Source organism: Hydra vulgaris, chromosome 06 (genome assembly GCF_038396675.1).
Source record: "Hydra vulgaris chromosome 06, alternate assembly HydraT2T_AEP".
Lineage (NCBI taxonomy): Eukaryota > Metazoa > Cnidaria > Hydrozoa > Anthoathecata > Hydridae > Hydra > Hydra vulgaris.
This window is the reverse complement of record NC_088925.1, coordinates 35,033,500-35,105,588: the sequence shown is the minus strand read 5'-3', so window position 1 is coordinate 35,105,588 and position 72,089 is coordinate 35,033,500. Positions and strand designations below refer to the sequence as shown.

Sequence of the window (72,089 nt, the reverse complement as noted above, 5' to 3'; positions counted from 1 at the left end):
TTAACTCTTACTTCCAATCTTTCTTGGAAACCATATATCAAATCGGTTGCAAAATTAGCATCTGCTAAGGTTGCATCTCTTTATCGAGCTCGCCACTTTCTTACTCTGGATTCTATTCTCTATCTCTATAAATCTCAAATCCGGCCTTGTATGGAATACTGTTGCCATATCTGGGGCGGATCTTCTAATGATGCCCTTTCTCTTTTAGACAAGGTGCAAAAACGCATTGTAAACATAGTTGAACCTGCTCTTGCAGCCAACCTTCAACCATTATCACATCGTCGTAATGTTGCTTCTCTTTCTCTTTTCTACAAATACTATAATAGGCACTGCTTTAAAGAGCTAGCGTCTCTTGTGCCATCTACTAAAATTCATTCTCGTGTCATTCTCGTCATTCAATTAAGTCTCATCCTTTTTCTGCGACTGTTTTTAAGTGCTCCAAAAACGCTTATTCGTCTAGTTTTTTTCCTCGAACATCAGTTCTTTGGAATTCGCTTCCTTCATCTTGCTTTCCTGATTCATATAATTTGCAATCTTTTAAATTGTCCGTCAATCGTTATCTAGCTCTACAATCTTCATCTTTTCTCTTACAGTAACTTCCAACTTTAATTAGTGGCTGCTTGCAGCCTTGTTGGAAGCGAAGATAAAATCTTTTTAAATATAAGTTTTTTTTTTTTTTTTTTTTTTTTTTTTTAAAAAAAAAAAAAAATATTATATTTAAAAAAATGATTCTTTTTTATTCCTTTATTTCATTAATTTTAACTTTGCCATTATTTTATTTTAGTTTGCCTACTGTTGAAATATGATTTTAATTTAGTAAACTTCCATGAATTTAAGTTTACTTTATTAATCATTCACCAAAAGTTAAGGAAAAATTGAATTCAACTCAATAAAGGTAGGATTAGTTTTATTTTCAGGTAACATTGCAAAATATGATTTAACTGTAGTTAGATAATATCTTATTGCTGTTTTGTGCCATTATTTATTTGCATTTATTTTACATTTATTTACTCTACTATAATACGTCTGTTGTACTATTTCTTAAACCCCACAAAGTATACCTTATCTAATCAAACAAACATATCATCGTTGTTTATGCAGTTGTGTTTCATTAATGGAACGGTTTATTTAATAGAATAGTGACAAACTAAAGCAGTTTCCAACTGCTTTAGCTTATTATTATTGTTGTTTAAAAACGAGTACTGATTTTTTTTTAATTATAAAATTATCTAATCATTCTTGTAATTGTTTCAGTTGGTTATTTTATTTTTACCATTGTTATTTGTATCATTAATATTATTAGCTGGTATTTACTTAAACTTTTCGTAAATGACCTAGGTTTTATTGTCAAAATATATAATTTGGTTTTTATTGTCAAAATATATAATTTGGTTGACAAAGTCAACCAGTTTGGCAGATGCAATTTTTAAAAAAACTTACTTTAGTTTCTTAAATAAAATGGATGAAGTGAATGATGAAAAAAAAGAATAAGAGTTTCTTGATGTTTTACTTAATGTTTTAATATTTTTTAATATTTACTTAACTAAAGGGGTCTATCCCATTAGTTGTACTCCCAATGAAAAGAGAATATATGTTTTCCAGGTTTAAAATGGAAGGTAATCAATTTCTTGATATTTACTATCAAGAAACTATTAACTTGTTAAAGTAACTTAAAATGATACGTTTTTGAAACGCTCAAAATGAGATGCGGTTTTTTTTTAAGAAAAGCGTTTTTTTGAAGTTATTTTCCACGAAGCTATACTTTTGGTGTATTTCAAGAGCGAAAGCTTTTAAAAAAAATTTTTATGATTTATATGTATTACTTTTTACTTTAGTATAGTCCTTAAAGATACAATTTTATTTCATTTTTTTTTCTGAGATTATATTTTTGTCATTTTGAGGTCAATCCCATTAGTTGTACTCCCAATGAAAAGAGAATATATGTTTTCCAGGTTTAAAATGGAAGGTAATCAATTAAAAAATATGACAAAGAAGGGTTTATGGGTTGAGATTATTTTTAGCAAATTGCAGAGAAAGTAAATTATTTGTTTTTGTCATAGTAAACATCTTACTTATCACCTTAGAAGAGCAAGGTCTACAAGGTTTCAGAACGTTTTTACTGGCCTGGAAATTTTCGATAAAAATTTTTCTATCATAATGGCAGATCTAAGCAGTTAAAGCAAAAATAAAAAATCCATTGTTTATTTAAGATAATTGTTCAAAACTTAAAATATTATCATGAGTTTACTGTGATTCTGCTACAGTCCCTCAAGTAATTGTAGAAGAGTACACCCTGAAAATTTCAAGTTTTCATTTTCAATTTTATGTTTTGTACAAGGTCAAAAAAAAGAATTCGGTTTAAAACACATTTAAAAAATATATATTAGTAATATATGTGGCAAAAGTTAATTAGGTACTAGATAAATTGAAACAAAGGTTGCAAAAGCAATTAGGTACTAAATAAAAAATTTAGATATAATAAAAGTCAGAAAATTGCTGTTGCTGTCGGCGTTGCTTTTGGAGCTGAAAAAACTTCACTTTAAAAAAGATCAATTATTCTTATAATATTGAATATATATATTCTAATTATATATATATATATATATATATATATATATATATATATATATATATATATATATATATATATATATATATATATATATATATATATATATATATATATATATATATATATATATACATATATATATATATATATATACAGTATTGGACAAAACATTTGCAACCAACATCGAACAATGCTAAAAAGTGTTCCTAATTTTACGTCTTAAAAACGAAACGAACTATACTACTACAGCAAACAGTTCAGGAGTCTGGAGTCATAGCATGCCATGACATGAGCAATCAGCTGACAGGTGACAGCACACAGGCAGAATTTCGTTGACAAGTGCCATTTTGCAGAGGACAAAACAAGTGCAACTTTTTTGGTTTGTTTCATTTTCTTAAGTCTGGTCCGTGTTAACGTCACGAAAGTTTTTTAATAATAAAAGGAAGTATACAGAAGTTTCCAGAAGCATGCAGAAACTTCCAGAAGTTTCAAGAAGAAGCATCTGGAAGCATCCTGTAGCATCCAGTAATATCTAGAAACATTCAGAAGCACCCAAAAGCTTTTAGAAGCATCGAAAAGAAGCATCTAGAATCTTCCAGAACAGGTTCACACAGGTTCATTTTACAATATAAGAGACATGTAAATCGACATGTAATTCAGTCAGTATATGGAAGTCAATCAGTCAGTATTATCAAGACAGTTTATCGAAGTGAGTTTTATCAAAGTGTTTTATCGAAGAACATCAATACAAGAAGTGAAATACAACAAGTGTTTCATTACATCAATACAGTCACATCCAACCAAGACGTTGTGTTCCACAGAGCATTATTGTATCATCACAAGGTAAATGTAACAAGGTAAGCCTTGAGAAGCGTGATTATTTATTTTTATGACTTCAAGTGCAAATATTGCTCCCGACAGTCTTGGATTGGAACTAAGAAAGATAATTATTGGCGATTACGTAAGTGGAATGTCACAAAAAAGTGTTTGTGATAAATATTGGGTGAAAAAATGGATCGTACCAAGACAATGTTCCAAATATCGTTCTACGGGGAAGTTGGCAGCAGATAACAAAGGTGGAAGACCGCGTTCCACCACTTCTAGAGAGGATTCTATGATCGTCAGATCCGTCGAAAATGATCTCTGGATATCATCAGTCGAGATACAAAAACAATTAGAGCTGCCTGTATCGGACCGAACAATCAGACGACGTGCTGTTGAAGCCGAATTGTTTTCTCGACGCCCTGCAAAGAAACCGCTGATTTCATTAAAAAACCAGAAGAAAAGACTCCTGTTTGCTACATCTCATATTGACTTGAATGTGCAGAAATGGCGAACTGTCCTGTTCAGCGATGAATTGAAGTTCAACATCATTGGGAGCGATGGCATTTGCCGTGTACGTCGACCGGCCGAGAAACGCCTCGATTTACGTTACTGCCATAAGACCGTGAAGCATGGCGGAGGCAATGTAATGGTCTGGGGGTGTTTTTCTGCTAACGGTCTAGGTCCAATACATCAAAACAATGGAATAATGGACCGTTTCATGTATAAAAATATCCTGAAAGATGTTATGTTATGTTACCTCATGCTGAATGGAATATGCCAATAAAATGGGTTTTTAGCAAGACAACGGTCCGAAACACACTGCAAAAGTAGTCAAGCAGTGGTTTCAAGACAACCACCAATCGGTGATGGATTGGCCACCTCAATCTCCGGATCTCAACCCTATCGAGAACCTGTGGGAGATCGTCAACCGCAGAATTAATAGTGAAGGTGTTCGTAATAATGATCAACTGTTTGAACAAATCCAAAAGGCCTGGGCAGCGATTTCACAAAGTTTCATTGATCACCTGATCGAATCTATGCCTCGAAGATGCAAGGCTGTGATCGACAACAAAGGATTCGCCACGAAATATTGATAGCGAAATACAGCTTGGTCAACATTTTGTCGTGTTGCACTTGTTTTGTCCAGAAGGAAATCAATTTTTTTTAATACTTTTGGTTAATTTATTAATTTTCATGTACAAATAATGAGCTTTGTGATGAATAAAACTTGAAGAACTTTGTCTCTAAATAGTTACATAGTTATTTCTCTAAATTGAAAAATTGCAGCACTTTTATATAAACAAACTAAATTAGCATTATTTGGTTGCACTCGTTTTGTCCGATATTGTATATATATATATATATATATATATATATATATATATATATATATATATATATATATATATATATATATATATATATATATATATATATATATGTATATATATATATATATATATATATATATATATATATATACATATATATATGTATATATATATATATATATATATATATATATATATATATATATATATATATATATATATACTTGAAGTCATAAAAATAATAAAAATAAATAATCACGCTTCTCAAGGCTTACCGTGTTACATTTACCTTGTGATGATACAATAACGCTCTGTGGAACACAACGTCTTGATTGGATGTAGACTGTATTGATGTAATAAAACATTTGTTGTATTTCACTTCTTGTATTAATGTTCTTCGATAAAACACTTTGATAAAACTCACTTCGATAAACTGTCTTGATAATACTGACTGATAGACTTCCATATACTGACTGAATTACATGTCAATTTACATGTCTCTTATATTGTAAAATGAACCTGTGTGAACCTGTTCTGGAAGATTCTAGATGCTTCTTTTCGATGCTTCTGGAAGCTTCTGGATGCGTCTGGATGCTTCTGAATGTTTCTAGATATTTCTGGATGCTATTGGATGCTTTCAGATGCTTCTTCTGGAAACTTCTGGAAGCTTCGGCATGCTTCTGGAAACTTCTGTATACTTCCTTTTATTAATAAAAAACTTTCGTGACGTTAACACGGACCAGACTTAAGAAAATGAAACAAACCAAAAAAGTTGCACTTGTTTTGTCCTCTGCAAAATGGCACTTGTCAACGAAATTCTGCCTGTGTGCTGTCACCTTTCAGCTGATTGCTCATGTCATTGCATGCTATGACTCCAGACTCCTGAACTGTTTGCTGTGGTAATATAGTTCGTTTCGTTTTTAATACATGTAAAATTAGGAACACTTTTTAGCATTGTTCGATGTTGGTTGCAAATGTTTTGTCCAATACTGTATATATATATATATATATATATTCTCAGAGTCGTAACTACCGGGGGAGCCTTGGTCTTTCCAAAAAAATTTTAAATTATAATTATTAGGGAAAAACATATACGTAAAATAATTTTAACTAATTTTTTATCCCCTTCCTCCTTTAAAAGAACGCTAGGGCTCCCTAATATCAAAATTTTGGTTCCGGCTCTGATTCTGAATCTAGAATAAATTTCAAACAAGATAACATAAAAAACATAATTTTTTTTTTACTGTTTTTAACTTAAACCTTAAACGGAAATATAAAGTTCTAAACATGTCAGTGTTAACATTTTTTTAATTTTTTTAAACTTTTAAACCGGTAAAAAAGGAACTAAAAAGCTTCAGGTTTATTTGTATGAGTTACATGACGCATAATATTACTATGTTAATTATAATAATATTATGCTTAGTATATAAAGTGTTAAAGTTTTCTTTATACCGTAGAATAATGCACGAGTTCTCAAACCATTGTTTAAACAAACGCTAAAACACATTGCTTGAGTGGTCCGAAGTAAATAATCCTCAAAAAAGTAGGACAGTTTACTCCAACGTAGGACAGTTTGCTCCGTTAAAATTGTCCTAGACGGACGGATAGGACAAACTAGGAAGTTCTACTCCGGTGTCAAGTTGAATAAGTAGATAAATTAGACAAAATGATATTCTGCGCATGCGTTAGTTTACGGATACTTATTTAACGTGTTAAGTCACGTTAAATAAGTAGATCATAAAATAAGTAGACAAACTGAACAATCAAGGCATTTTTCTAACCCAGACGAACAAATTTAAAAAAAACATACGTTAACCGAACTAAAAGCATTTTCTTTGCCATGCGAATTGTTATTACTTTAGGGCATTTTTATAGTGATAATTTACTACTTTTAATAATATTTAACTCACGACGTATATTCTAATCGCAATTTATATCTTTATAGTATAGTATGCCAAGAAATATATTTTTAAGAAAAAGCTTTTTGATTAAAAGAATTTATTAATTCGTGTCTAGCCTTTTTTTGTGTGTTAATTTACTTCCTCAAAGCCGGAAAAAAAACCCTACAGTCGAAGAGGATGCTTTAGTTGTTGTTACAACCCTCTCTCAACTCTATAACTTCGAAACACAAACCATGACGATCAAGATCGCTACGCAGAGAAACAAGTTGAGCGCGGTACTGCCAGGGACGTGGTGGCGATCGAACTTAGAACTTTTTGATTATGAGGCGAGCGCTCTGCCTCTACACCACTACGGTACTATCGTTAAATAACAACCTAGACGGGTATTATTCGACGATTTTAGCGATTTTAATGTATGCATAGCGCAATAATAAAAAAATGTGACCTAAACTTAGTTTACTATCTCTTACTATGAGAATGTTTTAAATACAAACGATATTAAAGAAACGACACACTTCATGCTACACTAAAACTTTATTTTGAAAATAAAATCAATATAATAATATTCTTAAACATCGATGAGAACAATAATATCCTTACACAACATAAACAGCAAAATAAAACAACATGGTTTTTAAGTCCTTTTGAAAAAATTTAACTTGGTTGAAACTAGGGCATTTTCGGAAGAAATTCGATTTTTCCACATGGAATTACAAGCCTACATAGAATAGAAATATAGTATAATATAAATAGTATCATAAAATCACAACGAATAAATAAAATAATTATAAAAATGCTTTTGTGCCAGAAGAGTACTTAATAAATGCATTGATATGTCAATAAATTGATTTACAAAATGAACTCTAATTGAAGGATTTGAATTTTTAAATCAAATAAATGTTAAAAATGTTAAAACAGCCATATATCAACATGCCAGAATAGTCTATACTTTCAAAATATTCTATAAAAAATTGATCAAATATCTCATAATTAAAAATTACATAGCCATATTTTTCAATACTACTTTTGGTGTAGCTGTAATAGTAACTATAATTAACTGCAACTGCAACAAGATGTATGTAAATAAAGAACTGACTTTAATAACAGTACCTATTGACTATATCTTATATCGATAACCCTAGTTGAATAACTGATGACAGTAAGAAAAAAACAACTACAAAGTGAGCAAAACAAATCATCATGCCAATAACAAAATTAAGAACAAACGATAGTTGAGCTACATTTCAGGTAATGCTACCGCATGTCATTATTTTTTTATATAACTAAACTTAGGTTGATACTGTTACACAAAACCATTGCATTTCTTTTTAAGAAAAAATCACAATCATTTTCATGTGCAATTCTATGCACTAATAATGGCGCATCATCTTTACTTAAACTATTAAAGAGTGAATCATAAAACTGAACACACTTCCAATGTAAAACAACATCAGGACATTACTTAGAAACACCCAATATGATTTTCTAACATTATTTGTTTGCATACAACTGTAACTTTCTGAAAAACCACCTGAATTAAAACAACTAAAAATGCAAAAATCCAGATATTTTAAACTTGGAAACCCAAATATTATAGAAAACTGATATAAAAACAAACTTTGTGCTATATCAATCAAGGTATCATCATGCCAGCCAGGTGAATCTCTTAAAATATCTAAGGCCTTGTCTTTAGACTGTATTGACAAACTTTAAAGAAAACTTTAGAAAAATTTGAACTTCGACACCCCCTTTCTACAACAATACTATCATTAACAAATAGCTTTTTTCAAACCTTTACCGCTACCAGTTTAAACTCTGGACCTTTTTCTCATTGATTGGTTTAAGGAAAATAAGCAGACTTTATCAAATAATCTAAAATTTTAAACTTTTTTGAAGAGTACCAAAAATCTATAAAATAAAGTAGTTGCATAAATTGTTAATTTTTCAATATATTTACTTCAATTATCAGTAATTGTAATAATACATTTTTTTCAAGTTTTATTAAGGCAAGAGGTCCAATAAGGTCTAAGGGAAGTTTGTGTACCTATTGCCAGATTTTTTAATGTCCAAATTCAAGGCCCCAGACTTGTCTAAAGAAGACGAAACTGATACGATTACGTCTCTATACTAGTTACTTTGTATTAGTATAAGTATATTGACTTATACTAATAAAATTCCATCAAGTAAAAGGGTTTAAAAATTAGTGGCCCTAGGTACAATAAGCTTTTTTTAAACTGTACCTAGGGTCACTTTCTGAAAATTAGATTCAAATCCACAATAAATTTACAGTTAATTTGGCCTTAGATTGTTTTCAATAAGTATTTCTAGTAATACTTAATTGCAACTTTAAAGTACATAACAAAATTGACTAATAGTTCTGAGCAAAATTGACAAATAAGTCAATGCATAAAATGGAAGTCCCAAAACAACGGTGAGTTTTGAGATGCTGAGACATAGTATAAAATTAACTTCAGAAACATAAAATAATAAAAAATATACAATAATAATAAACTCTTAATCATAAATTATACAAAAACTTTAAATTAAATAGTGGGTTATATATACACATACCACAAAGCAGCGTCGTGCTGTAACTTTTGGGGGCCCTGTGCAGAAACTAAAAAAAAATTTTTTTCTTTTAATTCGTAGTAATTTATGGTATTGGAGAAGTTTTCTAATTTTTTAATAGGGGGCCCAGTGCGATTGCACTTGTTGCACTTGCGATAGTACGGCGCTGCCACAAAGTTGACACTTTTTTATTATAATAATTTATTATTCCATCAGAGGCTGCTAAACACCTTCAACAGAGTAATTATAGACTGGTATTTTAATTATATAATTTAAAAAAATTTTAAAATATGATTATTTTTGTATTTTGAGTTTATACCTAACGGAAACAAGGCTACTTATTTAACGATTGATTTAACCTACCTAACGGAAGCTTTGCGCTGTATCTGCGCAGGTGTTACGCTTGCGCAGAACTGACTGTCTACTTATTTAACGTGACACCAGAGTAAATTGTCCGACCAGACAACTTACTCCGCGGACAGTTTCTCCGTAACAGTTCCTCCAACTTTTTTTTGTTGTCTACCGGAAATTCGGGTCAAATGAATCCTGAAACAGTTGGGATTTTTTTGACCTTAAGTACGGCATTTACTTAACACACCTATCCAACTTAAATTCTACCATTTTGCGCGGCTTAAAAAGTCGAAAAAACCTCCTAAATATCTGTATTTGAATTAGTATTTATTTCTATTTATCTCATCTTTTGAATTCAACACGATGGGTAACAGAGGTAACTGTGCAGTAATAGGGTGTTATGGGTTGTTAAAAAACAAGAATGTAATGTTCATGAAGGTTTGAAAAAAGAACATTGTGGTTGTAATCGTATGTTCAATCTTTACTGTTTTACCAAAACATGTTCAGAATACTAGCAAATTAAAGCGCAGATTTCAGTCAACTAAATATAGAAAACTTTCTCATCTTGACAAATTTTTTTTAACACTTGTGCGACTTTGTCTTGGTATTCTTAATGAAGACCTTGCAGAACAATTTGGAATTTCTCCTACTACTTCTTCTAACACATTTACCACATGGATTAAACTTATAAGCAGTGTGTTAGTTAGTGCTCTTATTGTGTCACTTCCACGTGAAACCATCAGGGAAAATTTGTCTAGAGTGTTTAAGAATGCAGGCAATTACAAGTGTTGTGTGATTATTGATTGTGCTGAAGTTTTTATTGAACGACCCAAGTCTCTTTTAGCACAAGCTTCAACTTGGTCTGATTATAAACAACACAATACGTTTAAGTTTCTTGTTGGAATTTCTCCTAGTGGTTTTATCACTTTTTTATCTGATTGTTATGGTGGAAGATGTTAATGTTAACTTATTTCTGGAAATAAAATTTACTAATATTTCAAGTTTTAATAATATTAAAACCATGTGGGGAGAGGGGAGGGTGTATGAAAATTTCATTATAGTGTCAAATAAAGATACTTTAAAAAAACTGCGATGATGGAAGTCTGGGAACAAAAAAGACCTAAAAACTTGGCCTTCCTGGCCTAAACTTAAGGTAGTCGTCTAGTAAAAAAATAAAAAAGACAATTTGTTGAAAAGTTTATTTTATTTTTCAGCATAAAGAAGTTATATTTGTATTATATAAAAAATTAAAAAATAATTTACGTTCTTTAATGCTGAATCAGCAAAAAAATGCTTAAAACATCACTTTCTTAAAACAAAGAGTTCTAGTTCATTCGTTTTGCATGATGTTTGGTTTGCATGCAGGATATACATAAAATTAGTATGTGAACCAGTAAAAACTTATAATTATGTTTAGATCCATAATGGTAGCTCTTCGTATTTGGAGAAATTAAAAAAGGGGTAAAATTCAACAAAAACCATCCGTAACTCCTAAAATACTTAAGGTATTATTTAGATTCTGGTTCACATAATAACTTATATACAGATGAACAAACCCTCAAACTTTCATTAAAAAATAATTCATAGAAGCTGAGATTTGCTTATTTTTAATCTGAAATATCACAAACAAAGAAAACTACAAATAAAAATAAAAAAATTAAAATGATCGTGTACAGTAATTATTTCCTCCTTCCTGGTATTTTTTTTTATCAATAAATCCTTTTATGCTTTAAGTTTCTTCATTTTCAAGAAAGTTTATATTATCAAGTTTGGTTAATAATTTTGGCCCAAAACAACCAAAAAACATTGTTGCTAAGGACGTCGCTAAGGGAACAAACTAATACATGTCATTTTAGAAAGTAAATTTTGGAAAAATCTAATTAAAAAACATGTGTAACAGTATATATTTTCTGAAAGAGCAAAAATTTCTTTTTTAAACTACACCAATAACAAAAATGATTTTTTACATATTTTTTATTAGACGATCACCTTAAGAGCAACAAGTTTCGCTTCCCTAGCCCCTTTCTGATCCAGCACTAATAATTATACGAAACGAACTAAGAAAAAAATTACTTTGCGCTGAATTATTTTCCTAACGATATATCATGCTTACGAGTCCATAAAGAAAAAAAATTTTATTATGCCGTAATTCCCACTTTAAACAGTTATAACTCACGAACCATAGATTTTTCAAAAAAGAGGCACTTTATAGTATCAAATAAATATATTGCTTGATCTTTATAACAAAGTTTACTCAATACAGAGGACAAATGGTAGAAGGAGAGGCCGATTGCTACAAAAAGGGGGTGTTAATCGCCCCGCACGTTCGTTCTCGAAATGCCGGGACTGATATTGGACAATTCCAGGATTTCGGTAATATAAAAAAAGGAACAGTCATAATTTTGACATAGTTGTCACTTTTATCGTTGGAGGGGGGGGGGGGGCTGAAACGCAAATTAAGCGAGCTAAAGCAGCTAGAATCAGAATTTTAATAGAAAAAACAGAAATTTCTAGAAATGTAGCCATATTTATTTTTCTTTTTCAAATAAAAAACAAACTACCATATATTGTAATAGTGAAAATCTTTATTAAGCTTGTACTAAATGCTACTGAAGCAGTTTGTGAACTAAATGATAAATATCAAAAAATACTTTAACTAACTATGTAAAATGCAGTGATCAGTTATCTTATTAGATGATTGGTTACCTGAAGAGGACAGTATTAAACAATGGCCAATGGTGTTCCCAACCATTCTTGCTTTCAGATATTCACAACGTATTAATGACACAAGCCATAAAGTTTGGTTGATTATAAGTTGAATAACCACTTGTAGGCAGTTTGCATAACAAGTTTAATCCGATTTCTAATTATTCAACAAAGCTTAGTGTTTAATAAAAATTGTGCTCAAATAATATTTATTGTAATAGTCTATAAATTTACACTTGATTTCTTACCATTTGTTATTGTCAAATTTTAAATGTTCAATAAAATTTCCATGAGGTGTCCACGCCATAAAATATGAGATATAGTGCCTTGTAACAGCCATTTGTACTAGGCATTGCATATAATATGGATGATTTTTGTTTAAAGAAATACCAACATCATTTTTAATCAAATATGGAAGTTTTACGCTTGGATCAAGTGGGGACAAGTAATTTATAGAAAATGGGCATTTAACTTCAAAACATGCATGTGGACAACACAAACAAGTAACAATACGATAAGGACTACCACCAATGAAGAGAATATCTCTATTTAAAAATAACCCACAATCATGGATTGCTACACCTTTATGATTGATTTTTAAAATTTCATAAAAACAATTAATAGCATTCTGTTCCATTTCCCTGCCATACTTTATTGCAGGTATGTTTGAATTAACAAATGACATGCCAGATTTACGTTGATTTAACTCCCACATATCAGCATCAATTTTATTTAATTTGTTCATTTTTGTCCAAATATCGTAACTTTTTGAAGCTGTTATAACACCTTTTCTATATTCTATATTCTATATTTTCTATAAGTTTTTATTTTGTCCTTTGGTCAACTACTCAATTTCTTCAATATTTTTAAGTGTCATATGAAGTGTTATATTTTTTTCAAGTGATAATATATCTTTTTACATTACCAGTATATCATTAACACTCATTAGATTTGATTGACAAGTACTAATGTTGTTTACTACTTCGAAACTAAAGTCAATCTTTGGTTTCAAGACAGCATTAAAAATGATGGAATTAGGCGCTATTTTTTTTAACACTTTTGCAATATCCTGAAGATTAAGTTTAGTAGAATAATTAGAAATAGGATTAAATTTCTTATACAAACTGTCTACAAATGGTCTTTTTTTTTTAATGTTGAGAAAAATTTTCTCTTCTAAAATCAAGATTTTTAATTTTAACAAGTAAAACGTCTTTTCGATTTGGAAGCCATTGATTTAAAACCATTGTGCAAACCGGATTTGTTAAGCCTATTTTTACGGCAGCTTCAATTCTAAACATTGCCGCAGCAACATGGTTACATGTTTGGCTCATTCCTGCCATACATGTACAGTGACAAGGTCAGATTTTTGCATTTTCTTTTTCTATAATCAATCACAGTTTATGGCTTGTATCATTATTACGTTGTAAATGTTTGCATTCACCTTTTATTGCACAAAATGGACTTTCCTCACTTAAACAGTGATATGAGAGTTTTTGAAGCCAGCCTGTTTTATAAAAACTAAAAGCTTTTGAATTTTTATAATCATTAAAGTCATTGCTGCCTAAATAAGATGGGTTAAACATCAAATAGTTAAAAATATCTGGATACAAAACCATTGGCCATTGTTTAATACTGTCCTCTTCAGGTAACCAACCATCTAATAAGATAAACGGATCACTGCATTTAACGTTGTTAATTAAAAGTTTTTTTTGATATTCTTCTTTAATTTCTTCGACTACCTCGGTAGCAGTTAGTACAGGCTAAATAAAGTTTTTCATTGCAGAAAATACACGACCAATCAATTCCCTCATTGTTCCAAAAACACGCAAATTTCGAAGTCTTAAATACTGCTTTAACTCATAAACTTTCATTTTATTAATTAAATCTAAATCGACTATGAGTGTTTATCTTAGGATAAATGATCTAAACAAAAGGAAATCCTAATGTTTGCTTAGAAATCCTTTGTACGTAAAAGTTTATTTTTATTTTACCCACACAATTTGGATCCAGACCTCAATATTTCTACGCGTTTTTTCCGATCGGATAGGTGTATTACGTCTAACTTCGATCTGAAAAGTGAAGCCGCTTTTTACCCTTTTTACAAATGACGGATTAACTTTGTAAACAAATATTTTTAACTTTTCTATTCTTAAATAAAGTAAATATATTTTAAACTTAAATACTATTTACGTAAAAATGTTAAGCGGGAATTAAAATACTTGTAAAATAATAATTGATGATTCCTTAATTTATTTTCGATTAAAAAAGGACGCTTTTGAAGCATTTTTATGAATTAAAATACTTTTTAATAAACGTAGGCTCATAAAAAAACTTTTAAAAGTATTTTATAATTATTAAAATTTGTGTTTGAATTATTTTTAATTTATTGGGAATTTTTGACTTGCATTTTTAACTTTTATTCCACACTTCGGCTTCAGCTTTTGCCCTTTTTACAAATGGCGGACTATTGTTATAAACAAAAATAAGCGGCTTCATTTTTTGTCCAATAAAATCCCGAAAGTTAGACATCTAGTTATATAATATATCATTGATAACGATTGATTAAAAGGGTTCTTTCGGTTCAGTTTACATTAAAAAAAGAACCCCGATTAGTAGCGGTATTTTAAAACATGACATAGGAGAGTGAAGTCTTTGAAACATTGTTGTAGCCGTGTATGTTTTTCTATAAAAGCAATATTTATTTTTTTAAAGAACTCATATATACATATTAGTATACTATAAATTTAAGTTTAGTATTTTTTATATTATGAAACGGAGTTTTTTATAATTTCTTTGAATATTATGGGTGAATCCTGGGCAATACAGGATACCCCCTTGATCTGCCCCTGACTTGGTATTTTAAATTTGCATCGTTAAATAAGATCATTTGGGTTTATATTGCATTTAGGCTACTAAATGGAAAATCAGACATTACAAGCTAGGATTATAACAAAAAAAAACCTTTCCGTAAAGTTAAGGAAACAATTGATTCAATTAGATTTCAGAGAAAAGAAATATCTTTACAATACCTTCTGGGTACCATGTTGACTTTAATAAATTTGAAATTTAATGTACTAATACTGCTAAAACTATTATTAATAAATATGGTTGGTATATAATGCCACCAAGTTTTCACAAAATATTGATACATAGTTGCTCCATTTCAAAGCAAGTTGATTTATCTATAGTTAAATATGTAAATTTTATGACTCTAACAATCCAATTTTTCATTGATTAAACTAATTTCTTTGTCATGTCTGGATTGATTATTCTAAGCTTCTAGGAGAATGATCTTTAGCTCTTCTTTTCTTTTTCGACATTGAGTGTCACTTTTTTGATCCAGATCTTTTTTTGATCTGGACTTTGAGCTCGTCATTCAAATAACTCAATAAGCTTTTGAATAAAAAACTCTTTTGCTTTCTACGATTAATGGGTTGTTGTCTTGTTGGAAGATAAATTGTTTGTAATAAATAATAAACTCCGAATTTCTTGTTCCATTCTAAGCCATCAATCCCCCAAACCATAACAACGTCTACACCAAATTTTACTGTTTCATGATACAATGCTCCCCAGCTAATACAAAACGTTCAAGTACGTTCAACGAACGTTGCGAACGTTTTGTATTAGCATGTTCTGTGAACGCTTCACTATATATTTTGAGCTCCATCTGACTTCACAAGTTTAAACTTCAAATCGTCAGTCCACAAAACTTTCCTCCAGATTGATACCGGCATACTTACATATATTTTAGCAAATGCAAGTTTTGATGGGTTTTTAAAAAAAATAGCTTGTTGTGTGAAACAATTACTTTAAATCCACTCTCTTTTAATAGATTTCGAATAGTACATGCACTCACTTGGATTCCAGATTCCTTTTCAAAAATGCCTTACGCTTTTAGGGCTAATAAAAATTGGGGTTTTTTTGCATTTTCTTGGCAATTTGTCGATCAATTTTAGAAATCGTTTTACACTTTCTTGGCTCTTTTTTCACATATCTAAACGTTTTCTAATGACATTCCAGTTGCTTTTTATATAAGTCTAAACGTTTTACCTTTCTTGAACACGTCAATAGCCAAATCTCGTTGAGCTTGTGACTATTCCTTGATTTTGACTACCACACTTGATGACATTTGCCAATTATTAACGATTAGCCAATTTTTAACGATTACTCGTTATTAAACAAAAGTATTTCTAAAACTATTGATTAAAATCCTTTTTTTAGCAATCATTTTCAAATCTTTGTTTATAAAACAACAAGTTTGCATAATTTTTTGCTTTTTTAAGTTTCAACACTCTTTAAAAGGCGTTTAATTTTAACAATATAAGTTAATTATTGTTTTTTTTTTCAATCATTTATAAATTGTAATTAAATTTGCTTCCAGAATAATTATAAGAGTATTTTATCTTAATTTAATTTTTTTCTAAAATAAACAAAGTTTATTTTTCACTATTATATTTTTTATTCGAATACTTATTTCTTTGATACTTGTAAATACCTCGATAATGTTAAAACAAATACTAAAGGAAATTTACTTGAGGAAACACTGTTAATGAGGAAATATTGTTTAAACAAATGCCCTTCAATCTATATAAAGTAAAATAAAAAATAAAAATAACACAAAAAACTTTGTATATTGAGTTAAATATTTTTTTTGTTCTGTAATAATAAAACAATAACTAAATTGGGAGGTATCTATTCTATGTAAATAGTATCTTTATTAATCGAAAATGTCCTTTTAGAAGTGTTGTGGAGTTTTAACCCATTTGTACATTTAGCATTTCAGTTGACAAGTTTTGAATTATAGTTTGCAAATGTTAAATATTGAGGACCCTTTTTTTTTTGTGTGTCTCTAGTTGGCAAAAAACATATACAACACCCCCCCCCTTCCTCTCGTGAGAGACCTCTTTGGGACGGCCCTGCCTGCAGGTGATTCTTTCCAAAAAGTCAAAATACTTTTCCACATCTAGAGGCTGTGTCAAATGGGATGAGTTTGTTGGCAAACACACAAAATACTATGTTATTTACTTGACACGGTTTTAAAACATTCCACAGTGGGTCAAAAGTGACATTTTCTAGCTAAGACCCCCAAAACAAATATTTTATTAACTTTTTTTATTAGAAACAGTTTATTACATTGAAAAACACAATCTGCAGAAAAAATAACATTTGTTTTGAAAAAACTTTAAATTTTATTACGTAATTACGCAAATTATTTAAAAACTCCAATTTTTTCCATTTATAAAAAATTCCATTAAATCACCCAACAAATTAACAACAAATTAAATCACCCAACAAATTAACAACAAGGATATTATCTAAATTTATATTTTAGGTAGAGTATTCTGTTGTTTACTCATGCAATAGTTAAATGACACCAGGCGGTAGACTTTTTTTTTGAAATGCATTTTCTTTCTAAACGTGCAAATTAAAGTATCAGATGCAGAAAAAAGACGGTGAAAAAGGTCTAAATTGTTTAATTTCCGATCGTACTTTCTTGTTAAATTTTCATAAGAGATCTTAAAAACCTTATTGGTAGTCTCTTGAGCCTCTTCAGAAAACATACCTAATGGAAAAGTAAATAATTTAATGACTTCATAGCCATGAATTAAAATCTTATGAAGTGTTTGGGTCATAGGATGCCAAGAATACAGGTCTACATATAGCGAAGCAGTTTCCCAACAGAATGTTTTAAATTTTTATGAGCTAACGTCATAATCACATGACATTGTGGCCAGAATAATATGAAGCCTTTTCATAAGATTTTCATATATGTTCATTCTATTAGCTGAGACATCGTATTGCTGAAAAATCGCCTAGCTGTGTTACTATTGTTTGATGTAGCTACCGAACCTACTCTTGGTTGGCCTATGACAAGACACATCTTTTTTTGAAATTCAGCTTAAACTTGAACCTTTCTCAGTTTAATAATACTTTTTTTTTCTTCAGTCCTAGCCTGCCATTTCATAATTGGCATCTTGATAAGTGATATGGAGCATATATTCTTAAAACCTTATCCACGCATGCAAAGTTGAAACACCATGTCTGATATTGCCTTCTCAAATTATTTTTGAACTATTTAAGATAGATTGTTCATTTCGGTTGGACATGCACCACACACTGAATAGCATTGATAAAAGTTGGTAGCTGAGGAAATAATAGTTTGAATTTTTCCATCTCTCATTGATATTTTTACAATATGTTGTTCTACAACTTCTTCATTGTACTGTCCTCCAATAAAGCAGATACATTGGATAATGTTATATTTTTAATAGAAGCCATATTTGACTCATATTTTGCAAGAACTACTTCTTTTGATTTTTTTCTATATTTAAATCTGAGAGGCCTACAGTAACTAGTTTACGATGGTTTCGGATTTCTCTAAACAACCTGTTTTTTCTCATCTTTGAAACAATATAGTTCTAGAGAAACAAAGAAAGTTATAAAAAGCGACTGTCAGTATTAAGTTCACTAGTATCATTTGACTGTTGTTTATAATCAGATTGCCCTGTTGCACCATCAAAGCCAGCTTTGTATATTAGAGTTGGTGTAGTACAATCTTTAAGCAATAGCGAATTTAACACAACAGTATAAGCTGAACATAATCTTGATGCAGTATGAAAAAAAAGATCTTGTAATGGTACCTCTGCAGAGTAGTCACTGACCTGAATGTTTTCATGGTAACATTTATTTTTAGCCTCTTTTACTATTTGATATGATGGAGAGAGTTAAATTGAAGAGCATTGTTTCTTAAATGCTGATAAGTTTCTTTGTATAAATTAGCATCTAAGACTAACGCAAAGATTAACGCTAATGGTTGTTGTCGCGTTTTTTTCTATTGAATACGTTTAACTTTATTGTTTTCGGAAATTTTAAAATAAATATAAAGTAAATATTATTGATAATGTCTCAAACTTGTACAAGGTACAAGTTCATAATTTCGTATTTTATTTAGTTTTTTTTACTTCAAAATGGTAGCATAAAAAATGCCAAATAGTGGTTTCAATGCAATTCTAAATGTTTATTGAGTGAATACTATGCAGTAACTAAAAATCAAAACAATAAAAAATATTTTTTTTAAAACTTAAGTCTATTAAAAAAATTATTATGAAGTCAAACTGCAGTTATTTTGTTTTAATTCCTCTTAAATTTATTATTATCGATAATAATCTATAAAAAACGCAATAACGAGAAACGTGAACGTAATTATTTGAATTTAGAAGTCTATTCGTTTAGACAGCTATAGGCAGGCAGTTTTTGAACCATGAGATCAATGCCATAGTGGTGTTTAATGATATATAACTTTTAGCGGTTGATACAGGTTCATCCGTTGGTTTTAAATGATATGTTTGAAAGTTTTTTTATTTTTTCACTTAAAATGAACGATGTTTTCTTTGTTAAAAATATTTATATAAAGTGCAAACAATTAATTTTTTTATTTTATTTAAAAATTAACATAATAATATATAAGTTATTTATATGGTAAAAAAATAAACTTAAAGTTATTTAAAATATGAGCCTACTTGAAGATTTCTTAGATGTAAGCAGTGAAGTTAAAATTGCTTTGTATTTTTTGAATCGACATTATGTGGTGATAACAGGAATCAGTACAATTAGCGTGAATTTATACGCAGTAATTCGCGGCTATCATCTAATCAAAACGCTGTTAAATTTTTTGCGTTGTTAAAATAATATCATGACGTATGAGTAAATATGCGGCGGGAAACTTCGGTGCTAAAATAATGAAATTAACTTTTTCACAAAAAAAAATATGTTAGCTAAAAATCCGTTTTATTATTGTTTGAAAAACAAGATATAAAAATATATAGTTTTGACTTTATTTAAAGATACCATTTTTGTGTAATATGAGCATGCTCAAATTACCCAGCGTTTTTCATTGAAATTACCTTGTTTAAGGTTCTAAAATAGCAGTGGTTAGAATTTCTTTTTGAATAAAAATAAAACATAGTAAAAAGCTTTAATACCTTAACAATACTAAATATTTTTCTGCAATTTAAATTCAAAAAATTTGAATTTTTATCGTTCAAAGGATTGAGTTAATAAAATTGAACAAATAACGAACTAATTTTTGCTGTTGTTGTGGAAAACATAGTAGTATTGTTTTAACAAAAGGTGGCTTAAAATTTAATCTTTTAATGATAAGTTTTGTTAATAACGAATCTTTATAATCCAAAAATTAGTTCTAATTGTCAGGTTGGGATTTTTTTTACTTAAATAATGTTATTTTTTTGAGCTAATTTAATGTGCTCATATTACCAAGTGGTCTGGGTAATATGAGCTGTTTTGATACTTTTTTAAAACCTCTGTGTTTTTAAGAAAAAAATTTTGGGTGCCCAAATATCTGAGTGGATCATGAGTAGAGATTCCTAAGAATTATTTATTAGCAAAAATTTTGACTCCAGCATAATTATTTTTGAAAACATTTTAACTTTTGCTTAATGTGCTCATGTTACCCCAATCTACCCTATATGATTACTTTAAATTCGGCTTAAAGTTACCCGACTTTTACATAAAAACTCACTCAAATGAATTTAGGTATTTTTTTTTCAAAACTAATAAGAATTTTTTTATTAGTTTTGAATAAAACTTTGGTGAAAAAATTTTGGTAAAAATTTTTTTACCAAAGTGTTATTCTAAGAAACTCAGAAAATTTTATCTCGGTAGTGTGTACGATAAAAGGACACTACATATAAGTTCTGCATAGTAAATTTCACGACCAAGTTCAGTTACTTTTGACATCCAACAGATAGTTACATTATTTAGTATGCGGCAATGGCAATATGGTTTCTTGAAAATGTTTGCCAAATATAGATTAAACAGTAGAAAACAACGCATCACTTCTAGGACGTTTGAACAGGAAAAGCATGAAACTCAAATTTTCTGTGGTGGCTTAAAGTACTTATGGCAAAAAGTAACCACGTGTTACGGTGTACTATAAGTCAAAACTATGTATGCATTATTTTATACGTCAGTAAAATAATGCATTTCGCCTGGGCCAACTTACCCCGTTATCGGAATATGTTGACCCAGGCAATACAACCTAACAAAAACTATTATTGAAAACCGAATATGATCTTTTTATTAATGATATTTTTGGATAGTTTAGGGTCTTATTAAACCTTTTCGATTAAAAATAAAGTAAGACATAAAGTTCCTAAAATTATTACATTAAAAAAATAAAAATAATAATAACAATGTGGGTCAACGTGCCGTGGTCTACCCTACTACTGGCAACAAGTGACAAGTTGGTTAAAGCCTGATACTCATACAATAAAAGCTGCTGTGATGGCTGTCGAATCTGACAGTTTATCACTACGAGCAGCTGCACAAGAATATACAATTTCAAAATCAAGTTTACAGCGGAAAACAAAGGTTAATAAAGAAACTTCTTACAGTAACTTATACTTTGATGAACAACATAAATATATTTTTAATAAGACACAAGAAGATGAACTTTCGATATATCTTCGTCAAGCATCTAATATGCATTATGGACTTGATGTTAGAGAAACAAAGCAACTTGCATATCAATATGCAATTAAAAATGACATTAAAATACCAGAAAACTGGAAAAAGAGTGAAACAGCTGGAACTGAATGGTTTTATTTATTCTTAAATTGTACAAAATTATCTATTCGTATACCAGAAGCTACCAGCCTCAGTCAAACAACTAATTTCAATCGCACAAATGTAGATACTTTCTTCAAAAACCTTGACAGTGTGCAGAAGCGTTATAACTTTTCTGCTGATTGCATTTACAATATTGATGAAACAGGTCTGACAACTGTTCATAAGCCAGTGAAAGTGATTGCTGGTAAAGGAGTAAAGCAAGTAGGACAGGTAACTTCTGCTGAAAGGGGAACCCTAGTTACAATGGTGGGTTGCATTAATGCCCTTGGAAATTTTATTCCATCGTTTTTGATGTTTCGTGTCCACTTTCGTAGCCATATGCTTAAAGGTGCACCAACAAGTACAAAAGGTGATGCTAATCCTAGTGGATGGATAAATACAGAATTTTTTTTTGAAATGGTTTGATCATTTTGTAGAGTATGGACATCCTAGCAAGGATTATCCATTACTTTTAATAATGGACAACCACAAAACTCATATATCGATTGAACTGATGGATAAGCATGACTAAGGAAAACAATGTTGTGCTCTTGACATTGCCATCCCATTGCAGCCACAAACTCCAACCACTTAACAGATCAGTATTTGGGCCATTAAAGAAATTTTATAATTCAGCATGTGATTTATGGTTAAAGGCACATCCAAATACTCCTATGACGATATATGACATTTCTGAAAATTTAGGAATAACTTTTACGAGAGTCTTTACTTCCAAAAACATTCAAAATGGTTTTAAAGCAGCTGGCATTTTTCCGTACGATCCATATGTTTTCAGTGATGTCAATTTTTTATATTCTTATGTATCTGATCGACCAATTCCAGCAAATGACAATTCTGACAAACAAACAGTCCCCACATCACTGTGTATTGTATCTGAAGTTATTAATGAAAAGAAACAGCAAATCAGCTGTTTCTTTTCATTAATAACTTCTGCCTACCATTGAACAGCAGAAGATATAAGGCCATTTCCAAAAACGGGTGAAAGGGTGGCAAAGAGAAAAAGTGCAAAAAGAAAATGTTCTAGGTCTCTGGTATTGACTGACACACCAACAAGAAATGAACTAGTTGAAAGTTTATCAGAATGTAAAAGAAAAAAAGAAGATAAAGATAAGAAAAAGAAAAAAAGTTACCCCTCAGATATCAACGTAATTTTGACTTCATTTAAACATTAAGCAACCTGTTAAACAAAGTTAAAAATGCATTTAGAATGATATTTTATTTTTGTAAAACATAAATAAATTTTGTGTATTGTTATGTTTTATAAGGAGTAGAATAAACAATAAAATAATACCTAAAATTATTTGTTTCTATTTTTTTCCCATTTCACCCCAACCATTGTCCCATTTTACCCCAACATGGGGTGACATGGGACAAACAGTGTCACTTTAAAAAACCAAGCCCTTGAACTTAATTTGATGGTTAAATAATGGGTTTTGCAATTATTTAACATGACAATTCATTGGACTATAGTTTTAAACCGATTTGTATGGTTTTTATGGAAAATTTAAAGCGTAGCACGCAAGCAAATTTTTTTGTTCCGTCTCACCCTGTTTTCCCCTACATATTTAAAACATGTTAAAACCTGGCAAAAAATATTGAATCTTAAATTTGCTTTTATTTTTTTCCTCACAACAAGATACGTTTTGTTTACTCAGCGACATACAAGTTAAAAATCATGAATTTTGACTCTCCTATTGAACTGTTAATCGAATCTTCATGAACCGTTGATTGAACCGTTTCTTATAAAGATTTTTTTTTTAGTTTATAAACTTTAATGTGTACTTATTAAAGCCTACATTTGTAATTCTAAAATATTTTTTGTTGAGTCTAATCGTACAATTTAGAAAATTCTAAGAAAAGTAATCTTTCAGGATGTTCTGACACTCTCCAACAAAGGATCTTCGAAGACAAAAAATTGAATGCGTTTTTTTTTCTTAACTGACCATAATTGCCTAAAAAGATACTAAGCATTACTTTAAAGAGTAGAAATAAAGGTTAAACACAAATTTCAGACTAATTAAGATACAGAATTTCCAACTAAAGCTGATCATTGTTTTTGTTTTAAGATCAAATTACGGCTTCCTTTGAAGAGATTTATTCCAGTTTTGAAACCTTTGTCTAGTTTGTTATTGGTAACGCAAAGATTTAATTAAGAGCAAAGGTTTTTAAAAGAAATTTTTCTAATATTTAAACTAAATCAAAATGATCATATACTTAAACAAAAAACTGACGGTCTGATCAAACATCATCAAACATTATTTATTTTTTATTTTTTTAGTAATTGTTTTACGTTTATTGTACCTTTAAAAAATAATATTGATTTATTGGTTACATCATTCCACTAACTTTTTAAAAACATTTGTTGATTTTAACAACAAAATAATAACAAAGAAGAGTGACAAATGTTTGGTAAGACGTAATTGCATGTCTTATTATGTGAATAATGTAACAAAATTTATTGACCAATCCAGATATTTATACAATCTAATGCATCACGAGATCACGTAATAATTGCATTGAATTTCCTTTATTTAAGACAACCAATATTTCAAAGGAAAGAGGTTTATGCTCATGACCAAGTTATAGCACTTTAAAGATAAAAGTTTTAAGCAGAACGATTTTAAAATTGCTATAAAAAATTAGAAATGAATCTAAATATTATACAAAATATATAATCAAATGAAAATATTAAAAAAAAATTAAAAATGTTAACCTAAAAATGCCAAATATTTTGATTAAAATAAAAAATCAATGTATTGTAAGAACATACAGTTTTTAAAGATTCAAACTTTTAGCTAAACTAAATCAACCTTGCTTTTTTTTAAGCTAAATTAAGCAAAGAATACATCGTATGTACAAATGTAAATCAATACAAATATTGATATACAAAATATGTATGAACAACATATGTAAATATATTATCGAGATTACTTTAAGTAAATGCTTCAGATGAAGAAAGATCTTAAGTAATTGTGGTTCATGAAGTAAGCTCCTTAAAAAAGGAAGCAAACTTGCGCAGTAGGAAGTGATAAATAATCATTCATATTAAAGTGTGCAACAAATAAAAAGTGTTATGAACTGCATAGTAACAAATAAGGTAAACAGTGGTACGTAAATAATTAAATAACCGAAAAAAAAAAAACCCGCAAAAATGCTCGTGCTATTGAGTTATTACACATATTTTCAAAAAAAATACCTGTTCAATCTTGTCTTACCTGTTCAATTTTGTCTTACATATGCAAGTATGATAAAAAATATATAGCTTATTATGCTATGCACAATATCTTGTGAATATAAAACTAATTCCGTATAACGTAAAAAAAAAGAAAGAGAATAATATTTTTATTAAAATAACTAATAGCCTCTTGTTAAAATTGTGCATTTATAAACAAAAAATTAATCTTTACATATAAACTATTTCAGCGCTAGAAATTTTGTTTAAAATACTTAATGGGGTTCACTTTTAAAGCGATATTTTAAAAACAAGGTATAATATAACGACAAAAGTAAATCACAACTTATTAATAGCGACATGAAATTTGCCACAAATTTATCATAATTGATTTATCATGTGCCACTTGAAATATGGCAAAATCAATTGTTTGTCTTGAATCTATCGATACGTTCAACTTAATGATAAAAAAATATATATTTTTAATTTTGTTTTTAGAAAAGTAAAAAAAAAAATAATAATAATTGATCAAAGTTTTCTGTTCAGGCTGACACTTTATGAGATTTTAATTTTTATTTAAATAGTCTCTTCGCGTTTAAAATTTTCGGAAATCCGGAATTACTTTGCCGGAACTTTTTGGGAAAAATAAACAGTTGACAAACGCATCATTAACAAAAAAATTAATACGGAATGGAAGTTATTGGCAATCAAACGAAAACAAATTTTCAGATATAATTAAAAAAAGTCAGTAACTATATGTAGTAATAGACAAGGTTCCGCACTAACTTTTATTTACAATGTAGTTATATTTTTGTATATTTTATGAAATTGGAGCTATTCTTATATAAATATACGTAAAGTTGGTTGTTAGTGTTAATTTTCTTATATTAAAGGATAATCACAGTTTACAGGTATGTATTTGTTTTTTTAAGAATATAGATTTATGTTTTGTCTATAATAATAACAACAACAATATATTTTCAGTTAAAGTATTACATCGGTTACAATAGATCTGAGTATATTTTGACTGGAAGGTTTTATGTCCTACAGGATAACTAAAACGAGGAGAACAACCACGAACATGAAAAAACAAACTAACAAATTAAAAAACTTTTAAGATAAATGAAAATTAGATTAAAAATAAAGCATCCAAATTATTTATCCATTTCACCGTAACTAAAAATAAAAGCTGTTGAAACCAATTTTGTAAAATTAAAAAAAGTTACAATTGTTTTTGAACTCATAAAAAAAACTGATATTTAACTTGATTTGTAAATAATTCCACTCATTAATGGAGAGTGTAATAAAACTCAGTATTAAATGGTGGAACGATTGATCCTACTTGGTATGAATTCCCTAATGATTTAGTTTGACTTGCTTATTAGAGTTAAATAATCACTAAAAATAAATGGTACAAAAGCAGCAGTGACACAGCTGCTTTTGTACTAAGCTACCATAATAGTTTTAATTATAATATAATATTATAGATATGATGAATAAAAATTATTTTTAACATATCGTTGTTTATCCTGGGAGCTTTTATCCATAGTCACCTATTTCAATACATTATTATTTTAGCTTCTCATTATTATTTTATCATTCTCACTATTATTTTATCATTCTCACTATTATTTTATCATTCTCACTATTATTTTAGCAAAAAAGGCTGTTAAACTAGTTTAATTTTTTGTTTAAATAAAAATGAGATGTATTGAAAGAGGTGACTTTAGCTCCCAGGATAAACAATGGTTTTTAAAAAGTATATATTTTTTCATAATAATATCTATAATATAATATTATTATTAAATGTATAATGACATATGCATGTTATACAAATATATAGGTGTATACTTTTACACCATCATACATCCATAGTCTCACCACACATCCACCTTATCATCAACCTCTCTGTTCTTTCTAAACCCTGGACATGTGGTGCACGACATTCGTTTAATTTTTATTGATGCAAATTATGCTGCATGGATCGATTACTATATTGAAAGCTAACTGAAGTTATTACCAAGTTAAGTGTTGATTCATTATAGTATTTGAATGTTTATGTGGTTAAAAAAGTAGCTTAATTTGCATCAACACGGTTTTAACAGATTAACGGAGTAAGATCTGTTAAAACACGGTTTGCAAAACTGTATCTAAACAACAGTTTTACTCTGCATACTAAAACAAATTTTATTAAATGCCATAATGGACATGTTGTGTTATTATTAAATTAAAAGTGTTAAATTATTATTAAAAGTTTAAACTCTATTTTAAAAGACTGAAAAGTGTCTATTTTTAACTTTTCACTTAAATCCTATTTATATACATTTATTTAACTTAGTTAGAAAATTTAAAGGCATGTTTAACTGCATCAGGTCATTCCACAGGCAAAAGTTTGAGAACTAATGTGAGCAAAAATTTAATTTTAACCAGCCTCAAACTACAACAAACTTTATTCTATGTTTTTAGTCAAACCAAGTCAATTTTCTGACACAAAACTTTATGTGCAACTTTGATCACTTCATTGAAAGCACATAAAAAAAACTCTTAAAAAAATGTTTAAAATGAGACTAACATTTGAGTAAAAATCTAATGTTAAAATGAATTACAATTATTTAGAAAAAATAAGTGATTAATCTTCTCCATTTAGAAGTGCTTTTGAACTTTTTATGCCTGCCTATACATTTTTCACTTGTTTTCAGAGCTTATTTAAGCACTTACATTTTTTAGTTTACACCAAATGCTTTTTTCTTTAATTAAATATTTTGAAGAAAAATCATGGTAACTTAAAACTCATGGTTTGTAATATTAGTTTCTTTCATTAAACACAGCTATGAATTAAGATATTATTATCTTCACTTATTCACACTCTGGTTTTACAAGTTTAATATTTGATGAACATTTTTACAGCTCAATAAACCAATCACTTTCAGTCAAGAAAATGCAGGTAACGAAATTCAGAAGAAAAAAAAAATCTATATTCATTACTATTTTGCTTATTAATATACAGGTTTTTAACTTAGATTAAGGTTGTTCAAATTTTTTTTTTAAGAAAGACATTTTTACAACTTTTTAATTATGACTATCAAGAAGTTCTCAGAAAAACAATTTGAATTCCATGACAGATCATACAGCCATTCAGGTAATAAGTTTTACAGGAAAAAACAACAAAAGTAAGGTCAGCAAAAAATTGCTGACCTTATTTTTGGTAATTCTCAGGGCTGCACTATCTTGAGATTCTCATTAAAACTAAACTGCATTGAAACTGATAGAAATAAAAAAGGAGTGCAGTTTGGAAAAGACTATGGCTGGCAATACCAGGCTTGGACAGGAATGGCATGCAATCAAGCGCTATTGCTGATCACGGAAATGATTTTATTTTTTGACAATTTGACCTGTTTAGATGATTAGATGATTTTTAAACATTTTAGAAATGCGCTGAAAAGAAATGCTAGCTAAACTTAAACTAGGAAGAAAATAAAATAAAAAATAATGCAAAAAGGAAACAATTCCTAATGAAAAAGAAAATACATAAGCACAAAAATAAAACTCAAAAATATGAAACTCAAAACTTTTTTTAACTTTTTGTTACATTTTAGTTGCATTTAAAATATATTACTTTAAGACTTATCTTTTGAAACGTTTTATTTAAGTTTTTGAAACGTTTTATTATGCAAAAAGCTTCACAAATTACTTCTAATGATTATTTAATGAATGAACAAATTTTATTTAAATTATAAAGTGTTTTATATATATATATATATATATATATATATATATATATATATATATATATATATATATATATATATATATATATATATATATATATATATATATATATATATATATATACTGCCACTCACGGAAGTTAGGACAGTGGAGATTTTTTCGAAAAAGCAAAATTAATATATAATTATGTTATAGAATTTTTAATTTATATTAATAAAAATTATATTTTTTATACATTTTCAATATAAAATATATTATTAGTCAGTTTTATGTAATAAAAATGTACAAAAACCATTATAGTAATTAAATTTTTTTTTCGTCAAAAAAACCACCCTTTGATTTAATAACTGCTTTAACTATTCTCAGCATTCTTTCAATTAATTTTCTAATTGTTTCTTTTTGAATATTATTCCATTCCTGTTCTATAATGTTCCATAAATGAGATTTTGATGTTGGACATACAGTTCTAATTTTTCTATCCAGTTCATCCCATAGTAACTCAATGGGGTTGAGGTCTGTGCTTTGGGGAGGCCAGGTCATTACACATAATACATTTTCAGCTTTTTTTGATTCTAAATAATTTCTACATAACAATGCAGTATGTTTAGGGTCATTATCATGCATCAGAATAAAATTATCTCCGATTAATCAAAGTCCCAAAGGGATTGCACTTGTTTCCAGGATATCTCTATAATGTTCTGCTCTCATTATACCATTGATTTTATGCAAATATCCCACTTCATCCAGAGAGAAACAACCCCAAACTATCACAGAGCCTTCACCATGTTTTACTGTTAGAACCAGACATTGAGTTAGCATTTTTTCTTCAGCAGATCTTCTAACGTAAACTCTTCGCTTATTTCCGAAAACTTCAAATTTTGACTCATCGGTCCAGAGTACTTGTTTCCATTCATCCATCGTCCAATTTTTGTGGAGCTGTGCCCAACGGAATCTCTTCTGTCGATTAACTTTTCGTAGATATGGTTTTTGGATAGCAACACGACCATGCAAATTAGCTTTTTGCAATCTTCGTTTGATTGTACTGATAGAAACTTTTTTTTCTCGATCACAGTTGAAAATAGCTGTTATTTGTGGAGCAGTTAACATTCGATTACGCTTACTGATGATTTTTATACATCAGTCATCAGTTTTTGTTGTTATGCGAGAAGGACCTGGACGATTTCTGTCTTCCAAACTTCCAGATTCTCGATATTGACGAATCGTATAGCTAACTGTTGATTTACTCAGATTTAATTTTTCAGCTATTTTTCTAACTGTATAGTCTTCTTGAAGCAAAGTGAGTATTGCTGTCCTTTTTTCAACACTTATTGGCTTACCTTTAGGCATATTTTTTTCAATATTTAGAATTTACACTAAAAAAATAATTTTTAATTTTACCTTTGAACTTCTGCACTTGAAATTTTTAAAACACTAACACAAAATACACAAAATATCTGCAAAAACACAGTAAACAATAGAAATACTTGTTAAATGACAAACTTAAAAGATTTGAGTTGATAATGTAAAGTACAGGTTCATACGTGACCTTTAATATGTTTCTGCGTTCTCTGTTTATTTATTTAAAATGATAAGACTTTTACTTGTGAATACAATTTATGTTATTTTTAATTTTAGTTATTTTAATATATTTACATTAAAATAACTTAATTTTAGAATTTTTTTGATACAAATTTTATTTAACTTGATTTATTTTTATATAAACATAAATTTTACTAATATAAGTAAATAATTTTATAACGTAATTACATTTTAATATTGTTCTTTTGAAAAAATATTTTTTGTCCTAACTTCCGTGAGCGGCAGTGTATATATATATATATATATATATATATATATATATATATATATATATATATATATATATATATATATATATATATATATATATATATATGTATATATATATATATATATATATATATATATATATATATATATATATATATATATATATATATATATATATATAAATTGTATAAACATTTATTTTTTCCAAAAAATTGCACAAAAAAAAAATTGTTTAAAAAAATACCGTAGTCTATTTAAAATAGTAATTTTTAATCATTTCATGCTCTGATGAGATCTTTCAAAAGATTTTTAGAAAGGCATGGAAAAATTTTGTTTCAAATGTTTAAATTTATCATAAAAAGTACATGCCTACATAAAAAAGTTTAAATATAACATAATTTGTTAATTTGCACAAAATACATCTATTTTAAACAATCAATATAATTAATTTTTTAAAGCCTTCTCATAAAATAAAAACTTTAGAAAAGATCAACGATTAAAAGTTATTCATAGTTTAATAATTTTTTTTTATAGCATTTTAATTGTTAAAACATCAAAACTGCTGTGGTCAAATTGTGAAGAAAAAAAATTATAAGCGTGGTCAGTTACATCACGTCTTTCCTGTCTAAGCCTGCAATACAGTTTCACTACAAAGGCTTGAACTGTTTTGTCAAAATATTTTTAATAAAGCTCTTCAAATGCAAAATGTTATGTAGCATTTCAGGAGCCATAACTTAAGCAATTATCAGAGCTTTTTGAATTCTTATCAGATACAGTAGTTGGAAAAAACATTTGTCATGTTTTGTTTAATGAACACAAGTATATCGTTTTATCATAATAAACTACTTCTACACAAAGTTAAATGGTAAACAAGTTTACATTGTAGTGTAAAATAATAATGAGTCTTATGATAATGATGCAGTGGTTTATGACAAAATATGAACTTTCTGCAGATAAAATCTTTGAGGATTTATGTTATCTTAAAAGATAAATTTAAATGAAGACTAACTAAATTTAAATGAAGACTAACTAAATTTAAATAAAGACTAAAAAATGTAAATATAATTTAAAGATGTAAATTTATATATAAATTTGAATAGCGTTTATAAAAAATATGGTATTTGAAGCAAATTCTTTACATATCTTTTTTTTTATTATGTATCATCTTACTATATAATTGTATCAAATTTTTTTAAATTATCTTCTTACTCTTTTTTATCTTTGCTATTAGAATTGCTTATCTGGGGGCTTTGGGGCCATGCTTTCTTCAGTTTTCTTTTGATACAAAATTACTAATAGATTATTTTAATCAAGTTGTGATTAATCAAAATTAAGAACTGAAAAACTACCTAAAGAGGTCTCAAAATATGTTTGATAAAAAGTTTTTATATTCTATTGTTACCCATCTGATATGTAATACTATATAAAAATTATATGTTTAAAAACAGATATCATGCAATATAAACATAAATTTCTTTTATTTTTAGTGTTTTTTTATTTTTTTGAAACTGAATGGAAATGATACAATGACAGAATCTGTATTGACAGATTTTTCAATAAATGAATCCTCAGTTTCTGAACTCAATGATGAAATTTTACAATCCGAGACTTCTTTTCAACAGTCATTACAACTGCAAGTAGATTCTGGCACTGAAGATGATTCAGAAATACTTTATCATATGTGAGTTTTATATTTCATGCGTATATTATTTTGTGTCTTTAAAAAACAGAACAATTATCTAAAGTAAAAAAACAGACTAATTATCTATAAGTAAAAAAGCAGAATAATTATCTGTAAGTAGAAAAACATAATAATTATATATAAGTAAAAAAAACAGAATAATTATCTGTAAGTAGAAAAACATAATAATTATATACAAGTAAAAAAAACAGAATAATTATCTGTAAGTAGAAAATGAAATAGTTATCTATAAGTTAAAAAACAGAATAATTATCTATATTTTAAAAAATGGAACAATTTTCTATAAGTAAAAAAAACAGAATAATTATCTGTAAGTAGAAAATGAAATAGTTATCTATAAGTTAAAAAACAGAATAATTATCTATATTTTAAAAAATGGAACAATTTTCTATAAGTAAAAAAAACAGAATAATTATATGTAAAAAACATTTGATTAATCTTCCAACCCTGGTTTTTTAAAATTTTTCTGATGAAAATTTTTTTTTTTTGAAAAATAATCACAATGTTTAGTCTTAGCAAAAATTTGTCTCATCTATTTTTTTTAAACCTCATTTTCCAATATAATCAACTAGTTTTCATAAATACTCTGAAAATCAAATTTATAATAAAGTTTAAAAAGAATAGATATGAATATAGTTTTAATGGCAATCTTTATGAATTTATATACTTTAAATTAGAATATGGCATACAGAAACCCATCCAACCCACATAAGTATACAAAATATATGAATGTTAAACTTTTAATTACTTTTGACTTTTGTCCAACATTTCCGTGTTGTCAGAAAGTTAAAACCATTAATTTAATTACAAATTAATCGTTTTGTAAAAAAACTGCAAAAACGCAAATTTAATCGACCAGAATGTTTTTAAAAACATTTGGAGTGTTTTTAAAACATTCTGAATATTTTTAATAATATAAACAATGTTTTTATTTTTATTTTTTTAATAATATAAACAATGTTTTTATTTTTATTTTTTTAATAAAATGTTTTCATTTTTATTTTTTTTACTGTAAATCATGCATGGAGTGTTGCTACATCGACTATCTTATAGCCTGACTTGCAAGGGAGTGCTGCTACATCGACTGAGTGTTTAGTTAAGGCAGGCAGTCTATCAAGTAATAAATAAAATAATAAATACAGAAAAACTTTTTGACAACCAGTTAGGGGTTATATATATATATATATATATATATATATATATATATATATATATATATATATATATATATATATATATATATATATATATATATATACTGTTTATGATATTAATTATGTTTAATGTTTTTTTAATTTCATTTTATTGATATTAAAATTAGGTGCACTTTAAGTAAAAACCATTAAAATAATTAAGGGAATTAAATTATTAATTAAATTTTATTTTTTTAAAAACCACAAATTTATAGACTAGAATGTTTTTTGTTTTTTTGTTCATAATATTTTTATTTTTTTACATACATCACCTGATTTAAATAAGTAGAAGTTACAAGGAGAGTACTTACATTAACTTTTATCATCCTCTTTTGTACTTTAATGACATTTGTTACATTTTAAACTACTTTTTTATTGTATTATTAATCAGTTATATGGTCTTATTAATGAATTTTATGGTATTCTATTTTAACTATTTTGTATCATGTAACTGATGACTACGTTATAGCTGTCTATTTTTTGTTCATTAATATCAAAGCATTCGGTTTTTTTTTTATGAACAGTTAATAAATATTTTGACACTAGCATGTCTAAAATAAATTTTAAGAAATTTCTAAAGACTTTTTACATGGTCTTATTTATTTTAATAATAAGTTTTTTGTAATTTCTTTTTTCAGTGACAACAAATACAAAACTTATAATTCAGCAAAGAGATTTTTTAACAGTTATGCATCAAAAACTCGAGTCAAGTCTAAGAAACCATGCACAGATGAGGTAATATTATTATCAGTGAATGTTATTTATTTTGACCATATATGTATAATTTTTGTATTTTTCTCAATTGTGATTACATCTTTTCTACCATATTATGATTGATTTTTAAAGACATGCGTTGAATCTATTATATGTTATATATATCTAAGTGTTAAAATCATAAGAAATATTTTATAAATGTTTGTTATATTTTAAATGTTGTACTATTTATTTTTTTACAGATTGTACAATTTTTTAGTTAAAAAATTAAAAATTCTTCTGGTTTTTATAAGTAGCTGCTCTTTTGTTTTTACTGCAATAATAAAATTATTTTCTTGCTTGTATGTTAAGAATTTTAAGTAAGTTTTTTTAGTTCAACTCTCAAATTAAGAGAACAGCTTTATGAATATTTAATCCTTCTTTTATAATCTGTTGTAAATAATTTATACAAAAGCAGCTTTACATAGGCAAAGCAAAGAAATTTTTTTAACTTATTCTCTGATAAAATTTGATCTAATAGAAGTATAATCAAAAATAACTTTATAAAGACATTTGTTACAAAGCTTCTTTGTTATTCAAATTATTGTCATTTTAATATTAAATTTTACTTTTTCAATAAGAGAATTATTTTGTTATTTTGTTGTTTTTTATGACGGCTAATATAAAAAAGATTAATCTTCCTGAACTATTTTATGGAGGTAATTGATCAGCTTAAGACATTGTTACTTGTAATAGCTTTTTTTTCCGTTATATAAAACATGGTTTTGTGATTTAAATTTTATATTCTGAAAAAAATTAAATTCACTTTAACAAAAAATAGCTTTTATATATTTATATATATTATTAATGAAACTGCTCACTCACAAAAATGTTATTTTAGATTTTTTTAAGTAAAGAAATATGATAAGGAAAACAATGATAAGAAGATTGAAATTAAGTGTTATATTAAGTATTTAAAAAATATTGATAAAATTTATTAATGATTATTTTGAAAACTTATTGAAAAATTATTTTTAAGTATAACTTTGATGAGATATTTTACTTAAATATTTTTTGAATATAAATTTTTTATGGAATGTTTATATGTGTTTGTAAATATCTATGAAATTATATTTATTAGACAAACTGTTACAATCAGCAACGATCAAATACAATATAATAGAATGAATAAAAAATTATTGCATAGGCAATGTTTGACATCTCATGCTCTCATTTATTGCTTAATGTTATAAGTTGAAAGTTCTGTTGTTAAATTTCAAAGTAGGATTTAAAAATGTTTTTATGAAGACGTAATGACAAAGCCATTGATGCGGGGTCAGGTAATGGCTAATTTTTTTCCACCCCAGTAACAATGTATAAAGCACAAAAAATTTAATTGTTTATTAAAAAAATATTTTTTAGAAATGTTTATAAAGTTGCTTTTTTTTTTCTTTACAATTTATTTAATATGTTGTAATATTTATTTCATATCTTGTAATATTTATTTCATATGTTGTAATATTTATTTATAGATGTCTTCAAAGGAATATTTCACATTACAGTTTTATAATGATTCCGACACTAAAGTTGATGCTGAAAAGGTTCCTGTGTTCAAGGGAAAATCCCTCAAGTACTTTTTTTTACACAAATTCAAAGTTTTAGTTTTTTTTTTCTTAGTATTAAAAAAATAAATAAATAAAACTCAAGTTTTAGTTTGATTATAATTTTTGTTAAAAGTTAATGTCTTTTTTTTACTTTAGTAAAGTTTTACATTATTTTTAAACTTTTTCTTTACTTAATTATATCTAAATAACTATAATAAAAAGTTATTTTATGCTTTTTATTCATGATATGTTATTAATTAAATATGATGTATAGGTGTGTATAAAATTGAAGATGATATATAAAAAATACAAAAGCCTTATTATTTTTTTTTTGCATGAACTTATCAGCCTAAGTGACTGAAAACCATTAAATAATAGATTATTAAGCTATAGAAGTTTTTTTTTTTTTGGCTGAACGGTTTGTTAAAATTAAATTGCAAATTTATGTTCTTTCTAAAAATTTTGTTTTTTGAAAAAAATACAACTATAAATTTTAAAATTGTTCTAATTTTGAAAATTACAAAGTTTCGATGTAGTGTCCTTTTAATCACAAAGTTACAACCAAGTTTTTGTAATCATAAAGCTACAATGTAGTCCCAATAACAAAGTTGCAATGTTTTTTTACAATGTTTTATATTTAAAAAATGTTTTCTGAAAAAATATCCATAAAATACTTATTATTTAATAATGCATTTTGAGGCGTATCATTAGCTACAACGATATAACTTTTTAATTATAAAAAAAATGATCAAATAATTTGAAACATTGAAATTTAAATGTTTTTATTTACAATTAATTTTTTAATTTATAATATACTGATGCATTAACTTAATCCAAAGTGATATAATTTGTACATTTTTCACTTTATCTCCATTATTATTTATCTCTTTTTCTTTTCATGTCTTAGACTTTTATTCTTAATCTCTACCTTCACTATGAAAATAAAATGGTTATGGACAAGTTTAATTGTTAGGTCTCACAATCTGTGATAATAAAAATTTGTAAAAAATAAAATACCAACTTAGTTATCAAATTAAAATTTTTTTTAAAACTAAGTAAAAACTAAAGTTTAAATAAGCTTTAATAAAAAAATATTTTGTAAAAATTCTTAAATGTGTAAAAGATTTTTAGGCATAACTTATGATTCTATTGGATGTCACTCTTGTTATAACAAAGTTTTATTTGAAAATACTTTGTTACAAAAATAAAATTTTGATAACATAATTAAAAGGTAATATTTTTATTTTTATTTAATAAATTAACTATTTTAATAATTATTTTTAAATTTCATTTTAGAGAAGCTGTTGAAATACTTCTCTCAAAAAGAGATCTTAGTTTTAATACCCATTCAGTGTTTTTGGAATCATCAAAGACTCCTCTTCCTCTTGCTTTTGATTCATTTCCTCTTGGTGGAAATGTTCTTCATGTAAAAGGCAAGTTATAAGTTTTATCTTTTGCTTAATTTCTGTTTTAAAAATGCTGTGCTTTCTTTGGTTTAATACTGCTGTATGTTTAATTCTTAAAGTGTTGTAATATCAAAACATGGTTAAATCAGGGTTCGAATAAAGTGTTGTGATATTGCAACATGGTTAAATCAGGGTTCGAATTACAGAAATGTTGATTCTTATTAGCTAGTTTTTTTTCTTGCAGTAAAGAAACTTGCATTGGCATTAGCATCTCTCATAAAAATTCGATAATGGGTGGTGTATGGAAAAGTCCTTATTTGAGTGAGACTTTTTAGAAGTGATATTTTTTTATTTTATTTAAGTGTAATTGATAGTTTTGTAGTGCTCTTTTACTTATGCATCTTTATTTTAAAAATCTATTAGTTGTGAAACCTTTAAGAAATCCTAATTCGAACCCTGTTAAAGAGATTCTTAAGTGCCAAAATAAGTTATGTTCATATTTTAAATAAACCTTAGAAAACAAGTTATATTCATATCTTAAATAAACCTTAGACAACCAAAACAAATTAATTATCAAGATACTAACAAAAACTTTTTTATTTTTAATGCCAATTATTTTTTGCAAAGGAAACTTCTTGCTTGTTGATTTTTTCATTTAAAAGAAATCTGGTCGGATTTAAGCGTTTATCTTTGATGTCAATAGCAATAAGTTGTTGTTAAAGTTGAATTATAATATTATAATATTAGCTAAACAACTTTGTTTTTAGTTAGTAAGTTTAGTAAGTTTTTTATTTTTATTTTTTTAAATTCTAATTCACTGCCAAAAAGGTTGCAAGAAAACACTATTAAGTTGGGAGTTACTAGAAAAGAAAGGATAGAGTTAAAGAGTAGGGAGATGCTTGACAGAAAACTTGAAATGTTGTAGGTTGTATGAATCAGGAAAGCATGAAGATAAGAGAGAGTTCCAAAGCATTAAAGTGCAGAGAAAAAAACTAAAGAATAAAAGTTTTTAAACTAAAGTTTTTAAAGTATGCAGGGACAGATGCAGTAAAAGAATGCGACTTTTCTGAATGATGGGTCAAGTGAGGATAAGTTTTGGTTGATGGAACTAGAGGTGATAGCTACTTTGAGCAGCGACCATAATAGTATTTGTAGAAAAGACAAAGAGATACAATCTTTACAATGATGAGAGAGAGGCTCAAGCTTGGCAAAATAAAGCAGGTCCATGTTTACAATGCGTTATTGAACCCTGTATAAAAGAAGAAGAGTGTCATTAGAAGAACCAGCCCAAATATGACAATAGTATTCCATAGAGGGGCGAATAATACATTTGCAGAGGTAAAAAATGTAATCAGGAGTACAAAAATTGGCGATACTAACTTTTCAATCAATCGTATATATGGTTTCCATGAAAGGTGAGTAGTAAACAATAATCCAAGAAGCTGTAAAAAAGAGGACTCAGTGAAAAGGTTACAGTAATGTTGACAGTTGTTTGCAGTAAGTAACTGAGTTTATGTTGGAGTTAAAATTCACAAGCCACTGCAAGCCCCAATCTGTTACAGAAGTGAGGTCAGATTAAATAGTTTAACTCTAAACTTCAAGAATTAACTCTAAACTTATTTTCTAAGGTTTGTTTAAGATATGAACACATGTCTCGACACTTAGGAATCCCTTTAAATATTCCAAATAAATGATTTGTTTAAATTAAATTTTCAAATTTTAAGTAAATTTAATTTTATGGATATAAATTACATATATGTATATAAATATAAATATATATATATTTATATTTATATACATATATGTAATTTACTACTACTACTACTACTACTACTACTACTACTAATGATAATAATAATATATTTATATAATAGTAATATAATAATAATATATTTACTGGCATATATATTGAATTATATTGGCAGCTATAAATATAGTAGTAGTAGTAGTAGTAGTAGTAGTAGTAGTAGTAGTAGTAGTAGTAGTAGTAGTAGTAGTAGTAGTAGTAGTAGTAGTAGAAGTAGAAGTATTAGTATGTGTATATATATATTTATATACATATATATATATATATATATATATATAAAGTAATCAGAGATATAATAATAATAGTGGTTCACTGTTACAGCTAACCAAGAAATGCAAATTGACGAGCGAATTATTATGCTTATGAAAGGATCAGAAGATAAGATGCTGGTAAATAAATTTTTTTTAATATCCTATTTTTCTTAAATTTCACATTTTCACTTAGATTAATTTCATTTTTTACTTTTTATCTGTCAATGAAATTTGTCTTTAGAGTGGACACAGACAAAAAAAACCTGAAATGAATGAAAGTAGTATTCATAATGGCAAATTTACTCCTGTCAATGGAAAGTTGAATCGTAAAACAGGATTATTTACCAGTCTCAAGGTTGATTTTTATTACTATTTTTTATATTTAGTTTTCTCATTTTAGTTTTTTGTTTTACCAATAACTTTCAACATTATGTTAAATTTCATGATTATGTCATGTGATGTGTGTGATGTGAACTTTAAATTGAGATTTCTCTAAAACTATAGATGCTTTTTATTTCAATTTTTTTATATTAAATATTTTTACATCAATTGGGGTTTCAATTTAATTTTAAGGGACTTGATGGGCTGTTTGGGAAGAAATCGAGTATTATAGCGGGTTGATGCCATCATTTCACAGATTTTTTTTTTTTTACTTTATTGGTGGCATTAATCCACTTTTTCTGGAAGTCCTTTTTAATTTTTTGTTACTCCACCTGCCTTATGAAAGACTCCTTTAATTATTGCCCAAAAATCTTCAATCTTGCTCTCTTTAGGACAATTTGGAGGATTCCCATCTTTAGAAACAATTTTCACATTGTTATCTTTGCACAATTGTAGAACTTTTTCATAATAATGAGAATCAGCAAGACCTGTGGCTGGTTTGGATTTCATGCTATTGAACTGAGAATCGACTTTAACTTTTTGGATTTATGGAAAGTTTCCTTTGTTCCACTTTCAGATGTCTTTTTGAAGCTTTGTGTAGATGGGGTGCAAAATTCTATATTTTCTTTTAAAGGAAATTTCAATAAAGAATTCAATTTTTCCTATTTTTGTGTGGTTGACCTTCTGCTTCTATTTTTAACATTTTAAAAGAATAAAAAACTTAAAAAGTAGAAATCTTTGCTGCGTCGCTTTGCAATATAAGTTTTAACATAAAGTTGTGTTAAGTTGTGCAACTTTATGTTAAAAACAGTTGTTGTTGAAAATAATCACTTGAATAGCCCCTGATATATATATACATATTTTTAATTATTCACCTTCCCAATGTGAGAAGGCCACTACAGTCTAGGAGGCCACTTTTGCTGTTACAACCCTTTCTCAACTCTATAACTCTAAAACACGAACCTCAACAAACAAGGCAAATAATATATATGTGTGTGTGTGTATATATATATATATATATATATATATATATATATATATATATATATATATATATATATATATATATATATATATATGTGTATATAAATAAATATATATATATATATATATATATATATATATATATATATATATATATATACACATACACACAGGGTGTTAGCCAGAAAAAAAATTCATACAGCGTTTTAGCGAAATCGGGAATTTAGGTGCGGCTAAAAAAAAAAAGGTCATTACATTCTGACATTTAAAAAAGTAGTTACAATTTTTTAGATACAATTAAGTTTCAATAAAAATGTTCTGTTTTTGCTGGGTTATTCATAGGAATATTTTTCTGTTTTATTTTTCAGGAACATTTTTATATTTTATAAATGTTTAATTATGATTATTAAACTTGTTTCATTTTGAGCAATTTTCGTCAGTTTTCGTTTTTAAATTGCTTCTCTCCTTTGTTTAATATTGTTGAGAAATAACTAGAACAAAAGACAATTGTTTGCAGTTTTAATGAATGAATTAATAAATTTATTTATTGATCTATTTTATTATTATCTTAACTTTTTATTATTATCTTAACTTTGAACTATTTTAATTGCGTAAATTGCTTTTAAATACAGTTTTACAAGGTTTAAACGATTAGTTACATATATTGTCTTCTTTTATTTTTATTTTCATTTTTAAATTATAAATGTAAAAAAAATGCACAATAGTATTTAATTTTTAACAAAACATTTTTGATGATTTTCAAGATCCTCTTGTAATTTTTTAACTTGCTAAAACAACTTTTTAACGGCAGTCGATAAAAAAAACTATACATTATACTTAGGAATGCCAGAATTTTACGGCTTTTACGAAGGAAAACACTAAAAAAAAAATTATTACAGGTTTGTAAAATCCGTAAAATTATAATTTTTGTAAAATCCAGACGTTTGACAACCCTAATTATATGGAAAGATTTGGAATATATCAGATTTAAAATACTTAGTATTTTAAAACGAAAAATTTTGAAATAGTTAAAAAAAATTTTTTAACTTTCTTACATAGATAATTGTATTATTGTTCATCATATTTTTTATTACAATTTTTATCATAAGATAAATTCAAATAGTAAATAACTTATTTAAATCAATAGCTTTTAAATGAAAGTTATATTAAAGTTTCCGAAATTTTAATAACCTTTTATTGAAAAATTGGTTGGCTCGCTAATTTCCATCAAATATAATGCTACTTTTATTTAAATACTCAGTGTAGTTAAGGCGATTTACAAATTATTCGAATTTATTTATTTGAAATTGGCATGATTTTATAGGTGTATTATGTCCAAACAAAAGCTTTAGATGTTATATTTTTTTTCGCTTCAGGTTTTTTTAATATTTGAAGAATTTTTCTCTTTTTTATATAATTTTCTAATCCTTTTTACTACCCCTAATTGTGAATACAAAGAATACCATTTTGGAGCCTTAAGATCACTTTTGCTCATCGGCGTTAATATGAATTTAGTTAAAATCTTTTGAAAAAGTGCCTTAATTTACTATAGATCCTAGTTCTAATCGTTTCTGACCTATTAGCTTTATATAGTTGTCAAAATACAATATTTCTATCAATTTTTACAAAAAATACAAGAATTCCGACCAAAAAAGAACTTGCAATTAAGAAAAAGCGCCAATGAACGTTAAAATTTTTTAATCTATGTTCATTTTACCTAAAAATCGTATTAATTTAAAATCTTAAACGAATTTGGACAAGCGAATTAGGATTTTATAAAGATTCGAAAAAAAAAATCTACAATCTGGGTTTTTTGGCTTCAAATATTTATATTTTATGATACTGCAAAATTTATCATTTTATTTTTTCCGTCTTTTCATGATTCACAGACCTGATCATTTAAGGGAAATATGTAGTAGTCAACAAAATATCATACAGCTGCTATAGTATTTTAAAATTGCCTTAACTACACCGAGTAAGTAACAAAGACATTCAGGAGCAGATCGATTTTTTTCAATTTACAAATATACATTAAATATCTACGTAAATTTTGAATTGGTAAATTAAAAAAAATTAACTATTGTAATTATTGTAAACATTGGTTAATAATAATATTATAATATTATTTAATTATCTTCTTTTATGTTTTACGCAAATATATCATATATAATACGTTTCATTGCAAGTTTTATTTTTGATTTTTTTTTTTTTGTTGTCGGTTTTCCCAGCTAACTTATTTTACCGAAATTATTAATAAATCTTTTAATATAAAAATGTTATTAACTTATTTTATATTATAATGTTTATTAATATGCAAATTTTATTTCTACCTTTCCATTTTATTTGTAACTTAAGATAAAAAGTAAGAATGAAAATAAAGAGTTTTTGATTAACAAAAATAAATTAATATAATAATTTATTAAACGTATTGAACAATTTTAATTGGAGAATAACTGACGTCAATTAAAAATTAAAAACATTTTTTTTTCAACTTTTGAATGAATGATCTTGCTTGTTAATGAAGACACTTTTTTTTTCACTTTAAAAAATCGATCTTAATTCTTAATTGATTAACTTAATTAATTTTTTTTGTCGCGCATACTAATTGCGTTTTTTACTAGTCTAGCGCAACAATTTAAATCTGAGACTGATTTCATTTTTTTTTTACCATGATCTTAAAAACCTTTGGGAATTTTAAACCAATTAGGAAACCGCTTTATACGCGGCGTCATCAGGCTGGCTAACACCCTGATATATATATATATACATATATATGCATATATATATATATATATATATATATATATATATATATATATATATGTATATAAATAAGTATATATATATATATATATATATGTGTATATATATATATATATATATATATATATATATATATACATATATATATATATATATATATATATATACATATATATACATATATATATATATATATATATATATATATATATATATATATATATATATATATATATATATATATATATATATATATATATATATATACACATATATATATATATATACATTCTTACATGGTTGTTATTAATTTTACCATTGCCAGGTCAGTTTTAGATTATTTTTTTTTAAATAAATTGTTTTAAAGACAGGAAAATCTTTTTTTTTTATTATTTAATAGACTACCTGCCCCAACCAAACCCTCAGTTGATGAAGGGGCACTTCCTTGTAGTAGCAGGCAATAAGATAGTTGATGTACCAGCACTCCTTTGTAGCAGCAGGCTATAAGATAGTCAATATAGCAACACTCCCTTGTAGCAGCAGGCTATAAAATAGTCGATATAGTAACACTCCCTTGTAGCAACAGGCTATAAGATAGTCGATGTAGCAACACTCCATGCATGTTATACAGTGAAGAAATAAAAATTAAACAATCAGAATTTATTTTATTTAAAAAAAAAAATAATAAAAACATTCAGAATGTTTTTAATAACATTAACAAAAACACAGCGTCTTTTAATTAGCGTTTTTTAAAAAAACATTAAATCTAATTAGTTCCCTCAATTAAATTATTGCGTTTTGTTATAATCTAACCTTAATTTTGTCAGTTTAAATACCATAGACCAGCTAAGAGCTGTTTTTTACCACAAATCTTATATTTAACACCTTTACTATAGGTGTATATATATATGTATATATATATATATATATATATATATATATATATATATATATATATATATATATATATATATATATATATAAACCCTAACTGGTTATCAGAAAGTTTTTCCGTATTTTGTTGACAAAAAGTAAAAATTAAAATGATAGACTGCATGTCCCAACCAAACCCTCAGTCGATGTAGCAGCACTCTCTTGCGAGTTAGGCTATAAGATAGTCGATGTAGCAGCACTCCATCGCAAGTCAGGCTTTTTCTCAGTCGATGTAGCAGCACTCTGTTGCAAGTCAGGCTATAAGATAGTCAATGTAGCAACACTCCATGCATGATTTACAGTAAAAAAATAAAAATAAAAACATTTTATTAAAAAAAATAAAAATAAAAACATTTTATTAAAAAAAATAAAAATATTGTTTATATTATTAAAAACATTCAGAATATTTTAAAAACAGAATATTTTCAAAAACATTCTGGTCAATTAAATGGTTTTAACTTTCTGACAACATGCAAATGTTGGACGAAAGTCAAAAGTAATTAAAAGTGATGTATTTGTTGGCATAAGAATCATTTTTTTCCTTCCGTACTCCCAAATGCAACAATCTATAGAACTATATATATATACATATATATATATACATATATATATATATATATATATATATATATATATATATATATATATATATATATATATATATATATATATATATATATATGTATATATATATGTATATATATAGAACCCTTAGATGTTGTCCGAAAGTTTTTTCCATATTTTGTTGACAAAAAGTAAAAATTAAAATTCAAGACCGGAATTATTTTTTTTATTAATTGATAGACTGCCTGCCCCAACCAAACCCTCAGTCGATGTAGCAGCACTCCCTTGCGAGTCAGGCTATTTGTCAATCGATGTAGCAGCACTCCCTTGTGAGTCAGGCTATAAGATAGTCGATGTAGCAACACTCCGCGCATGATTTACAGTAAAAAAAATAAAAATAAAAACATTTTATTAAAAAAATTAAAAATAAAAACATTTTATTAAAAAAAATAAAAATAAAAACATTGTTTATATTGTTAAAAACATTCAGAATGTTTTTAAAAACATTCTGGTCAATTAAATTTGTGTTTTTGTGGTTTTTTTAAAAAAAAGATTTATTTGTAATTAAATTAATGGTTTTTACTTTCGTCCAACACGCAAATGTTGGACGAAAGTCAAAAGTAATTAAAAGTGGCGTATGTGTTGGCGTAAGAATCACTTTTTGCCTTCCGCTCTTCCCAAAGACAACAAACTATAGATCTATATATATATATATATATATATATATATATATATATATATATATATATATATATATATATATATATATATATATATATATATATATATATATATCAGGAACTATTCTAGGAAAAAAATTTTCCTACTTTGAAAAAAACAATATTTGGCCTAAAAATGTTAAAAAAATAGATCCTCAATTTTTAATTTGGGCAGCCCCCAAATCGGCCGCCAACTATGATCGAGCAGTCAAAATGAATATATATATATATATAATATATATATATATATATATATATATATATATATATATATATATATATATATATATATATATATATATATATATATATATATATATCAGGGAGACGGAGTCCCAAAAAGGACTCCGGATTTGAAAGTCACAAAAAGATTACTTCATCCTAGTTTTTGGTATCCAGGAATCCGGGCTTAAAAGCAATAAGTTTCAAGTCATTAAATTTCATGAATTTTTTTCTTATAGCAGATCATAAGTCAACAAACATGTTTAGAGCTTCTGGACACTACAGACTTGAAAAAGTTGAGATATAAAGCCAGAGTCCTTTTGGGACTCCGCATCTCTGATATATATATATATATATATATATATATATATATATATATATATATATATATATATATATATATATATATATATTTATTGATAAATGTTGTATACTGCTGGAAATACAACTTTCGTCTGTTTAAGAGTGATCAATATCTTTTTTTTATAAAAATAGATCAAATAATATTGAAATATTTTAAATGAAAAAATACAACTTTATAATGGAATTTAAAATTTCATGCCATTCGGCAATCATCAGCCATATTATTCATGAATAATATGGCTAATGATTGAATATCATATATATATGTATATATATATATATATATATATATATATATATATATATATATATATATATATATATATATGTATATATATATAGATATATATATATATATATATAGATATAGATATATACATATATATATATATATATACATATATATATATATATATATATATATATATATATATATATATATATATATATATATATATATGTATATATATATATATATATATATATATATATATATATATATATATATGTATGTATATATATATATATATGTATATATATATTTAGGATATGAGTCGTAACATTTCTGATATGTTAGCCCAACACACAATTGACAATTTTGATAATGGTGATAATAATGATTCAGAATTTGACAATGAGGTGTTCTTAGAAGATTCTTGGACTGATGTTATTATTGAAGTATCTGAACTTTCACAAGAGTGTAGAATTCAACAAGAAGCAATATGGGAGTTGCTAATGACAGAAAAAAACTATATTCGTAAAATTCGTGTTATTATAAAAGTACTTATAGTATATATTTCTTTAGATTTTATTTTTATACTCAAAATAATCTTTATTTTACTTCTTAATTATCATTCTTTAAATTTTAAATATTCTTTAAATATCATTTATTTAAATTTTTTTTAGTTTTGATTTTGATTTTTTTTTTTTTTTGTTAATTTATCTTTAGGTTTTTCAAAAATATCTGGTGAATTTGCAGGAAAGCGGTATTTTAACAGAGGTTGATCCAAACAAGTTATTTAGTAATATTTTAGAAGTATATGAAGCAAATATGGTTTTTTGGACAAAACATCTAAACTTAGTGGTGAAAGATGTTCGTAGAACTAAACAAACAATCAACCCCTCGCAATTGCTTGATTCATTTTCAAATGTACATTTTTTTGGTGATATTTTCCACTAAAATTCTTTAAATTGAGATTCTATAGATGTCAGTTATTCTAGTGATTTTATAATTTTAGTTTGATGAAATTTTTAATCCATATATTCATTATTGTCTGGAAGAAGCAAACTGTGTAAAGTATTTGAAATCATTAAAAAGACAAAATGAGTTTTTTGTTGAATATCTCTCAGTAAGTTTGTTTTATATTAAACTTTTTGTTAAATTTATATATTTTTCTAGTTGTTTATTTGATCAATGACATAAGATTTTATATATATTAAATTTTGTTACATTAATTTATAATAAACATTTTATGGGAAAGGTATAAAATTTGATGAAAATTTAAGTGATGTAAAAGAAAATTTAAATGATGTATAAAATAATAATAATAATAAAAAATTAATATGTATATGAAAAAAGTATATATAATTATTTTTTTTTAATTATTTTAATATATTGATTTTTATATTAATTTATGATTTATAAGTTTTTTTTCTTGCATCTTGTAAAAATTGAAGATGTACTTCTAACATAGTTCTTTATAGTTTAGTGGAAATGCACTGTGACACCATAATTCAATAAGGTTAATATGATGTTCTTTGGCATTATGTTGAGTAATTTTTATTATATACATATATAAACCAAGATGTGCGTAGGGATCATAGAGTTTCTCGACTAAATCCAAAATCTAAAGACATAATAAATGATATTTATAAATGATATGCAATATTTTCCCACCTCATATCAAGTTGAAATTAATTAAAAACTAAAACTAAATTCATGATCTATTGAATAAAATCAGGTTGCTCTATGGCAAAAAAATTAAAGTTAAAATCAATGTCTGAATTAAAAATGGCATTGACAAAGTCAGCTGCACATGGAAACAAATGTTATTAGTGTTAATGTAATAATGTTATAAGTGTTAACTTCTGGACTGTTGTATTTGTAATTGTAAAAATTAAATACAATAACACATTACAATACAATAATATTGTATTGTTATAACAGAGATGTAATTAAAACATTAATTATTGTTATTGTATTGATATGATTAAAAACAGTTACAATAACTATTGTATTGTTTTTGTTCTAACAATACATTGAAGTTCTAAAACTATTGTATTGTATTACTGTGATGTAAAACAAAAACATCAACTATTGTATTGTATTACTGTGATGTAAAACAAAAACATCAACTTTTGTATTGTATTTCTGGGATGAAAAACAATAACTATTGTGGTGTATTGTATAACTATTAAAATAACTATTGTGGTGTATAAGTGCATATTGTATTACTATTTCAAAGTTCAATAGCTATTGTATTTTAAAGTATTTAGATTATTTTTCCACACATTTATTATGTAAGAAAATTCTTGTTTAACTTCGCAACTAGATCCAAAAGTCCGGTTATTTAATGAAACTCATACAGCCATAAAAGCCTCAGGGAAGCAAAAGATAAAGTTATATTAGAGTAAGTGTTAATTTAGTAAGTTTCAAAACAATTGGATAGGTGCCTAATGTAAAAGTAAATAACTAATTGGAACAAACGGTAGTTATTAATCATGTCTATCTCCAGCAGTATAAGTACAGGTCAGATCAAACTCACGTTTATAGAGCTAAATAAAGTTTACAACGAGGACAAGTGATATTCAGTAAATAAATTAGAATCAATAATTATATATATGTTGTGCCCTATTTCAAGGTCACATATCTCAGAGACTGCACTGTTAAAACATTTATTAAATTTTGACATTACAATAATTTTTTTTATTACAATAACAATAAATTGTTATTGTATTATAAAGATGAATTACAATACAATATTTATTGTTATTGTATTGAGTCATTACAATACCTTTTTTTTTCAGATATTGTTATTGTATTATGAAGATGAATTGCAATGCAATATTTATTGTTATTGTATTACATTATTACAATAGTTGTAAATCACAGGTATTGTTATTGTTTCTAAAAAAGTTAATACAATAACAATAATTGTTGTTTCTGTTATTGTTTTCATTACAATTACAACAGCTCGAACTCTAAATGTGGGGACATAAATCTAAGATTGATCTTAAAGTTTACATGCAGTTTTGTGATAAATTTTGTTATGTGTATATGTTGTAGGCAATCAGGCAATATTCAAAATAAATAAATAGCCTGATTCACTCAATCACTTTATAAGTTGCCTAAAGTTTTCAGGCATTTTACAAATTGCCTAAAAAAATGTAAGAGTTTTTTGACACATTGCAACTATTTTTCATATATTTTATCTATAAATAGTGTTTTAATTTTTTAATTTTCACATTTTATTTTAGATCTTTGTACATATCATGAAACTAATCAATGAATCCAAATAAAAGCAAAAAAAATTAACATGGGAAACTTATTGTTATAAAATTATTATATTCTGTTGTCAAGGTTGGCATGACAACAACTGTTACATTTCAACTTTACTTTAAAACATTTTGGTTAATGTCTTCTTCTGTTAAAAAGTTTTGACTACATAAGTCAAATTGATTTCATGAACATTTTCCAATCATGATTCCTCCTTTCATTGCTATAGGGTATAAATCATTTTCATTGCGGTCAAGTATAATTCCAAGTAAGTTTCTAGGACCTCTATGACCACGATCTACTAATGATATAGGTATTCTTATACTATCTCTTTTGATTGCTGATGTATTTTTGATTTTACTTCTTTTAATCATAACTTCTGCTTGGTGCAGCTTTGCATTTCTTAATTTTTTCCTTATAAGGTTGAGTTGCTATTTTATGCAAAATTTGTTCATCTGTTGTTTGTGCATTTATTGCACTGATATCTGGTAGTGGTGTTATTTCATCCAAAGTTTGTCCATCTGCAATACTGTTAGTTGGAGAAATAACTTGGCCATTGGTTATAGAATGTTATATTTTTGTTTGCATAAATTACACTTTGATCCAATGCAGCAAAAAGGTCATCTGTTTTTAATAATTCATCAGGCAATGACAGGGCTGTGGAGTCAGAGTCGAAGTCGCTAAACATAATCGCGACTCTGATTCCAATACTAAAACTTCTTGGTATTGCGTGTGCATGTACAAAATATTTAACCTTCAAAGAATTTTTCATGTATTTGGCACAAAAAATTTTTTTTAATTATCACGTAATATTTTTTAAAGAATTCAAAGAATTTTCAAGAATTTTGCTTTGGAGTTGGAGTCGTACTCTAAAAATTTCAACAATTTGAGTCAGAGTTGGTACTTTTTTTTACAACTCCACACCTCTGGGCAATGGTGTAAATCTTATCCCTAACTTTAATTCTCCTTTGAAAAATGCAGTGTTTAATACCAGTATGATTTTTACTAAAGTATACAAATTTTAGAGCATTTAGCTGATCTGTTGAGTTATTGTCAACAAGCCAAGCAATTAGCATGTCCTTTACATCATAGTTAAGTCTTTCTACTGACCCTTGGCTTTGAGTGTGACAAAGCTTCCTGTGAACTATGTTTAATGTTCTGGTAAAGCATATTTTGAAGTAAGAATTTTTAAAAATTATCTCTTCCCCATGACCAGTTGAAATATGGGCTTGCTTAATGATATCATAATAATCATCTATGTATGTGCAATGCAATGGGTTGGAATCCGAGTCCTTTTTTCTTTCTATCTCCACATTGTAAAATAGCATACCTATTCAAAAATTATAGAGTTATACATAGTAAAGAAAGATTTATTAAAAAAAACTAATGAAATAAAGTAAACATACATATTATGGAAATAAAATAAAAAATGTTTATTTTTTAACTATGTAATATTATCTGTTACTTTTATGTTTGATTTCTTCTGATGTTCTTTTTGACTCTTCTATTAAATGGAAATACTCTTTTTTTGTCATCAACAAAGATTTGTTATTTGCAGCATGCATAGCTATCAATTGCCTTTTAATGCTTTTTATGCAAATCAATTGAATACAATTTTGAATAATATATTTTGATAATTCTTCATCTTCAATTTGCTTTTATTGTTAAAAACAATAACAGATGCCTTGTTTATCTTTGTTTCTTTGTTAAACATATAATTGGATTTTAACTTTTCTTCAATTTTAATGGATCATTAATAGTGGCTAATTAAGTATATAAATAAATGAAAATAAAGCATTAGCAATGGAAATTTTTACTAGAATATTATGCATAAATTAAAGTTTTTCTGAACCCTAAACTCTTTTAAATAATCTTACTATTTAATTTTTAATCGTGTTAGAATTTAATTTTAAATAATCTTATAATTTTAGTTTTAAATAATTAAGTAAATAACTACAATTTATTTATAAATAATCTTACAATTTTAATTTTAAACATTACAATTTACTTTTAAATAATTTTACAATTTTAGGTTGTTAGTTTAAAATTTAGATTTTTGATAAAAATTTAAATAAATTTTTTAATGAATTTATTTTCTTTATATCTTTAAGTAATTATTCTTCTTACATCTTTAAGTATTTATTTTAAGAATATTATTTTTAAGAATTAGTATATTTAAGTATTAATTTTCTTAAGTATTATTTTAAAGAATATCTTTAAGTCCTATAATTATTCCAAGAGTAAAATACTTGGTTAAATTTATCTAAATTTTGAATTTATTTAAAGTTTAAACAAACAAACTTAATGCAAGGTTCGTAATGTACCTAGAAATCCTGGAAAACCTGGAAAATTAGTTGATTTTGGCTAAAGTCATGGAAAATCTGGAAAAGTCAGGGAATTTTTTTTTTTTAATCAGATAGTTAGGGAAAAGTCAGGCAATTCTGATAAGGAAGTTACTTGTTTTACAATTATGCTATTATGTTTTTGTTGGTGCTACTCATTGTTTTTGACGGTTAAAAAATAACCCACATTGTTTCATAGGAAGGCAATGTGATCCCACGTCATTATATGACTGCACATGAATATTTTATTTTTACAATTTGACCGCTGCTTTTAAATTGCGTTAAAAAACTAATCAAAAACTAAAATAAAAGCAAACTAAACTAAAAAAAAAAAAGAAAAAAAAAACTTAAGAAAACTCTTAACTACATTTTAGCTCTTAATTAAATTACCTTTGAAACTTTTATATTTTCCAATGTATTTAAATTATGCAAAACAGTTTTGAATCAGGTAAAAAGTAACATATTACTTTGTTCATTACTAATGATTATTTTCAATAAATACATTTTATTTAAATTATCTATGGTTGTTATTTTATCATTATGATAATAACAAATGTTTCATTTTTTTAATTTGTAAAAAAAAAACCTTCTATATTTATCTTTTTAGATCAATACAAATTGTGTAAAAATATTTACATAATTTATTTATAAATAACGACAACTTTAAATATGCTACCTAATACCTGGCAAGCATGTTTGAACCGTTTCTGAAGGATGTTTATCAGACAGACACACCAATTTTACCTTACATGAATGGCGATCTTGTGCAGTTGATTAAGAGTATTCTTAGGATGTTCATTAAATCTGAAATTATCGAGACTTGCTCAAAACTTTGAAAACTCACAATTTTTTCACCAAAATTAATCTGCAAAATAAAGAGAACTATTTAAAACCCAGTGAAATTGATATTAGATTTGCTGCTGAATTATCACTGTCAAAGCTCCAAAAAAATGACACTTATTTTGAAGGATATTTAAGAATTTAAAATTCAATGCATGCATATTTTGATTTCAGCTGCTGAAAAGTTATTTAAAAATGCGGTAGCGAATGGTTCCGAGTTTCATCCCTACATCTTCCCTGGTAGTACCACGCTGAACTTGTTTCTCCACACAGTGGCCTCGTTTGTCAAGGTTTGTGTTTTGGAGTTACAGAGTTGAGAGAGGGTTATAAACACAGTTAAGTAGCCTCCTCGTCTGTAGTGGCCTTCTCAGCCTTGGGGAGGTGAATTAAAAAAAAAAAAAAAAGATGTCTGCTTGATTTTGTGGTTGTTAACACAAGTACTTGTTTGTTACCAAGTTTTTATGCTCAGATCACACCTGAAAAAAATATCAAATAAAAATTGCTGCATCATCTTATCTCACTTAAAATATTAACTGCTTCTTATTCCGACAAAGTTATCAACCAGTTCCTGTCAAGTTTATGTCATCAAAACTTGCAATGAATTGTGGGACGTTAGCTATGATCAAAAGAATAAACACAATGATTTTTACTTCAAAGACATTGGCGTAAAACACAGATTTGTCATCTGTCATTAGATTGGTTTTGACTCTAAATCATGGGCAGGCATCGATTGAACTGGGTTTAGTGTCAATAATGATTTTGTTAGCGACAATATATCAATAGATGGTATTGTTGGGCAGCGTTTTGTGAATGATTTCAAAGCAACCTAAATCCCCACATTGTCCAGATTATATCAAAAATGAAAGTTGCCCTTAAATCTGCACATCAAAAACACAAACTCATGCTTGAGGATGAGAAGTCAAAGAATAAAAAACATGCAATGCTATATCAGAAAGCCATTATTTTGTCTGAAATTAAAGAGCTAATATCTCAAACGGGTCTACTTACAAAAATTTCATTAAAGCTAAAAAGAAAGTTTGACTTAAGTGTGGAACAAGCGCTCTCCTGCAAGTCGGTAGAGCGCTTGCTTCATAAGCGAGAAGTTCCAAGTTCAATCTCCACCAAGTCCCTGGTAGTATCATGCTTAACTTGTTTCTTCCTGCAACTGCTTTGTTTATCAAGGTTTGTGTTTCGGAGTTATAGAGTTGAAAGAGGGTTGTATAACAACTAAAATAAGTCTCTTTGATTGTAGTGGCCTTCATGGCCTTGGGGAGATGAGTTGAAATATATTTTATATATATTATATATAAGTTGCAAGAAACATTATTGATACTGGAGAAAAAGAAAAAGAAATTAAGTTAACAGTAACTGCTTTTTGACAACTTGTTTGTTGATATGAAATATTATTTATGTTGATATTTAAGCAAATATGGCTGGTTGAAAAACTTGAATTATTTTTTGCTTAATAAAAGATTTTATTTAAATGTTCTTTGTGTTTAATGGATCACATATGATGAAGCAAACTTTTTTTAATAATTTTCTTTAGAAAGATTATGTCAAAAGTAATTTGAAAACTTATCATGGTTTATTTTATCCATTATGATTTTTGTAAAACAATTTTAAACAAGTTTAACTAGAAAATTACTTTGCACAATGACCTAAACAGGCAATACGTTTTAGTTATTTTAATTGTTTGTTTTTGTTTACTCGATTTCAGCTCATTGATTCCAAGTCAGTTTCTTTTTCTAGGCCCTGTTTCAGCTTGTTTAAACAACATCTGTTTAAACCTCTGCATTTTCAGTTGATGATGTTTTTAATTAAAAGAACTTGATCAGTTGCAATTTAATAGGTTAGTCTGGCTATTGATGCTCAAAACATTTTTAAATGTTTCTAAGCTATGTTTTGTTATACTATGCTATTTTTATCTGAAGATATTGTTGGATGAGCAAGCGTACAGCTTCAAATAGTAATAACAAATGACTAACCCAAAGTAGTGTTATAGACCAACTATTTTAAACCCAAATTAGTGTCATATCTATTTTAATCCAAAGTAGTTATATAGACCAACTATTGCAAAAGATGTTGAAAGATATTTGTGTTTTTATACAACTTTATAATTACATAGATATTTCAGTTAATTTTTGTGTCAGTGAAGGATGTACATAATTTTTAGATTTTCTTGAAGATCATATGAAACTTATGTTTTTCTGAAATCTATATTTTTCTTAGTGTTCATGACTATGAAGTCATCCTTAATAATAAGATCCATACTAACATGTATAATAAAATCCATACTAATATCCAACTTAACTAATAGCTAAGCATATACAATTTTATACAATTTTAGCATTTCCATTACAGTAGATAGTAGTTTTAAACATTTTATAAAAGTCATTGTAAATGTTGAAAAAGGTCAGGGAAATTTGTCTGATTTCTTTAAAAAATCAGGGAAAAATTAGGGAATTTCACATAAATTATTGGCTACAAACCCTGTTAATGAATGTTTTGATTACTTTTTAGTTTTTTATCATTTTAAAATAATTTTTATCATTTATTTAATAGTTTAGAATTATATTCAGTCTACATAGTCACAAATATATTCAGAATATCTTACAAGTATATTCAAAATATCTTGAATATTAAACTTTTATAAATGTGGTTTTGTTTTCATGAAAGCCTTTGGGTTATCAAGAAAACAAAAACCTTTTTTATAAAAGAACATGTCTAGCCTTTATATATATATATATATATATATATATATATATATATATATATATATATATATATATATATTGCCTAATATTGTTACTTTAAAAGTTTTGTTTTAACTTGTAGTGGTGTGAAGAAAATCATCAGTGCATGCGATTGAAACTTGCAGATCTTTTGGTAAAGCCTATGCAGCGAATAACTAAGTACAACCTTCTTCTAAAAGTTATTCTGCATAATACACATAACCAAGAAGACTGTTTGGCCTTAGAGAATATGGTAAGAAATTTATAATAATAAACAAATATTTTAATCAAATAAAAAGCTTTTAGTTATTACAAGTGGTTAATTGAAAGTAGTAATTTAGATTATTTTTTTTTAATTTTGTTAATATCAATGGTATTTAGATTTATATTTGTTGGATTTGTTCAAGTTTTTTTACAATATCTTTACTATTTTTTGTTTAAGGATTTGTTTATGCTTATTTCTTACAATTTCTTGCTTATCTTGTTTCCTTGTCTTGTTTAACTGTCTTGTTCGAGTATAATAATTTGTACTTGTTGTTTACATATTTATTTATTTTTTCCTAAAAAAGGTTTTATTTGACTAATTGTAACAGCTTTGTTAAATATCTGAAATAGTAAGCGACCGGGGTTGATATTTGACCAGGGCCAGGGTCAGGGTTTGATAAAATATAGCCAGGGCCAGGGGTGGATTTGTGACTGGGCTACATAAACATTAATACATCCTAAAGTACAAAAAAAATTTTTCAAATTTATGTTATATTTTGTATATATATGCATATATAAACATCATTATGATCAACATGATCATCATCCTCATTACAATCATCATTATCATCATCCTCATTACAATCATCATTATCATCATCATCATTATCATCATCATCATCATCATCATTATCATCATCATTATCATCATCATCATTATTGTTATTATCATCATCATCATTATCATCATCATCTTTATCATCATCATCATGATTATCATCACTATCGCCATTGCCATCATCATTATTGTCATCATCATCAATATCAGCAACAGCAGCAGCAGGCTTTAGCCTTCCTCTTTTATGCTGTTTCTCTAATCATGGTCAATGGTCAAACAAACTATCATCTCTATTACAATAAACCAAAACTCGTTCTTGCTTGGCTTCTTATTCAACAAGTTGCATCTTTTTACTCTATCTGTCCCTATTTATTAAATACTGGCATAATGTATGCCAGAATTTAATAAATGGTAAATATAAGTATAAAATTATACTTAGGTCATTAGGAAAGTTTGTAGAACTCCTCTATAAAATAAAAAAAATAAAGAGTTTTTTTAATTTTATTTTATTAAATGTTCAAAATAATGTCCATCATTATCTATACAAAGTTGCATCCTCTCAAGTCATTTGTCAAACGTTTTTTTATACTCTTCTTTGGGTATTCTTTGAAGTAGCTTCATTATGTGAGTTTTTTGACTTTCAAGATTTTTTTTTTTTTCGTCATCAAGATTTTTTTTTTATCAACCAATAATCGGATGGAGCTAAGTCTGGTGAGTATGGTGGGTGGCGAATTGATGTAATTCCAGCTTGGTTTAGACAGTTTGAGTCACATGGGGTCAAGCGTTATCATGGAGAAATTTGAAATTTTGAGTGCTTGTTTTAGGTCTTTGCTCATTTATTTCGCATATAAGAAGTTTCAAACAATTTTTTATATAATATTTGCTAGTAATGGTGTCTCCCTTTTCAACGTAACCCAAATGAACCTGTTGTTTTGAAGAAGATGTAGAAAATGTCTTTCGGCTGAAACCTGTTGCATCTTACTATAGTTCTTGGACTTTCATCTTGACCGACCCAACTAGCGTTAGCCGACTTGTGTCCAATTTGTCTCAAATAAAACCACAACTTATCCCCTGTAATGATATCACCTAGTCTCCATATGCCGTTTCTGAAAAAAGCTTAATTTTCCTTACATGCCTTAACTCTATTCTTGCGATTTTGATCGGTTAACTTGTGAAGTATCCATCGTGATGTTAATTTTCTTTTTTTAAGTGCGTTATGAATGATTTTATTGATTGTAAAACGATTAATCGATGTCAGTGCTTCAATTATATCATGTGTTGCATGTAGATTTTCTTCAATAATAGCTCGCACATGTTCAATATACTCAGCTGTATACGTGGTTTGAGGGTGTCCTGAGCAAGGATCATCTTTGAGAATCTCTCTACCATCTTTAAATAAAGTAGCCCACTTGGCAACTGTACTATATTTTGGAGCTTGGTCACCATGTACTAAAACCAATTCATCGGTTATGGCTTGTGCTGAAACTCCAAGTAGAGCACGGGTTTTAATATATGCTTGATATTCAAATTTTTTCATTTTTAAATTTTTCTTTCAAACGTATATAATAAAATTTAAATAACTTTTTTAATAAACATTCAAAATATTTTAACAAGTACTTAAAATGTTCATAATTAAACACAGTTTAAAATGAAGTATAAATATTGAAATTTTTTTCTGTCTCATTGTATCTTTATAGATGAAGTTCTATGAAATTCTCTAACGACCTACGTAATGTATAAAGAATTATACATTTTTTTTAGATCCAGCTATCAACCCCTGCTAGATCATATAATTTTTCCAGGGCCGGGGCCAGATTTGCAAAAAGTCTCATTTTTAGCTAGGACCGATTCCGGCTCCCTGGTCACTTACTAATTTGAAATAATGCGGTAGTGGTGTAGTGGTAAAGCGCTTGCTTCATAAGCGAGAGGTTCCGAGTTCGATCCCCACCACGTCCCTGGTAGTACCGCGCTCAACTTGTTTCTCCCCGCAGCGGCCTTGTTCGTCAAGGTTCGTGTTTTGGAGTTAGAGAGTTGAGAGAGGGTTATGACCACTATTAAGTAGCCTCCTCATCTGTAGTAGCCTTCTTGGCCTTGAGGAGGTGAATAACAAAAAAAAAAAAAAAAAATAACACGTCTGATATATAAGTGGAAGTCCGAAAAAAATTTCCATAAAATAGTGCCATAATATTTCAATTAATTTAAAATGCGCATCCAATAAAATATAGATTTACCTTGCATACATACACTTGATCTTGCATTATGATATGAATGATTAATTTTTATGAAGTATCTCATCATAGCTTTTTAACTCCAAAATAACACATCTAATAACAGATATATATTGATTTCCAAAATACAACTGATTCTATCATTCCAAACTATTAGTTAAACTTACATTGTATAAGAGGTATTCTTCTTAATTGATCACCGATAGATATAAACAAGTTAAGATTGTAAGTTCTCTATCAAACCCAATTCACATTGTTAGTGAAGTTTCATAGCTTAGTATATTAGGTAAAGCAATACTTTTACTATATGTTAAAGATTTAGTAGCCATAACTAACTTTGTTATTATTATAAATTGTTATTTATAACTTTTTACAGATGACATCCAGCTATATAGTTCTTATTGCTACATGGATCATAGTCAAGATTTAGCTGTTGCTTTTGATATGCTTGTACTCTAGGCAGAAATGTGGCAATTAAAAATTATCAGCATTAAGTGTTTTGCACATAGGATAGCACCTCCTTCAATATGCAATGAAAACAAGGTTAATATAGTCCTGCTGATTATTATTTACCATGGTCTTCATACCCAAAAGATCCAAGTGATGTACTCTAATCTTAACTAAAAAAAACTATATTGCAAATATCATTCATCTAACTTCAGAGCATACTTAATTATAAAATGCTATAAAACATCCATGTATCCTAGTTTGAGCTTTCACTACCTATATTAGGTCAGTTTTAGAACATCATTCTCCAGTTTGGTCGCTATACTAAATCGGATTGATTAAGACTATTGAAAGAGTTAAAAAAAAATTCACAAAGAAAATCAGTTATTGTTAGTGTCTATCTTTGTATGAATTTATGTGTCCTTTAAACATGTATTTGTTGTTCTAATAAATATATAAGTAAATTAATAAAATTTATAAATTTTATGAATTATTTTATAAAAATTTTATAAAATTTTATAAAATTTATAAATTAATAAAATTTATGCTGCTGAATGATTCAGATATTGTGTTTGACTGTATATAATTTATAAACTTACTATATTGTCATATTGACAGTTTTTTATTTTTTATATTTATAGTAAGTCTGTAATAACTATAGCATAATTTTTTTTGTATTGCTTATGATAAGTATGCAAAAAAAAAAGGTGTATAATGTATTAATGAATCAAATATCAAAATGAACTACTTCACAATTTTTTTTGTGTTATGATAAGTATGCAAAAAAAAAAAAAACTTCACAATAAAAATGTGTAAGTGTATTTATCTTTTGTATAACACAAGAAAATCTTAAGAAAATATCCTGTGTAACCTTTCAAAATAAGATTATTATTTATAATAATTAAGTGTTTTGATAAAGTTTGAGTTTTACAGCACTCTATTTGTTTTTAAAGTTTAATTTTTATACTTCTAATTGTCTTTTAATATGCTTCTAATTTTACTGTTCTAATTTTTTTATTTTTAGTTTATTTTTATTTAATATTTCACTCTCTTTTGATATATTTTACTGCTGATTATCTTTTGATATATTTTATTGCTGGTTGTCTTTTGAAAGATTTTACTGCTGGTTGTCTTTTGATATGCATTAATAAAATAAGTTTTTTTTTTTTATTATAAATATATTTACCCATAACTTGTTTAAACATTAATTATATTAGATTACTCAAGTGGAGCAGTTTGTTAGAAAAATCAATACAACTCTTCGGTTACGACAAGAGGAGCAAAAACTTGATGCCGTTCTCGACAAATTAGAACTTTATTTACCCATTGAGTCAGCATCTGATGAAATTGAGAGGGTAAATGATTATGATTTATTTGAAATAAATTTGTATGATTTAAATAATTTTGTTTAAAAGAGAAATAAATGCTTTTAATTAAAACGATTTGATTCATAAAGTTAATATTTTTAGCATGTTGCTGAGTACTGTAATTTTGACTTACGAGCTCGTATACCAGGATTAGCAGCTCATGAAAAAAGATTTCTTTTATATGATGGTCCAATGAAGATTGTTGAAAAGAACGGGAGGGTGTGTATATTTATGTTAAGAAATTTTTTGATACATAATCTTCATCATAGCATAAGTTTGTTGTTAAATTTTAGATTGATGTACAAGCGTTTCTATTCACTGATTTACTTATTATGACAAAACCAAAAAGAGGTGGAGAAAAATTTCGTATAGTTCGTCAACCATATTGTTTAAGCAAAGTTGTTTTACATGTCCTTGCTGGCTCTTTGTTGTTTGTTTATCTAAATGAGTATGGTGTTATGTCTACTGCATTTACATTGCTTTTAAATCCTAATGAACAGACCAAATGGATTGAAGCGATAGATAAGGCTAAAGTATTTTTACTTTTCTTTTAAATAAATTAAATCTTTTATTTTAATTAATTTTTAATTATATAAACATATTTATTTTAAAATAATAGTATTTAATATTAAAATTTAAACTCATAATTACATTTAAATTAATGAAGCTAATTGCTAAACTTGTTCTTAAAATTTAGACATTGTACGAAAAAGCACGCAAAGGAAATGGATCAACATTAGATTTTTTTGATGACGATGTCACTCTGCCTTCATTAAGTGCTCATAGCCATTCCCCAAGTTCATCACCTTTATTGTTTCATCGAAATATTTCTGATACAGCTTGCAATTTCCTTGAAAATTATAAGGATGAACTTTCATCATATCATTTTAATTGTAAAAGTAGCGAGGGAATTATAGGTCAAGAGCATTCAGTCAAACGCTCTCTATCAGATCCCAAACCACGCGCGCTACAATCAGTATATGGAGACGCTACTGGAAAGAAAACTAAAAATAGGCCTGCTTCTTTTGTTAGTACTAACGATAAAGCCTCATGGGTTTTAACAGATCGCGAATTATCAGGATCGTTACTTGGAAGCGTATTAAGTCGACGCTCGTCAGGGTTAGGAGATAGCTTTCGTAGTGTTAATTCTGATACATGTCTTGGCTCACATTTTACGGGTTTGCAAAATTTTCGCAATTTTTCTGATATTTCTAACTCTGAGGAAATAAAAAAGTTTGGAGAATCAGATCATTTAACAAACATTACAGTTACAAATCAGTCTCATTCTTTAAACAATGTTTCTGAGCTCACAAACACAAATAAAGACATTGATTTAAACAGTTCTATTGGTTGTAATCAAAACCATTATTCTTTACAGTTTCCGAAATTTTTAATTAATGGTGACAACAAAGAAGAATTGCATCACGTTACTAGCATTGATTCATCCAAAGTTTCAACCACAGATGATAATATTCATATAAATAGCTCTACAGAAAATATAGTTAAAAAACAGTTAAAAACAAAATATTTAAATATTTGTGTAAAATGTAACAAAAAAACTGCTGATTCATCTACACAAAATGACGAATGTGACTTTAAAACCATTCAAAAAAACTTTTGTGACATCAGTGTACAAACTGATTATACTTATCAAAGTGTTGCTACTCAATGTGGTGACTTTATACATCTAAATAGTTATATAGAAGATAATAATTTATGTATAGAAACAGCTAACAGCAGTACTAAAGACATAACATATAGAGGTAACAGTACACCGCTTCTTGATATGTTAGCTAATTCTTTGAGGGATCACCCATCATCCTCTTATGTTAAAGATGACTCACTATGGGATAAAAAAGGAAGACTTAAGCATGCTTATTCTGAAGCTAATATTTTTCATGCAAAAGATCAGTATGACAATATTATACATTCTCGATCACGCAGTGATGAACAGCATGTGCCTGTAAAACGAAAGAACAGTTCTCAAAATGATGGACCTGGTATGAGAGCTCTACTGGTATTATCTGAGTCTCTGGAATCTTCTTTGCAACGTTCATCTAATTCTCAAATTTTTTTTGAAAAAGAGTCCGAACGGTCAATAGCGAAAGGAGTTGTAACGAAGTCAAACAACGCGCAAGTTTCGCCATTACAGAATTCAAATAAAAATAGCGCGAAAAATTCGCCTTCTTATAACAAAACGTTGCAAAGTTCTACTTTATACGCTATTCCAAACGTCGATTATTTAGATAAAGCAAATAATCCTACAAATAAAAATGTAGTATTGCGGAATAAGCCAGTAGTTAATTACGACAATAATGTAAGAAACACATGGAATGAAGTTGATTCTTTAGCCGCCTTAGAGCGTATAGAATTTCTGGATGGAATAGAGCATCGTCGGTCTTCATTTGATCATCGACCTACACTTGATCACAGCATATCTCAATCACAAGCTGATATATTTGATTCTTCAAAAAAAAAGAGCTTTAAAAAAGAATTTTTTAAACGATTCTCGCTTTCTCAAAATTTTTCTCACAAATCAGATCTTTCTCATAAACAAGATTCTACCAAAAAAAAAATTAAACAAAAATTTTTTAAAAAGGTAACTTTTTTTTCAAAGTATTTAAATAGTTTTTTTATATATGGAGGCTGGTTTACCGACCATTTTCGTGAAGGGTTTTCCCGTCATCATTATAAAATTGATGGCAACAGTTCGATAATATTTGTTTACATCAGTAGAAACTTGAGTAATTGTGTAAAAGAGAATTATGTTGTAAAAAGCAATTCCGTATTGACAGTTTTCACATGTTTTTTTTATTTTTTTTTATTTTTTTTTTACATAGCCTTTGTTGAGATAAAAAATAATTTTATAACCTATAAACTGAATTTTAAACGACATGGGTCCAGCTCGGTTAACCTTGCAGCCCGCCTCCATATAAAAATGAAACAAGTTAAAATTAAATTACTTTTTTAATAGAAAGAAAAGAAGCAAGAAAAAGAAGAAAATAATATTCGATGAACAAATGTCGACGTAAAAACCAACGAGATTTAGATCTTTTAATTTAATTGGATCTTTTCTATGGATAGAATATTTTAATAGCTTAAATTGGTCTCTGCTAAAAAAGCACCATAAATATTTTTTAGTTTTAAACTGTGTAAAATTTCGATTACGCTGATATAAACTTTCTTATTTAATCATAAGATTTTCGTACTAATAAATTTTTTGAATCGGTTTTTCTCGTATAATTGTATCGCTTATTTGCGACGTATGTATGCATGTGCGTTCACGTTTATATATATATATATATATATATATATATATATATATATATATATATATATATATATATATATATATATATATATATATATGTATATACACATATACATACACATATACATACACATATACATACACATATACATACACATATACATACACATATACATACACATATACATATAAATACACACATACACATAAATATATGTATATACATTAGTTATGTATGTATGTACGCATTTGTTAATATATTTATTATGATATATTGTATTGATGTTAAATAAATGCTTATAAGAAAACACGCGTTACTATTTATCATAAACAAATTGGCATTTCGTTCAGTTCGTACCCGCTCAGGCTGAGCTCTTTATAAGTTTCTTTCGATGTATTTTTTTTTAAACGTTTTGATTTGAAACGAGTTTATTTAGTTTTATCAAAGTTTAGGATTTTTCAACATTAAGAAGAAAGAAAATAAGTATTAGATATAAGGTAAAGTGCCTAAGTCGTCACTTGATAGCTAATCCCATTTTAAAATTTATTTATCCCTCGTTTTTTCTAAATTATTTCATATTCATAGTTTTAGATTTTTTTATTTGAATTTTTTGCTATATTTTGCTATAAAATGTCCTTATATCCGAAGATATTATTCGCTTTGCATAGGAACAGCCACAAATAGACATAAAGACTAATCCTAAGTAGTGTCCGTTATTGATCAACATTTTTGCGTACCAAGTTCTACTCATGTGCTGAGTTGGCGGTGACTGGATTTAAACTCTTATCGCACCATAGTATGAGCTTTAACATGCTTTGCGATGTAATTTTTAACAGCTTTACAACGTAATTATAAACATTACGTTTAGAATCTATTAATTTATACTAGCAACCAGACAATCTCTAATGGACTTATTATAAAAGGACAAAAATAGACTTCGACAAAGCACTAATTGCAACAATTTTAATTACAACTATCAAAAATGAATTGTCTATAAAAAATGTTTGTCTTTCTAGACAATCATTTTAAAAACGGACACTAAATGAACAATCTCGATTTTTTAATGAGGTATAGAAGATCTATTTAATATATAATTTGGACTTATAACGAGTAATTAAATTTTCACTGCAGCATCGTTTCAAAAACTGAAAACGAGCACAAAATTAAAAATACAATTTTTCTAACAAAAGTTCATTTTTTAATTTTTTGTCCAGCGTGTGCTGTTGATTAAAAAGTTAATGTCTATTTAAAAACCTTAAAATGGACTATTTTGTGCTCAATTGAAGTTCATTAATTACTCAGTTCAGTTGTTTTTCAATTCTCAGTGAATGTGCGTGAAAATTTATTTTTAAAATGCCCTCTCCAGTTTGGGATTACATCAAAAAAGTTGAAGGTAAGTTTATCATTTAAAAAATTTTCCTTAGTCACTAAAATCTTTATCACCTTCAATAAAATTATTTTAAAAATATGTGATCAAGGAGTTTTTTTGTTTCTAAGGAATTTTTTGGGTAATTTAGATTTTATTGGCAAAAATCAATATTTCTGGTTTTATGAAATCAAGTAAATTTAGACAAAATCATAGACACCAAATAAATAAAAAATTATGCTTTGTAGACTTATGAAGTGAAAATTATTTTTTAACTGAGCAATCTTAGGACACCATCAAAAATTTGATAGACACAACAAGGACAAAAAATTAAACATTTGTTTTGTCCATTACAACATACAGAATTGTCTATGTCTGTGTTGTAAGTCTATCCATAGACTAGTCTGGTTGCTAATTTATATAGGTTTATTAATTTTGATGAGTGAGCATAGTATGGAAGAAATTTTAAAAATTCAAGTCTAAAAAATGTTATTAAAAAATGATTGTAGGTTAAATAAAAGTAGAAAGTTGTTTAAAAATTAACAAGGTATTCATTATATCCAAATCACGACGCTCTTTAAGTAACAGGCCGTTACGCGTAAAACTTATGAAAAAATCTGGGGTATATTTAAATAATCATGAATATGATGAATATTATTTGTTTTAAAACACCATATGTTTTATCTAACGTCCCCCGTTATAAAGTGGATTAAAAGATGTTATATATCGATACAATTCTATTAAAATTTTACGATATAAAGATATCTAAATCTTTTTAAATTTTACAATATATAGATATCTAAATCTTTTTAAATTTTACAATAAAAAACTTCATTTTATTGTTTCAATTCATAATAAACAATGAAATAAAAATAAGTTTTTAATCAGGTAAAAAATCAAATTTAAATAAAAAACTGTTAGGGTAACTACACTTTTAAATAAGAATATATTTTAGTGCTATGAATAACTTAACAAGACAACTTTAAAGTTTTCAAGACTGATTTTTAGTTTGATTTTGGTGTAGAAAGTTTGCAGTGGTTTTTGGTAAAAATATTAGACAGTATGTTACCATGATGTCGTTCATATTAAAAGAGTAATGCTCCGGTATAAGCATAAAAGTTTTGTACAGGGATTTCAAACCAACTTTATCTGTGATAGAGTCAATGAGTACAAATGAGTATAGCGCAGCAAATTAGCATTAAAAATGACTGAAATTGTGCACAAATGAATAAAATCTCAGAAAGTTATGCTGATCATTTTAAGATATGGTGGCACAGCGTAGCATGACCAGAACTGGTTTAAATCTATAAAGGCAATTACCGCCATCTTGAATTTATACAAACCTTAATGAAGTTTAAACCGTTTAACTAATCTTCACTAAAATCTTAGAGAAAGTAGCAAATGAGGGGGGGGGGAGTGGTGCACGGCCCTTTTCTTCAAGAAACACGCCGCACCCCCCTCCGCGCTACCCTTAAAATTTATTTATTTTTCTTATTTTAATATTTTTAACAAGATTGTAACTGAAGAAAAAATTTACAGCAGATAAGAATCCAAAACAACTTTTAATAAGCGTATTAGTCTATATTATTCAATACATTGCTGCATTTTAATCTCTGGCACATTTCTCCTTGACAGCTGCAAAGAGCAGTACATTTTAAGCTGATACGAACACATTTACAGCGGCATGTTGTACAACCTGTCTTGCATCCGCACTGAACTAACTCAGGACAGTATTTATCAGCATCAGGAAGCGTTATCCATATTGGGCGCCAGTTACTTCCTTCTAGCTTCCAACCCCAGTCAGTTTGTAAAGTTGGAAATACTACCAATGCTTGACTCCAAATATACGCATTATACGCTGCACACTTCACGTTCTGTATTAGTGCATCACGCGTGGGTAGAATATTGCCAATCTGCCAGTTCTTTTGAGTAAAAAAAGACTGCCTTGCAGAATTTACACTTGTTTGCTCAGCAGTTTGGTCATACAATAAAATGACAAATCTTTCTAGTAACAACATTATTTCCTCGTCATTGAATTATGAGCAGCAGAAAGTTCCAAAATGCATCAGTTACATCATTGAAGGAAGACCATGTTGACCATGCAGTTTTTTAAGTTAAATGCATGGAAATGTATGGAAAGCCGGTAAAGCTTTTCATTTTAATAGTTCAAGACTGTTGGCTATTTCATCTAATGCGATGCAACGGAAATTCTTTCCAGAGCCAAATGCAACCCACAGTTGATTGCATAACATTTTGTGCAGCTGCAGTAACAGCCTCAACCCAGCCACTTCCCTTTAATAAGCTATAAAGTGCTTTAAGACAAGCCATTTCTATGTGCAGGCCACCCAGCATAACAACAAATTTTTCTTCTCCGTACAAATCAGGCCAGTTAGATTGAATAGTTTTAGCAATAGCATACAGCGGTTGATCAAACGAATAACAAGGATCTGTTCAAGATGAAGATGATGAGTAGAATTTTTTATTACATCCATAGAGTGTCGGATCATGGCAACACTATTGGAAGAATCCTGAAATAGTGGCAACAATGAAACTATTGGCAAGTTAATCTTCGAATTGGTAATCCTATTGGCATGGTATGCAGACCATTAAAGCCATTTCTCTGATTGCAAATTTTTATTTGATCCATCGGCATCATGAACCTGTCTAACAGTTCCAAGCCACAAATATTCTTTATTGAGTTCTTATTCTCACACAGCACCACTACCTGTAAATGGACCATTGCTGACAAGTAAAGCTGGTTGATCATTTTTTAGCCTAACCGTGGTAACATATGAGTATGATTCCGGTAGAGGTTTAATTTTCTTACTACCACGCGAGTAAAGAAGCCACATGACATTGCGTAAAACTCCAGTACTGCAATTATAAGACTACTGAGCTAATGAAATAGCTGTGTCGTGGAATGCTTTACGAGCTGTTGTTACTGTGGGGTTGCGGTCAATATTATCGACAGCTGCAGCACTAAATAATTATTTTCGCAGATGATCAGATTCGCAGATTTTGCAGATTATTTTTTCAGATGATCAGATCACTGTTATATTGATTAGACACTTCATTTCCCAGTTCAGTTGTCAGTGCAAGAATTTGATCATATGACACTTAAACCAAGTTTAAATAGCTCATTAATAAGTGACCGTTTTCTTGTAGTTCAAGCAAACTAACATACAAAAGTAATGGAGTTTCTTGTGATTGAATTTATCTACATCTATTAACTGAAGAGTTATATTTCTCTGATCGCTTGTGCTTCACACTATTAAAAGTAAGTAGTTGATTTATTGTAAAAGCAGCAGGAGTATTATTCGGCATGGTTTGTATGTCAATGTTGGGACCTTCTAGTATCATTGTGGCAAGTGCAAGGAGGTTTTGTGATACTGACCATTCCTGATACCCTGGTTGAAATGTACCTGTAAAAGGTTTAGCGGTTTCAAATATAGTTTGGCGTATAATCTGGACAGCTCTTGACAAACATACTGCATGACGGTCACAGTTATATTGACAGGCTTTATGCAGTGCTGGACCAATGTCACAACTAAAAACTAGTAAAACATCTCGGCTGTCCTTTTGCGCATGCATGTTAGGAAAATGGGCTTCTAGTCTTTTTTTCAAACGTGTGCTGTGCATACGCTGAGTTGGTGTATGGAGCTTTTGTTCAGTTAGTTGGGATAACTGATCAGCATATAGTTAAAGATAGGTGTGATACCAATCTCTAACCTTGTTTCTTCAATGTAAGTTCAAATGTTTCTATTAACTGAGCAAAAACAATACTATGTACACAGTTGACTTCATTATTTACTTGCTGCGTTTCAGCACACATGCATCTACCAAAAACACGTTTTTTGTTGTACAGGTCATTGAGACACTTAGTATGATACTTAGCCTGTTGAGCAATTAAATATGTGACGCTTAACTTAGTTAATAATGCGAAATCACACAAAGTAATAGCACACTCGCGGACCTAATTATCCAGATCCGTTGTGCAGACACTGTGCAATAAGTCTTTTGACTCACTGATATCACAAATAAAACAAACCGGTTGTATGTAAACCAAAGTTGATTTTCTCATATCACTGGACATTGATCGCCTGAAAGAACTATGCTCAACGTTAAGTGCTTTGGCTTCATTTAATGATGTTTCACTCTCTGTAACTAGTGATGAACAACGAAGACGTTTAGCTGCTCGATTGAGTTCAGTGGAATAGTAAAACATACTACAAGATTTACGTCACTTGGCCTCGTTTGAAATCAAAGTACGTTCAAAACCACAGCCATCATCTAATCTCTGAATAAAAAAACCAGGCGGTAGCAAATCAGCCTGCACAAACTGTGGTAAGATTGCTGCAAGTGATTTGTAACTGGTTAAACAATCCGAACGGTTAGAATTAGCAGGGCATATCAACTTGCCTGCAGAGATAATTGGTCAGAAAATACACTACTTGCCAGTAAATCGGATTAGGGCCGTTGAAAGCATCATTTGATTGTGCAACGATATACCACTTGGCCATAATATATATGTATAGAGGCCTATGAATAAAAATACATAATCTGCAGATAGTCAGCACAGATATATATGGTGTTATTTAATATATATGAATATAATATATATGAATATGGTGTTATTTAATAGTTTATAGCAACTAATAATTTTGGACTCAATCTGAATATATATGGCTATAATGATAACTAAAAAAACAAATACAAATAATATAAGAAAATAATAATGTAAATATATATATATATATATATATATATATATATATATATATATATATATATATATATATATATATATATATATATATATATATATATATATATACATACATATATTCATTTATAAAATAAATAGTACAATAAAATAATTAAAACATAAACAACTGTAAAACGTCGTTGTATTTTTTGTTTTTTCTCGCAATTACAAACATGACTGTATTTCAAATGTAGGAATGTAATATATAACACTGTAAATCATACAAAAAGTTACCAATTCTTATCTAAACGCCTAATATTTAATTCTAATTTTAAAAGACATTTATAGTCGCCTAACAAGACATAAAAAATGACAATAATCTTACTTTTAATCGATAAATATTGTTTACTTATTTTTCTTAACTTTAATATTTTATTTGCGATGCTTCGCTTGCCTAAAAATATCTTTGTCTCTTTTTTTTAAAGCTCAATGTGGTTAGATAACTTTAAACTATGTGGTAATTATACGGTTTTTAGTTGAGAAGCCTATTTGCACGACGCGCTTAGTCCGAGTAAACTGATTTTGAGAAAACAGAAATTGATATTTTCTTTGTCCATTTTTAGGACTAAAAATTTTTTAATTGGTCCAAAATTTAAATAGATGATAGATTTAATTATACAAAACGTGGAAATAAAATTAACTCAAAATTTTTTTATTTTTGTGTCATAGCGCGTTTTGCAGATTAGTTCCTCAAATTATGTTGCTAAAAAAAAAGTTATGTTAAAAATGACCTCATTGTTCTTCGTCTTTCTTTGCTCATTTGCTATACCTCTTTGGTAAAACTGAACGTGTCACTATATCTTAAATGCATTATATACTTATTTTCTACAAGTTAAAAAAGTTTCATGCTTTTATCCACTTTTGCACAATTGTTATGCTAATCTGCTGCATTAGTAGGAAACCAATCGAACAGTTATTAGGAATGTGACTTGAAATTTACAAGTTTAATTAATATTAGATCGTTATATATCATTGTAAAATGCATTAATACAGTATTTTAAAGGTGAAAATTATCAGAGTCGAACAATTCACAAAAAAGTTAAGAGGTTTTAAATAATCCACAATTAATTTTATAGAAACAGTGGTCAAACTGTGGTCGCAAATTGTTATAACTTTGTCAATTCTTGTTAAAATGCCTATAATTTGGTATAAAAAGATAGGTGTAAAGTTGAGTTTCCGCTCATACGTTTTTCTACTGGAGCGGGATAGGTAAGGGAAAAATAATCACGTGAGCATGCGTAGTTTTCCTTCGGACAAATTAAAACTTTAACTACGCATGCCCACGTGATTATTTTTTCCATCCCTTTCCCGCTCCCGTGAAAAAACTGAAGGTCATCCGTTTTTTCACGTGAGAAGGGAAGGAACAAACATTAACGTGGGCATGCGTAGTATACGTTTTAATTTATCAGAGGAAAAACTACGCATGCTCACATGATTATTTTTCCCTTCCCCATCCTGTAGAAAAGCGGATGAGTGGAAATTCACCTTGATGAGTGGAAACTCATCTTAAAAGTGAGCTACAAATTTATATTGGCGTCTAGCCATAGAACGTTACCAAGGGGCTAGAGGGGGCACGAAACTATGACTTTTACCCCCAATAAATAGAAATTTTTTTCATAGCAAAATATTTTAATAATGTAAATTGTACTTTTTATTGTACTTAAACGGAAGTTCTTATATTATACACCCAGACCAGCAGCAAACATAAGAGGTGTATATTTGTGTTAGTGGTGGATGTGGTGGTAATTGTTTGATACATACTATTATCAAAAACGATTCATTTAAAAAACCTTTTTAATTTTTAATAAAATAAGTAAATTTAGCATAAAAATAGAAATTTATACTTTACAACATATACTAGTGGTGTATAAGTTATACATTTTAGGACATAAAAGGAGGGTCGTGCGCTAAGCACGAAAATTTTTTTTTCAAGTCACAGCACTTGCAGTACTAATTTTGAAAGTCACAACACTTGCTGGTTACTTTTTTGCAAGTCACAACACTAATAGAAAATTAGAGAAAAAAGATACCTTTAAACTTTATTTGTAATATTAAGAAAAGTTATATACATAACTTTACCAGTAATAAAAGTTAGCAATGGCCCCAAGATTTAAAAATTAAATAAAATAGTTAATTGCACAATTTGTAAATTTATATTCTAATCCTTACCAGGACAGGGGCGGACTGGGCCTCTGTGTCGCTGTGTATTTGCAC

At 27.5% G+C, this 72,089-nt stretch overlaps 1 protein-coding gene across 4 annotated transcripts; it reads left to right on the top strand.

Annotated features, from left to right (window-relative positions):
* Window positions 1-25,656: 25,656 nt before the first annotated feature.
* Window positions 25,657-63,688, top strand: LOC100206085 (uncharacterized). 4 transcript variants are annotated; one of them, XM_065799956.1, is made up of 17 exons: window positions 25,733-25,985; window positions 32,100-32,293; window positions 34,146-34,242; window positions 35,733-35,830; window positions 37,101-37,237; window positions 37,455-37,531; window positions 39,339-39,406; window positions 39,510-39,623; window positions 46,744-46,977; window positions 47,147-47,347; window positions 47,436-47,546; window positions 55,711-55,860; window positions 60,323-60,460; window positions 60,575-60,691; window positions 60,766-61,005; window positions 61,170-63,071; window positions 63,447-63,688. In XM_065799956.1, the coding sequence occupies exons 6-17, from the start codon at window positions 37,501-37,503 to the stop codon at window positions 63,486-63,488; spliced, it is 3,348 nt and encodes a 1,115-aa protein (XP_065656028.1). In that variant the 5' UTR covers window positions 25,733-25,985; window positions 32,100-32,293; window positions 34,146-34,242; window positions 35,733-35,830; window positions 37,101-37,237; window positions 37,455-37,500; the 3' UTR covers window positions 63,489-63,688. The 4 variants fall into 4 exon arrangements, with proteins under 4 accessions (XP_065656026.1, XP_065656028.1, XP_065656027.1 ...); XM_065799954.1 differs by lacking the exon at window positions 37,455-37,531 and having other exon boundaries at window positions 25,657-25,985; XM_065799957.1 differs by lacking the exons at window positions 25,733-25,985; window positions 32,100-32,293; window positions 34,146-34,242 and adding an exon at window positions 35,340-35,540.
* The last annotated feature ends 8,401 nt before the right edge of the window (window positions 63,689-72,089 follow it).

Bases quoted from the DNA above. Each gene is read 5' to 3' on its own strand.
- LOC100206085 (XM_065799954.1), top strand. From the start codon at position 32,139: ATGACAGAATCTGTATTGACAGATTTTTCAATAAATGAATCCTCAGTT. The intron at 39,624-46,743 runs GTTGATTTTTAT...ATATATATTTAG, and splicing joins GATTATTTACCAGTCTCAAG to GATATGAGTCGTAACATTTC. The intron at 47,547-55,710 runs GTAAGTTTGTTT...TTTAACTTGTAG, and splicing joins TTTTTGTTGAATATCTCTCA to TGGTGTGAAGAAAATCATCA.